General features: G+C 52.2%; 3 protein-coding genes across 6 annotated transcripts; 1 reads left to right on the top strand and 2 right to left on the bottom strand.

The window, feature by feature from the left end:
• Positions 1-7,865: 7,865 nt before the first annotated feature.
• On the top strand, positions 7,866-19,132 carry MFSD12 (major facilitator superfamily domain containing 12). Its single transcript, XM_066343607.1, has 10 exons — positions 7,866-8,316; positions 13,057-13,267; positions 15,540-15,678; positions 15,797-15,979; positions 16,263-16,355; positions 16,451-16,543; positions 17,023-17,193; positions 17,280-17,374; positions 18,497-18,627; positions 18,728-19,132. Coding segments are annotated over exons 1-10 (1,416 nt in total). The 5' UTR covers positions 7,866-8,018; the 3' UTR covers positions 18,730-19,132.
• Positions 19,133-19,277: 145 nt separating this feature from the next.
• Positions 19,278-22,835, bottom strand: TEKTIP1 (tektin bundle interacting protein 1). The gene is made up of 4 exons (XM_066343612.1): positions 22,220-22,835; positions 19,793-20,031; positions 19,575-19,700; positions 19,278-19,480 (listed from the first exon to the last, which is right to left on the bottom strand). The coding sequence occupies exons 1-4, from the start codon at positions 22,300-22,302 to the stop codon at positions 19,314-19,316; spliced, it is 615 nt and encodes a 204-aa protein (XP_066199709.1). The 5' UTR covers positions 22,303-22,835; the 3' UTR covers positions 19,278-19,313.
• Positions 22,836-25,856: 3,021 nt separating this feature from the next.
• On the bottom strand, positions 25,857-52,308 carry FZR1 (fizzy and cell division cycle 20 related 1). 4 transcript variants are annotated; one of them, XM_066343583.1, is made up of 14 exons: positions 52,113-52,308; positions 35,368-35,488; positions 33,077-33,202; positions 32,900-32,963; positions 32,689-32,816; positions 31,996-32,078; positions 31,058-31,241; positions 30,285-30,350; positions 29,620-29,722; positions 29,292-29,476; positions 28,853-29,086; positions 28,352-28,456; positions 26,295-26,396; positions 25,857-26,051 (listed from the first exon to the last, which is right to left on the bottom strand). In XM_066343583.1, the coding sequence occupies exons 2-14, from the start codon at positions 35,434-35,436 to the stop codon at positions 26,010-26,012; spliced, it is 1,491 nt and encodes a 496-aa protein (XP_066199680.1). In that variant the 5' UTR covers positions 35,437-35,488; positions 52,113-52,308; the 3' UTR covers positions 25,857-26,009. The 4 variants fall into 4 exon arrangements, with proteins under 4 accessions (XP_066199680.1, XP_066199689.1, XP_066199698.1 ...); XM_066343592.1 differs by having other exon boundaries at positions 26,304-26,396; XM_066343601.1 differs by lacking the exon at positions 52,113-52,308 and having other exon boundaries at positions 35,316-35,460.
• Positions 52,309-53,412: the final 1,104 nt, after the last annotated feature.

The raw sequence follows: 53,412 nt of genomic DNA, 5'->3' as shown, positions 1-53,412 counted from the left end.
GTCTGTCTGTACTGTTCCAAGGTTTGGGCATTCATCTCTCTTTCCTGACTTCCCTCCCTCTAGGCAGAGGCTTATCTAATCTTTCTGGAAAATTGAATTTTCCCCTCTTAGTCCGGGCATATATGTCCTCCACTGGTTGCTCAACCTTCAACTGAAACCTGTCTTAGAATAAACCATTCCACCCCACCCCCATAGGACTTTTTATCAGATCCTCCCATTCTCTCTCAAAACCCTACCTTAGGTCCTCGATGGATGGGTGACCTGGGGGTAAAGTCCTGACTCCTCATCTGCCATTCAGTCACCCTTCTGGGTCTCATTTCTCTAGCCAAAGCCCTGGTCATGGGGGACTGGGAGGGTCCAGCTCTGTCCCAGTCCCTCAGACTAGGGGCTTCAAATCTTTAGGGCTCCAGCATTTCTTAGCATGAGGCCAGATCCACTGAATGAATGTGTCTATAAATAAATTAATGAATGAATGACATACCACTGGGGCACCTTCCCAGCTAGGCCCCAGGGTCAGGGGCAGATTTGTTTCTGCTTTCCCACAATCAGGACTAGGAAATAGCTGTCTCCAACAGGTTCAGACCAAGAGATGTGTTGGGGCTTCCCCTCTTGCTGATGCTGGATCTGCCCCAAGGGGCTGCCAGGATGATCCCCTGGGTTCCTGCTCCACACAGGAAGCTGATAGAAAAGTGGACATTGAGCCAGCTTTTCCCGTTCAGGTGGACTCTCCCCTACCTTTGAATAAATGACTCAAAGATGTTGGAGATCACATGTTGCACAGCCCTCTGGCAAAGGACGCCAGTCTGAGCCTTAGTTTTCTAATCTGGAAAATGGCAAGGAATGGAAATAAAAAGCTTAGGCTAGTATTTTTATTTTATTTTATTTTATTTTATTTTAGCGATTGAGACAGAGACGCATAGGGACAAACAGACAGGAAGGGAGAGAGATGAGGAGCATCAATTCTTTGTTGTGGCTCCTTAGTTGTTCATTGATTGCTTTTTCATATGTGCCTTGACCACGGGGCCCCTTCTCAAGCCAGCAACCTTGGCCTCAAGCCAGCAACCTTGGGCTTCAAGCCAGCAACATCAGGGTGTTTTTGTTTTTTTTAACTTTATTTATTCATTTTAGAGAGGAGAGAGAGAGAGAGAGAGAGAAGGGAGGAGCAGAAAGCATCAACTCCCATATGTGCTTTGACCAAGCCCAGGGTTTTGAACCTGGGTCCTCTGCAGCCCAGGCCAATACTCTATCTACTGTGCCACTGTCTAGGCTAGCATATATTTTTTTAAATTTTATTTATTTATTTATTTGTGGCAGAGACAGAGTCAGAGAGAGGAACAGGTAGGGACAGACAGGAAGGGAGAGAGATGAGAAACATCAATTCTTCATTGCGGCTCCTTAGTTATTCATTGATTGATTTCTCATATGTGCCTTGACCGGGGGGGGGGGGGGCTACAGCAGACTGAGTGACTCCTTGTTCAAGCCAGCAAACTTGGGCTCAAGCTGGTGAGCCTTGCTCAAACCAGATGATCCTGCACTCAAGCTGGCGACCTCAGGGTCTTGAATCTGGGTCTTCCACATCCCAGTCTGACACTCTATCCACTGCGCCACTGCCTAGGCTAGTATATTTAAAGGTCGCCTTTCATTTCTACACTTGATCTTAGCCAAAATGCAGAGAAGTGATGCCTTTCATTTAGCGTGGCGAAATCTAAAGGGAGTTTGACTTGTAGGAAGGAAAGAATTGAGGTTCTTATCTCTCCTTATCCCTTTATCTCCTCCAAAGTGGTTTATCATTATCTCCCCTCTTCTTTTGCTAGGTTCTCTCTCTTGAGCCTGCCTGACCCCACCCATACCCGTTTCTCAGGCTTCTTTTCTTTCTTTTTAAAAACTTATTTATTGGCCCAGGCTGGTAGGCTCGGAGGTAGAGCATCAGCCTGGCATATGGATGTCCCGGGTTCGATTCCTGGTCAGAGCACACAGGAGAAGTGAGCATTTGCTTCTCCACCCCTCTTTCTCTTTCTCTTTCTCTTCCTGCAGCCATGGCTCGGTTGTTTCGAGCACATATGCCTGGGTGCTGAGGATGGCTCAGAGAAACCTCCACCTCAGGCACTAAAAATAGCTTGGTTGCAGCATGACCTCAGATAGGCAGAGCATTGTTCCCAGACGGGGCTTGCCAGGTGGATTCTGGTCGGGGCGCATGCGGGAGTCTGTCTCTTTATCTCCCCTCCTCTCACTTGGAAAAGAAAAAGAAAAAAAAATTATTGATTGATTTTAGAGAAAGAGGAAGGGAGAGAGAGAGAGAGAAAAACATTGATCTATTTCTATATGTGCGCTGACCTGGGATTGGGGATCAAACTTTTGCATATCAGGAGGACACTCGAACCAACTCAGCTATCTGGCTGGGGCCAGACTTCTTTCCATAAAAGAGTGTGTGTTTTAGTGGATGGTCTATGTCAGTGTGGCAGCTGGGCTGGACACCATTAGGGCTGCCAGAGCCTCAGGTTTATAAGTGGGTTCCTGTCTATTTACCAATTTCTGTCTAAATTTCTAATTCTTTGCCTGTGTGATCACCATTCACTTATTTGACAATATTTTTTATTTTAAATTTAATTAAATGTATTGGGTAACACTGGTTAATAACTGTTGGTCAAATGAGTTTGTAAATATGATATATGTGTTTGCTCGCTTGTGGTTTGTGTTGGGTATGGGGGACGGACTGTGGGCAGGCAGGGTCATTGTAGCCTAGGGTTTAGTTTTAAAACTGGGCTTTTCCCACACTCTTGACTGATTGTATGATCTGGGTGGTGCACTCTCATGAGGAATCCAATTATGCCTCGGATAAGTGGCTTTGTATCAGAGACTTCCTTGTTTGTATATTGGATTAGGGGTTTTTGGTTTTCTACACTATAAAGTGGGACAGACCAGGAGCTGGGACACACAGTTCCTGCTATCACAATTGCAGGGGCTTCCCTGATTCCTTGCCCTTCATGGGAAAAGCTGGTTTTCTGCTTTTCCCTTGTCTTCTTTTGTGGTTTGCCTGTCTTGGTGAGACACTAATAAATAGGAAGGCCCACCATCCTCCGACTCCACCATTTCTTTATCGTCTGCCCGAATCCAATGGGAACCTGCATGTGAATGACCACAATGGCGGTTCCTGGCCTTACAATAACATTATATAAATATTAAGTGTAAGCGGTAAAGCGTCGGCCTGGCATGCGGGGGACCCGGGTTCAATTCCCGGCCAGGGCACATAGGAGAAGCGCCCATTTGCTTCTCCACCCCCGCTCCCCCTTCCTTCCTCTCTGTCTCTCTCTTCCCCTCCCGCAGCCAAGGCTCCATTGGAGCAAAGATGGCCTGGGCGCTGGGGATGGCTCCTTGGCCTCTGCCCCAGGCGCTAGAGTGGCTCTGGTCACGACAGAGCGACGCCCCGGAGGGGCAGAGCATCGCCCCCTGGTGGGCAGAGCCTCGCCCCTGGTGGGCGTGCCAGGTGGATCACAGTCGGGCGCATGCGGGAGTCTGTCTGACTGTCTCTCCCCGTTTCCAGCTTCAGAAATATACAAAAAATATATATATATATTAAGTGTACACCTTTATAATCCGACCTCTGTGTACTCCACTGTGTGCTCACAACCTGTGTGGCCGGGCAGTATACACAGCCACCATCACAGCCACCCGGCCCATGCAGGTTCGCATTGGATTCGGACAGATGGTAATGAAACAATAAAGCCAAGAACTGGTGGGCCATTAGCTTTAATCCTAGCTTGTACCCAGCGAGCAAGTAAAAACACACACTGAGCTCCAAAACCCACTCATTCAGCGCTCACAAAGCTACTGACTTATCCAAGTTTCCTAGAATCAAAGGTTTCTAGCTCACTAGCCTTATTCACCTCTGTTCCCCTTCTCCTTCTCTCAACACAAACTCTGCACTAACAGGCTTCTCTTTCAGCACTCCACCATCTTGGCTGCCTCTCCTCTCCTCCATATGGCCTTACTGTGCTCTCCAACCTGCTCTCTGCTCTAATGCTAATCTCAGGAACCAAGAGAGCAAGCTCCCGGTCTGCCCCACTTTTTTTTTTAATTATTGTTCCTTTTTTCTTTTTTTTAATTTTTATTTTATTTATTCATTTTAGAGAGGAGAGAGAGACAGGGGGGAGGAGCTGGAAGCATCAACTCCTGTATGTGCCTTGACCAGGGAAGCCCAGGGTTTCGAACCGGTGACCTCAGCATTTCCAGGTCGAAGCTTTATCCACTGCACCACCACAGGTCAGGCCCGGTCTGCCCCACTTTATAGTGCAGAAATCAAAACCTTTAATCCAATACACAAAATAGGGAAGTCTCTAATACAAAGTCACTTATCTGAGGCATGATGGGATTGCACCACCCCACATCAAAAAGGGTGGGAAAGGCTTAGTCCTAAAACCAAGCCCTAGGCTACAAGAATCCTGCCTGCCCACAGCCTACCCCCAACACACATTAATATCACCTAGGCCAGGGGTCCCCAAACTTTTTACACAGGGGGCCAGTTCACTGTCCCTCAGACCGTTGGAGGGCCGGACTATAAAAAAAAACTATGAACAAATCCCTATGCACACTGCACATATCTTATTTTAAAATAAAAATAAAAAATAAGACGGGAACAAATACAATATTTAAAATAAAGAACAAGTAAATTTAAATCAACAAACTGACCAGTGTTTCAATGGGAACTATGAGCCTGCTTTTGGCTAATGAGATGGTCAATGTCCGGTTCCATATTTGTCACTGCCAGATGTAACAAGTGATATGACGCACTTCCGGAGCCGTGACGCGTGCATCCTGCGTCACAGGAAGTAGTACTGTACGTGAGCGACGCCCTGCTTTGCAGTGCCGCCACATACAGTACTCCAGGAGCTCCTCTCACTGACCACCAATGAAACAGGTGCCCCTTCCTGAAGTGTGGCGGGGCCGGATCAATGGCCTCAGGGGGCCGCATGCGGCCCGCGGGCCGTAGTTTGGGGACCCCTGACCTAGGCGAAGGCTTCCACATGGGTGGGAAGCGCCATCTTTAACAAAGTGAGCATAATGTATTTTATATGCCCAATACAACCCAAAGTCTGGTCTCCTTTCTTCACCATGTATTTTACCCACTTTTCCCTCTTTGTCCTCCCCCAACATCCTCCCTTCTGGCAACAACCATTCTGTTGTCTCAGATATTTCTTGAGCTCCTACTATGTGCCAGGCATTGCTGGGGACAAATGCAAGAACTAAGACTGCCCTGGTCCCAGCCTCCCTGTGGATCATAGTCCACTGGGCAGACAGTTACAGCTGGGAGGGGAAGAGAGCAGATGTCAGGGTTGTGACGCAGGCAGCCCAGGGCACTGTGGGAGCCCAGAGTAATAACTGACAGGGGACAAGAATTTTTGGCTGAGAATTTTTTTTTTAAAGAATGTATTTATTTATTTATTTTTACAGGGACAGAGAGTGAGTCAGAGAGAGGGATAGACAGGGACAGACAGACAGGAACGAAGAGAGATGAGAAGCATCAATCATTAGTTTTTCGTTGCGCGTTGCAACACCTTAGTTGTTCATTGATTGCTTTCTCATATGTGCCTTGACCGCGGGCCTTCAGCAGACCGAGTAACCCCTTGCTGGGGCCAGCGACCTTGGGTTCAAGTTGGTGGGCTTTTGCTCAAACCAGATGAGCCCGTGCTCAAGCTGGCGACCTCGGGGTCTCGAACCTGGGTCCTCTGCATCCCAGTCTGACGCTCTATCCGCTGCGCCTCCGCCTGGTCAGGCTGGCTGAGAATATTAACAGCTAACACTTCTGTCCTGGTTGGGTAGCTTAGTTGGTTAGAGCATCATTCTGATATGCAGAGGCAGATTTTACGGCGGGTGCACCAGGAATGCATCCTGGGTCCCGATTTCTGAAGGGCCCTGCAAAACCCCAACTTTACACTTTTTTTTAATGTAAGGGGCCCAATATTTTCTTCTGCACCAGGGGCCTCAACCGACCTTAATCCCATCAGAGCCCATACAAAAATCAAACAATGACTATATAAATAAGTGGAACAACAATCAATGTTTCTATCTACCCTCCTCTCTAAAGTCAATTTTAAAAAGTTTATTCGATTCCCGGCCAGGGCACACAGGAGAAGCGCCCATCTGCTTCTCCACCCCTCCCCCTCTCCTTTCTCTCTGTCTCTCTCTTCCCCTCCCGCAGCCAAGGCTCCATTGGAGCAAAGTTGCTGCATTGGAGCAAAGCCATCCCCGGTGCTGAGGATGGCTCCGTGGCCTCTGCCTCAGGGGCTAGAATGGCTCCAGGTGCAAAGGAGCAAGGCCCCAGATGGGTGGGCAGAGCATCGTCCCCGGTGGGCATACCGGGTGGATCCCAGTCAGGCGCATGCGGGAGTCGGCTTCTCTGCCTCCTACTTAAGAAAAAAAAAAAAAAAAAGTAAAAGTTTAAAAAGAGCTAACACTTTTTTTTTTTTTTTTTTTTTTTTTTACAGAGAGAGAGTCAGAGAGAGGGATAGAGAGATGAGAAGCATCAATCAGTTTTTCGTTGCACATTGCAACACCTTAGTTTTCATTGATTGCTTTCTCATACGTGCCTTGACCGCGGGCCTTCAGCAGACTGGCTCAAGCTGGTGAGCTTTTTTTTTTTTTTTTTTTTTACACTTTATTTATTGGTTTTGCAGAGAAAGGGGAGCATGGAATGGGAAGTATCAACTCATAGTTGCTTCACGTCAGCCGTTCATTGCTTGCTTGTTGTATATGCCTTGACCAGGGAAGCCCAGGGTTCCTGGGCCTGCAAACTTGGCATTCCAGGCCCAAGATTTATCCACTCCGCCACCACAGGTCAGGCTGGTGAGCTTTTTGCTCAAACCAGATGAGCCCTCGCTCAAGCTGGCGAGTTTGGGGTCTCGAACCTGGGTTTTCCGCATCCCAGTCTGATGCTCTATCCCCTGCGCCACCGCCCGGTCAGACAAGAGCTAACACTTTTAACATATATTACACCCAGTCTAGAGCTGAGGAGACTGAGGCCTGGGAAGTTAAGGGGCTTGTCCTAGCTAGGAGGAGGGCTGGTCTGGACTCCATGATTCTGGCCATGCAGTTTTAAAACCACCGCTGGAGGAGGTCTGGAGGCTCAGGCCGGGGGCGAGGAAACGTTTGTTAGAACTTGAAACCGCTTGTGCGGTGACCTAGTCTAGGAGGACAGTTGAAGGAGGGCAGGGAGAGTCTGGACCACTGGATTCCTGAGCGCTGGCACCCTCTCTGCTCTAGGCGTATTTCTGGCCTGTGAAATAGGAGAGACTTGCTCCGCCTCCTGCCCAGCTGGGATGAGAAAATCCACCTGGGGCGCTTGGCACAGTCTGCGTTCATTAAATGCCAGCTGGTGTTATTATGATGATTATCCCATTATTATCCTTAAAAACTAATTAATTAGAACTAATACTTCTTCTCCTTGTCCAATTGGGTCTCTTCCGTCTGGGACTCCACCAGACCTCGTGGAGAGCCGAGCTGGGGTTCAGACCTCGCCCTAACCCACGCCCCAACTTACCCCGTTCTCCCCAACCCACCCCGTTCTCTCCAGCCCACATTAGGCCTCATAAAGCTGTGGACTAGCTGGGGTGGTGCGGGCCTGGCAGCCGAAGTCTGGGTGGTGGCGACCCTTGCCTTACCCCCAGCTTCGGTGGTGAGGGGGGGGGTCCCACAATCTCAAGACCGTAGAGCGCTAGGACCATGCAGTTCAGTTTGCTCCTGGTGTGGAGGTCGGGCTAACCAAGAGACCACGCTCATGTCCCCGGTGATTGGCTTTCCGGCCCCGGCACACGATCTCGATTGGTGGAGAAAGCCGCTGCTCCTGAGATGCCCCGCCCCCCACGCCTTAGTCTCGGGTCCACCGGCTCGGCTGCCGCAGGCGCTTTCGGCGGGGCGGACGAGGCCGGTGCGGTCTGTGGCTGAGAGAGAGTGGTGTCCACGGCCGGGTTCACGGTCCCGTTTGTGGTGCGTTCGACGTCCCGGCCCAAGTCCGGAGTGCCACCATGGGCCCGGGACCCCCGGCGGCCGGAGCTGGGGCACCCCCGCGGCCGCTGTCGCTGGCGGCGCGGCTGAGCTACGCCGTGGGCCACTTCCTCAACGACCTGTGCGCGTCCATGTGGTTCACTTACCTGCTGCTCTACCTGCACTCGGTGCGCGCCTACAGCTCGCGCGGCGCCGGGGTGCTGCTGCTGCTTGGCCAGGTGGCCGACGGGCTCTGCACGCCCCTCGTGGGCTATGAGGCCGACCGCGCCGCCGGCCGCTGCGCCCGCTGCGGGCCTCGCAAGACCTGGCATCTAGTTGGTAAGTAGCGGCCCAGCCGCCCCTATTCATCTGCCTCGCTGTTGTGTTGAGCCTCCCCCTCTATGTCTGCCCCAGAGCCTGAGCCTACCCCCTCTGCTTAACTCCCTGCCCCCCTTCTGTCTCTCTGTCCCATGGTTTGAACCCCCCCCCTCCTGTTGTCTGTAACATGGCCTGAGTCTCCTCCGTTTGTCTTCCCCTTGTCCTGAGTCTCTCCCCTCCGTCTGCCTCATTGCTGCTGTCTGACCTGTCAAGTCCTCTTCATCTATCTGACTTGGTGTGATCCTCCAGTGTCGCTTCCCTTTGACCCCTTTGGGCTCCTTGAACCATCTTCAGGTTGGGTCTGACTGCCCAGAGCCTCCTCTGTCAATCTATCTGGTCTGGCTTGACCTTCCCATCTCTCTTTCAGGGTGACCACCAGGACAACTTGGTCTGAGAGAGGGTCAGACTGTCTAGAGCCCCCTCTGTCTGTCGTGTTTATTCCCCCAGTACTCTATCCATCCCCTCCCCCATCTCAAGCAACCTGGCCCTTGGGCATTTTGGGGTAGCCAGGGCAGCTGAGAGATGGGGCAGGTGAGACAGAAAGGTCTGAGGTCTGTGCCTGACTAATGAGGATGGGGTCTGCAGGGCAGGTAATGCAGTTGTCCTCTGGCCTGGGGCCTTTGCCCACCTAGAGGGTTATCAGGGAGGTTAGGAGACAGGTCCTGGGGGGTTGGGGCACCCTGCCTTGTGTGCACTGGTGATAAGGCCTGCATCCATGCGTCCCTTCTCTGCCCACTCTGGCCCTGGGCTTTGAGATTAGCTCTGGACACTTTTTCTGCTGTTCCTCCCCTGGCAGGAGTGCCCACCACATCCTGGCATTGGGGGGCCTGCTGGGCATTTCAGGAGGCAGGGCCAGGAATCCTGCCATTTAGAGAATTCTGGGCAGCAGCTTTCTAGAAGGAGGAGGGGGTGGCTGGTATCTTCTTGCCTTTGGGCACAATGACTAGGAAGACAGTGTTTTGCCCCAGGCCCTCATAGATGACATTTTTGCAAGGTGCAGCAGATCTCCGATTTCCCAGTGGCCCTAGGATGACTGGTATCAATATGGCCACATCCAAGGCTGGATTTCAGGTTTGTCAGGTGCTTAGTATGCTGAGATTGTTCTTGGGCCACTTTGGACTGCAGGACACTCAGACCAGTGACAGCATCATCTGAAAATAGACATTTGAGGTGTTCCACCTTCAGCTGGTGTTGGGTTTTGCTTGCAGAACTGATCCCAGAGTCTCAAAGGCAGTTTTTTTTTTTTTTAAGTTATTTGTTTATTTACTTATTTATTTTTACAGAGACAGAGAGAGAATCAGAGAGAGGGATAGACAGGGACAGACAGGAACGGAGAGATGAGAAGCATCAATCATTAGGTTTTCGTTGCGCATTGCAACACCTTAGTTGTTCATTGATTGCTCTCTCATATGTGCCTTGACCGCGAGCCTTCAGCAGACCGAGTAACTCCTTACTGGAGCCAGTGACCTTGGGTCCAAGCTGGTGAGCTTTTGCTCAAACCAGATGAGCCTGTGCTCAAGCTGGCAACCTCGGGGTCTTGAACCTTGGTCCTCGGCATCCCAGTCCAACGCTCTATCCACTGCGCCATCGCTGGTCAGGCTCAAAGGCAGTTTTTTTTAATAATAGTAGGATCAACTCATGTTGACAGGTATACAGGTATTTCCTGGGCCAGAGAGATGTGTGGAGTAGTGTGGGGGAGAAGGGCTGTTTTGGATGGCGTGGGGGGTTGTCAGGGGAAACCTTTCCAAGGAGATGGAGCCAGTGTTGGGAAGGTAGCCCTGGCAGAGGGCACTGCATGTGCAAAATCCCTGAGGTGAGACCTGTTACCAGCTCAGAGCCTCCAGGGCCTTTTGTAGTCAGAGGCCTGGGATTCGGTGAGGGTCCTTACAAAGAACTTGATTCCCCCTACAGAGGCAGGGGTTAAGTGGACTGGAGGCATTTTTTTTTTTTTAAAGACAGATGCTTCCATTTATTTATTTACTTACTTAGTTAGTTAGTTAATTATTGTGACAGGGACAGAAAGAGACAGAGAGAGGGACAGACAGACAGGAAGACAGAGAGATGAGAAGCATCAGTTCTTCATTGCAACACCTTAGTTGTTCATTGATTGCTTTCTCATATGTGCCTTGACCGGGGAGCTATAGCAGAGCCAGTGATCCCTTGCTCAAGCCAACGACCTTGGGTCCAAGCTGGTGAGCCTTGCTCAAAGCAGATGAGCCTGAGCTCAAGGCGGAGACCTCGGGGTCTCAAACCTGGGTTCTCTGCGTCCCAGTCCGACACTCTATCCACTGCGCCACCGCCTGGTCAGGATGGAGGCATTTTTGTAAATAAAAAAACTGAAGGATTTGTGTTTATGCAAAACAGACTTGGGGGCTGAGTGCTCTGACCAGACAACAGGGTCTACTCTACCTGTACCCCTTTCCCGTCTTGAGGTGGAGGACCTGTGGGGAGAGAAAGTGGAGGTGGCCCCTCGTGATAGCTGATAAGGTGGCTTGAGCAAAAGTCATTCTGGCAACAATGCCCACTTCTCTATTTGCCCCTGAGTCTGTGGGTGGTAGTGATGAACTCACTCTTTCCCTTAACAAGCCCTCAGTTCCCCCCCTCTAGCTTAGAAAGGACCATCAGAGCGAGACGACATTCTTGTGGGGTCCAGACTGGGATAGGTGCATGGACTGGGTTTCATAAGAAAGAAGCAGAGTTCTGGAGAGCAGATGCCTTTGGGTGTTTGTTTGTTTTTTAATTTTTATTTATTCATTTTAGGGGGGGGAGAGAGAGAGGGAGAAGGAGGACTAGTGATCTCAGCATTCTGGGTTGACGCTGTATCCACTGCGCCACCACAGGTCAGGCGCCTCTGGGGTTTTGAAGTATGAATAGAAGTGTGTGTGTGTGTGTGTGTGTGTGTGTGTGTGTGTGTGTGTGTGTGTGTGTTAAAAGGGCTTATGCAAAGGTGTGGAATACTTTGTCTTTGAAGCTGCTGAGGTAGGAAGTAGCTCAGAGTAGTAGGAGCTCCCACTTTCATACATTAACTCTCAATTCTCAGATCTATCTCAGGAAGCAGATATTTCCATTTTCTGCAAGAGACCCCAAGAGGCAAAAATCACATGCCCAAAGCCTCCCAGCCAGGCAACCTAGCTCCAACAATGGTTAACCGGTCTGAACAGCAACAGGGTGGAATCCAGCCAGGGCAGCACATTCTTCTGACCAGAGCCTGCAGTTGGTGCCTGACCCTGCTCAGGATGTCCCCTCCCAGTTCCAGAGAAAGAGCCAGGCTAGTTTTGGTTTCATTTCCTCATCTTAGGGCTCTGGGTGAGCCCAGGGTCTGGGGATGAGGTCACCTCCAAAGCCTGGGGGAGGAGGGAAGTCCAACTGCCAGACTCCTGGGCGTAGGGATAGGAGGAAAAGTGACTTAAATAGACCTGGTCCCTACCCCAACAAGTGGTGGTATAGGTAGGCAGGAAACAAGCAGGTAAACAAAAGAATTCTCATGTGTGCTAAGGGGTGAGAAGAAAAGCAAGCAGGGTCCAGAATAGAGTGTGTTGAGCGATGAGGGGACTGTTGGTAACAGCTGGTCAGGGAGGGCTTCTTTGAGGAAGTGGCATTTGAGTTGAGCCCTGAGGGATGAAAAGGAAAGGAGCAATCCAGACAGAGGGCACAGCATGTGCAAGGTCCTGAGGCAGGACTGTGCCTAGTGTGTTGGAGGAACAGCCAGGAGCTCTGTGTGGTTGGATCAGAAAGAGCAAGGGGGAGAGAGGGAGGAGGGTAGGATAGGAAAGGGATGGGGCAGGTTGTGCAGGACCTTGTGGGCCTCAGGGAGGACTTGGGCTTGTTCTGAGATATTGGAGTGTTTGCCAAGGAGAGGTTCCCTTATGAGCTGATGGGGACTCAAGGAGGTCATGGTCCAGCATATCCCGGCCTCCTGACTCCTGTTGGCCCCACAGGATCCTTGATAGGGACTAGGAAAAGGCTTGCTCCTGGGGCAAGACAGAAGGGGGAAGTTGTGGGTGTAAATAGTGTGTCTGTAGTGGGTAGTTTTTCAGGGGACCCCACAGTACCCTTTCAACCTGTTGTGTGACCTCAGATTCTCTGTGCTTTAGTTTCCTCACCTCTCATTAGGTGCAACCCCGGGGAGCCCTGGACTGAAAGAGAGAGAGAGAGAGAAACACATCTATTTGTTGTTCCACTTATTTATGCATTCATTGGCTGATTCTTCTATGTGCCCTGATTGGGGACCAGAACTGCAAACTTGATGTATCAGGATGACACTCCAATCACCTGAACTACCCAGCCATGGCCATGGAAGGCCCCATTCGTGCTCCCTGTTATTACCTGGCCATACATCTTGGTCCTGCCCCCTCCACCTGATATAGTGTGTGACCTCAGGCCCACTCCAGCCTGTTCTGAGCTCCATTGGACAAAAGGGGCATATAGCTTGGACTGGTGGGTAGAGGCCTGGCCTCTCTGTCCTGTTCGGCTGTTTGACTTCTAGGGGGCCCCAGATATGCTTCAGTTCTATTTGTCACAGGGGCCATAAGCCTGGGGCACCCTGGGCTGCTCATCCCACATACCTTATTGTGACTTTGGGAGGGTCGCTAGCCTTTTCTGTGTCTCTATTTTGTTTCCATCTGGTCATACCCCAGGGCGACCCGGGCCACTTTGGGAAGGCCTGGTGATGTGATCTCCCCTTGCTCTGCCCATCCACAGGCACCATCTGCGTCCTGCTTTCTTTCCCCTTCATCTTCAGTCCCTGCCTGGGCTGTGGGGCAACCACGCCTGAATGGGCCGCCCTCCTCTACTACGGGCCTTTCATTGTCATCTTCCAGTTTGGTTGGGCCGCTACGCAGATTGCCCATCTCAGCCTCATCCCCGAGCTCGTCACCAATGACCATGAGAAGGTGGAGCTCACAGCTCTCAGGTACTACGTTGGCAGGGCAGAGTGGGGAGGGCACACGCATAGCAGGCGAGGACAGGGGACCCAGGGCCACCTCTGTGTAGGTGTCTGCTTGGCTGTATGGCTCTGGGACTCTCAGTCCCAGCTTATACATCTGTAACGTAGTATATCAGTCATCTGCTGCTAGTTTGTGTAACAAATGACCATAAAGCAGCTTCAAGTAGCATGTGTTTATGTTATGGATTCTATGGGTTAGAAATCTGTCTTGGTTTAGCTAGGTTTTCTGTTTCAGTGTGTCTCGAAGCTTCAGTCAAGGTGATGGCTAGAGCTGGTCTCATCTGAGGCTTGGGGGTCCCTTTACCCTGCTCATGTAGTTGGTGGCAGAATTCATTTTCTTACAGATGTAGAGCTCCAGGTGTCTTGCTGATTCTCTGACAGTAGCAGAAGAGTCAGATCTCAGGGATGGCGTAAACCAGTGTTTTTATTTATTTTCTTTTTACGAGACAGAGAGACCACAGGATCAACTTGTAGTTGTGGCACTCTTAGTTATTCATTGATTGCTTCTCATATGTACCTTGACTAGGGGGCTCCAGCCAAGCCAGCGACCTTGGGCTTAAAACCAGTGACCATGGGGTCATATCTATGATCCCATGCTCAAACCAGATGAGCCCATACTCAAGCAAGGGACCTTAAGGTTTTGAACCTGGGTCCTCAGCGTCCCAGGTCAATGCTCTCTCTGTTGTGCCACCACCTGGTCAGGCAGGCCAGTGATCTTTATTTGCTTGTTTGCAAACTGGTGCCAGTCTGCCAGAAATTTTGTGCCAATACAGGCAAGAGTTAACCGCCCTGATGGTGGGTGTATGAAGATTATAGACCTAGTGATCTTAGTCAAATTTGTTTATGCTCAGGGTGATTTCTGCCTTAGTGGTTCCTAAAATAATTCTATTTTCACTGGTCCCCAAGTGTAAAAATGTTGAAAATCAGTAGCTTAAACCCTTTTTTCTAAGAAGCACCTAAATAGGTCAGGCCTACCCAGGATAATCTTTAATTACATCTGCAAAATACCTTCACCTGTGTCACAGAAGTTGCCTAAAGATGGGAGTGACATCCCATCATATTCACAGATCCCATCCCCAAGGGGAGGGGATTAGGTAGGGCAGGGCCAGGATGTGGAAGTCTCCAGGGCCATCTGAGAATCTTACATGCTACACATGCATACAGTTGGTGCCCAGCTTATCCAACGCTTGCTTGAGGTGTTAAGGAAGGTTATTCTGGATTTGATGATCACAAGAGCATTTACGGAGCACTTGCCATAAGCCAGGCACAGTTCTAGGCCCTTCACATAAATTATCTCCTTTAATTCTCACAACAAACCCAGGTTGTCATGTGCCCAAGGCCAGAGTGCCTATGGGACGTGTGCAGTAGGAAAAAGGTACAGGAGATGGCAGTTCCAACCATAAGGGACAGCATATGTGAGTGTGGCCAGTGTTGCCGGACCTCAAAGAGCCTGGCTTAATTAGCACCAGGTAAGTGCACGTACTCTTGCTATTAGGGTAGTGTCTTTGTTGAGGGTCCCGCCTGTCTGCAACTTAGCCTCTTTGGCTCCAGTCTGGCCTCCTCCTCTGCCTTTGAGTTCCCATTATAGCCAGGAAATGCAGCACTAATGACAGGGGTTGCTCAATGCCCGGGCCCCTGAGGGCCCCAGAAGATAAGAGACAGGCTAGGGCAAACCAAGTTCTGGTGTGTTTTCTACGTGCAAGTGCTTTAGTGCCAACCTTGTGTCATCTTCACTGTGACCTCTGGGGATAGTATTGTACTTTTAGAAAGGGAAACTGAGTCCTGGTGAGGTCCAGAGGCTGCCCCTCCCCTGCCCTTGCCAGTCCCTGGAGGGACTTTGCTCTAGGGCTGCAGGCAGGAGCCTTGGATGATTCTAGACCTTGCCTTGCTGAAGCCCAGAATCTGGGTACCAGGAATTCCAGTCTTCGCTATTGAGCATCTTGAGTTCTCAGACTTGGGTTGTAGTCCTGACTGAGCCCTGCTTTGCTGATTCTCTGTATCCCAGCCCTCGGTCATGGTGGTTGAGGGTCAGAATTGTAAATCATCAGATAACATGCAGGCTAGCGAGCTGGAGCCAGCAGGGGAACCCTGGGGCCACCCAAGGTTCGGTGGCTGAAATCTCCCTTAGGCCAGAGGTTCACCAGATGCCACATCAGCTTTGACTGTATGGCTGCCTGGGAAGGAAGTAGCCATGTGGTTTTCTGGGTTGCTGTGCTGAACCCTTGCCTGTCCACACCAGGTACGCCTTCACCGTGGTGGCCAACATCACAGTCTATGGTGCTGCCTGGCTCCTGCTCCACCTGCAGGCGTCTCCACACATGGGGTCCATCCAGGATGTCAGTGACCAGCTGGGGGTCCAAGATGTGCCAGTGTTTCGGGTGAGCTGGGGCGAGGGTGGGGGACAAGGATGCGGCTGGCAGAATGGACATTGCCCCAGGCCCTGAACTTGGAATTTGGGCTGTGATAGCCACTACTGACCCCTCTCCTGCTGGCCAGAACCTCTCCCTGTTGGTGGTGGGCATTGGAGCCGTCTTCTCATTGCTGTTCCACCTGGGCACCAAGGAGGAATGCCAACAGCTAGTGGAGGAGCCAGATGAACACAGCCCCTTGTTGGCTCCCACCACAGCCCGCCCCTTGCTGCTCTGGAAACACTGGCTCTGGCAGCCAGCCTTTTACCAGGTACGTCTTGAGGGCAGAGAGGGCCGGAGTTGATGTCTCCCACCTGGCCTTTACTATGTGGAATTACAGGCAGGGATAGCCAATAAAGCAAACTGCAGATTTTCTATTCCACAGGCAGGGCAGACATTGCTATTCAATTATTGTTCTCTTTTCCACCTGGCCAGCTATGGTCACTGATAGTGGGTCAGGTGACAGCTGCAACTAGGCTCCTAGTGTCCGCTACTGGTGGGAGTGGAGACGGGCCCTGTCTGACCCCTGAACCAGTCCCTCTGTCTGCCCATAGGTGGGCTTGCTGTACATGAGCACAAGGCTCATTGTGAACCTGTCCCAGACATACATTGCCATGTACCTCACCTACTCCCTCAACCTGCCTAAGGTGAGCTGGGTAGGGTGGCCCAGGGATGTGGGGTGGGATCTGAGCCCAAGGAGCCCCACCTGACTGACACACCTTTGCCCACTCTGCCCCAACAGAAGTTCATCGCCACCATCCCATTGGTGATGTATCTCAGCGGTTTCTTCTCCTCCTTCCTCATGAACCCAGTCAACAAATGGATCGGGAGGAATGTGAGTGTGTGGGTCAGTGAGGAACAGTGGGGGAATATCACAGATAAGGATTCTTGGAACTCAGATGCACAGAACCCAGGTGATTCCAAATCTTGGCCTCTACACCTTGTAGATGCCCTGTGTCTTGGACCCATGTTCTAGAATCCTGGCTTCTGAGGGTCTTGTGGCTGCAGAGCTCTATAATTTTCTGTGATAAGCAGTTTACTAGTCAGGGTGGCTCTTGAGTACTTAGAATGTGGCAGGCATGACTGAAGACCTGAATGTTTCATTTTATTTAATTGGTTTGCATTTAAGATGTAAGTAGCCATCTGTCTCTAGAATGTCAGTTCTCTGGTAACATCAGAGCTGGGGGACTCTTTAGGGATGGGCCAACTTGACCCCTTACTCTCTGGGATTTGGGGCAGTGGATTGAAGACCAAAGAAGTCTTCAGGCTAGGAGCTGCACAGTGAGACGGGCCTGCTTCTGGTCTCTTCTGCAGATGACTTACTTTGCGGGTCTCCTGGTGATCCTGGCCTTTGCGGCCTGGGTGGCACTGGCAGATGGGTTGGGTGTGACTGTGTATGCAGCAGCTGTGATGCTGGGCATTGGCTGTGCCACCATCCTTGTCACCTCACTGGCTATGACAGCTGATCTCATTGGCCCCCACACGGTAGGGCTGGTGGGCAAGGCTGGGTGGGGGTTGGGGACCAGGGCCCAGGCCATAGGTGCTGACCTTCCTGCCTGTGTCCCCCCCAGCACAGCGGAGCCTTCGTGTACGGTGCCATGAGCTTTTCAGATAAGGTGGCCAATGGGCTGGCAGTCATGTTCATCCAGAGCCTGCACCCCTGTTCGTGAGTGTGACTCATTTATTAACTTATTTAACAAAAGTGTCCTGAGTGTGTGCTAGGCACTGCTGTAGCTCTAAGGATTTGGTGTGGACAAGAGATCCCACCCTGGTGGAGTTCACAGGCCTGGGACACCTGGTTCTTTCTGACCTCAGGCACTTCGTTTTTTCATTTAACAAACCCCAAGTCTATTGTGTGCCAATTCTGAGGACACATCAAATAGGTGTATTGGGGGAATGTAAGTGGACAGTGCTACAGGGTAGCTAGAATCTGTGTCACTCAGAACGTGGGGTTTCAGATCTGTGATTTTGGATCACTGAGTTTTTGCTTTATCTGGGAACTAGAACCAGCCTGGTCCTCTGTCATCAACGAGCTGGGGGTAATACCAGCCACATTAATCATAGGAATAAATGTGTGATCCAGACCAGTGACCAAAGGTATGAGACACCACATATGGAGGCCTGACTAGTACAGGAGGTCAGGGAGGACTTCTTTGAGGAGGTGACATCAGTCTTGAGATCTGGTGGATATCAAGGAGTACTAGAAAATGGAAATAGCCAGTGAAAAGGCCCTGGGGTAGGATCAGGCTTGATGTGTTGGAAGGCAGGATGGAAGCCCATGTGACTGCAGCAGAGTGAGTGAAGAGGAGTGAAGGTGGGGAGAGGTTGGGAGCAAGTTAAGCAGGGCCTTGTGGAGGACTTGGGCTTCTACCCCAAGGGAGTTGGGAGCAGTGGAGGGCTCTGGGCAGAGGGGGGGGGGCTGTCACAGGTGTTCATAGGCACCCACTTGTGGCCGCCTTCAGGAGAACAGTCTGTGGAAGGTGAGGGCTGGAGCCTGGGACCAGGGTGAAAGCATCTATCTACACTGGTCCAGGTGGGTAATGATGGGCTGGACCATTGGAGGTAGAGGAGGGAGCAGTGGCCAGATTCCCTGAGGAGCCCCATCTGACTTTGAAGGCAGAGCTGGCAGTATTAGCTAAAGTGCTAGATATGGGAGGAAAAAAGGGGGTCAAGGGTGACCCCAGGTTCTGGCCTGAGTGCTTGGAAAGATGAGGCTGCCAAGGTCCAGGCTGAGGCTGAAAGGTCCCCACAACTGTCCACTCACCTGCTTTGTCCTCCCCTACCCCAGCTCGGAGCTCTGCTGCAGGGCCTGTGTGGGCTTCTACCACTGGGTGATGGTGGCTGTGACAGGTGGCGTAGGCGTGGCTGCCACACTTTCTCTGTGCAGTCTCCTTATCTGGCCCATCCGCCTGCGGAGCTGTAAGTCGTAGACACCCCCCTCTATTCTCAACCTGGCCATGGGTGAGAGGTCTGGGGCAGGCCCTACGCTTACTAACCCTACCCTATTCCTCTCTTGCAGGAGCTCCTGGAGCCCAACCCTGACATTCTCCATGGCCTCCCTTCCTATGCAAATGAGCCATAACTGCACATTCCATGCCCTGCAACTTCGGTCCCCAACCCTTGCCTTCCTTGCCTGGCTGCAGGGATGGTGGGTGAGGACAGGATGGGTTGAACACCAGTGGCTCATCTCTGCTGGGGCGAGACACTTCACTAGGCCCTCTGGTATCCAGGGGCCCATGGGTGTGGGGTTGTCCAAGCCTAACTATAACGGATGGCTTGGGGTGTCCTCTATGTTGCATGGGGTCAGGATGTGATGGTTCTGGGGCCCAAGGCTGCCCTGAGCTCAGCCTCAGCTCCACCTCACCCCTGGCCCAGCTGGGGTCTCTATGGCACTGCTGCCTGATTAAAGCACCACTCGCGGTGAGGACTGGCCTCAGCTGTCTGCCTGAACCTGGGATGGGAAGGGCAGCGGGGCTCTTGCCCTGGACCTCTGGTTGCTGGGGGCTTGACTAACTCCCTTTACCTGACCAACCAGTTCCCTGGTCCCCAGATGTGGACAGACACCAGAGCAGAGGTGCAGTGTCCCCACAAAGAGACGGTCTTTATCAGAGAGTGGGTGGGGGCTGCCGGCCAGTGGATGGGCAGTAGGGTTCCAGGTCCCACTGCCGGTAGTTCTGGGCTGTATAGCGTGGACGCTGCAGTGCCGACAGGTAGGGCACGTAGTCTGACACACACCTCAGGGGCTCTACCACATATTGGTGCCTGTTGACCACTGTGGAGTAAGACCCAGGTCAACTTCTGGCTCCAGCTTCCTGGACCCAAGCAGTTTCAACTCCACCCTTTGGCCCCTGTGATGCCAGCCTCACCATATTCCTTGCCCCAGATGGGTCTGTCTTGCCACAACATGGTCCCCCACCTCGTGCTGGAGGTCCTGTACTGGGAAGGCACGATGGAGTCGTACCAGGCAGTCTCCTGGAGGTGCTGGGTGTGGGCTGCAGGTAGAGTCAGGGAGGTCATCGACATCTCTGGCCCTTATCCTCCCCTCAGGGCTGGTCTTGGTCAAAGCAGGTGGCCAGGCACTCACCCAAGGGCATGCTGTGCTTCTGGTGGCTGTAGCATCCATGCCAGCGGGTGTAAGCCTCTCGGTAGGGGCTGTCCAGAGCCCTTGGGAACGTGTACCAGGCTTCGCGGGAGTCCGAATTGGTTAGGCCTGTGTACCACAGCTGGCCAGCTGAGTCACACCCCATGGGTGTGTATTCCCAGCGCACTGCCTGCTTGATGGCTGGTGTCCAGCGGGGCCCCTCCAGGGACAGGTAGTCATCACTAAGGGTTGGGAGAGGGGATAGAGGCTAAGCCTGTGACCATCCCCTGCCCCTTCCTGAGCCACAGCTTGCTCATCTCTAGAATGGGCCTTTTACCTTCATTGCCACGTTGTGACATGGAGGGTGCAAAAAGACCTGCCGACACGGCAAAGGACCTTCCTCCATCTCCAAGTTGGCAGAGTTCTCACTCCAGTAGCCTCAAAACTAGAAACACGTTTCATAAAAGGTGGGGTGAGCCTGATCAGTTCTGAACATCAGTCTCAGGACCTGACGCGGACTGATTTGCCATCCAAAAGGACATTTTTAAGATCACTTGCGGTGCCCCACCCTTTTGAAACAAATTTTTCTGAACTACAAAATGAACATGGTTTGTAAAATGCAATTAAAAATGCTCTAAAGTAATACACCACGAACAAGTACTCCCTTACTCAGCTGCCAGCCTGGACCTAGGCTGCCATTCTAATTTCTGCCTTTCAGAAGTAGGCAGTGCGTGCATGTGTCCCTACTAGTACAGAAATATGGGAACTTGCTACAGTTTCACATCTTTTAAGTATTCTTGGAAATGGGGCCCTGGCCGGTTGGCTCAGTAGCAGAGCATCGTCCTGGCGTGCAGAAGTCCCAGGTTTGATTCCCGGCTAGGGCACACAGGAGAAGCGCCCATCTGCTTCTCCACCCCTCCCTCTCTCCTTCCTCTCTGTCTCTTTCTCCTCTCACAGCCAAGGCTCCATTGGAGCAAAGATGGCCCAGGCGCTGGGGATGGCTCCATGGCCTCTGCCTTGGGCGCTAGAGTGGCTCTGGTCGCAACAGAGCAACGCCCCCTGGTGGGCGTGCCGGGTGGATCCCGGTCGGGCACATGCTGGAGTCTGTCTGACTGCTTCCGTTTCCAGCTTCAGAAAAATACAAAATAAATAAATATTCTTGGAAATGGAGTAGCACAAAGGGCACTTACTCATTTTTGTTTTTATAGCTGCAGAATATCCTGACTGAAACAGTTAACTAATGGATACTGTACCTAGGTTGTGTCCTCCAGGATTCACGTCCAACTGGAACCTCAGAATGTGACCTTATTTGGAAAGTGGGTCTTAGCAGATAAATTAAGATGTCACAGTGGGGGTAGGGTAGGCCCTGCTTTTTTAAAAATTATTTTTATTTATTCATTTTAGAGGAGAGAGAGAGAAGAGGGGGGAGGAGCAGGAAGCATCAACTCCCATATATGCCTTGACCAAGCAAGCCCAACGTTTTTTGTTTTTTCTTTTATTCTTCCACCTCCTAAGCCCAGGATTTTGAACCAGCAACCTCAGCATTCCAGATTGATGTTTAATCCACTGTGCCACCACAGATCAGGCCTTTTTTTTTTTTAATGAGGTAAGATGAGACAGACTTCTGCCTTCGCCCCCACTGGGATCCATCTGGCAACACCCGTCTGGGGCTGATGCTCAAATCAACTGAGCTATCCTCAGTGCCTGGGGTGATGCTCGAACCAGTTGAGCCACTGGCTGTGAGAGAATGGGGAGAGGAGAAGAGATGCAGATGGTTGCTTCTCATAGATGCCCCCTGACTAGGGATTGAACCTGGGACGTCCACATGCCAGGCCAGTGCTCTATCCACTGAGCAAACTGGCCAGGGCCTGATGTCTTTGTAAGGAGGGAACTCTGTGGACACAGACACATAGACGGAGGGATAGATGGGAGTGCTGTGTCTACAAGCCAAAGAACACCAAGACTTGCCAGTAAATCACCAGGAGCTAGAACGTGGAACAGATTCTCCCTCAGTCTCAAAGGGAACTAGCCCTGCTGATCCCTTGATCTTGGGACTTACGGCTTCTAGAACTGGGAGAGAATTTCTGGTGTTTAAGCTGCCCAGTGTGTGGTGTTATGTTATAGCAGTCCCAGGAAACTCCTAGATACCTAGTTTCTCAGTTTGTTGTGTGTGCGCATAGTTGTGTTTACAGTGAGTGATCATGTGTGACCTGTGCACACCCCTGCCAATCTCCAAGCCTGCCTTGCTCTGACCACTTGTAGGGAGGAGAGGACCCAGTTGCAGGTGGGTGGGAGATGTAGGGAGCAGACAAGTGAGGATGTAGCACCAACATACCTTTTATGAAGAATTAGTGAGACATGGAAGAAGCCACACCAAATCCCATCATGTGACCCAAAGAGGCTTTGTCTGGGGACAGGGCAAGTACTCACCTGTAGAGAGGTGCTGGGAAGTCCATTTCAAGGGTCCCCTGGGGGACACAGGGCTTGGTAGCTTCCTGCTTCAGGGTCTGCATGTCTGCCTCTGGGTTCCTGAGTGCTCTTGCCTAGAAGGCCTGTGAGGTCATTGTTGACAGCAACAAAGACCATCCTCTGTATCCTGGCAATGCTGCTGGTGGTCTTGGCACCCCTGTAGACCGCACCCTCCCTCCCTCCTACCCCAGCTGAGGGGCTGAAGGAGATGGGGCTACTTAGGTGGCTTGGGGCTCAGTGCTCCCCTGACCCCCTCCCCACATGGGGGTCTCTAAGCCAAATGGAGCTTCTGAATTTTGCTCCTGCATCCTTAGTTTCACCTTTCCAGACATGGGTTAGGACTTGTCTCTCCAACCCCTCCCTTATTCTCCACCCCCATCCAGTCCTTGATCTGTTCTAAAATACATCAGAACAAAACCTGCAAAGTTCGACCTGTGGTGGCACAGTGGATAAAGCGCCAACCTGGAAATGCTGAGGTCACCGGTTCAAAACCCTGGGCTTGCCTGGTCAAGGCACATATGGGAGTTGATGCTTCCAGCTCCTCCTCCCTGTCTCTCTCTCTCTCCTCTCTCTCTCTCTTCCTCTTTCTCCTCTCTAAAATGAATAAATAAAATTTTTTTTTAAAAAAAGTAAAACCAAAACCTGCAAAGTTCATAGCAGCATGATTCACAATAACCAGAAAGTGGAAACAACCCAAATGCCCACAGACCAAATAAATATAACGTGGTTTATCCACACACTGGATATCAGCCATGAAAGGGGGTGGAGCACTGACACTTGCTACAATGCAGATGAACCTTGAACACATGATGCTCAGTGAGAGAGCCAGACACAAAAAGGCCGCACGGTATATGATTACATTTATGTGAAATGTCCGGAACAGGCACATCCAGAGACAGAAAGTGGGTTTATGTTTGCCAAGGGCTGGGTGGTGACTGCTAATGGACATGGGTTTTCTTTTTGGAGTGATGGAAATGTTCTGGAATTAGAGGTGCTGTTTACACATTGTGAATGCACCAAACGCCACCAAACTGTTCAGTTTAAGATGGTAAACTATAAATTAAGCATACTTTACCACAATTAAGAAACAAAACGAAGTCCAGTTTCTGCCCTCCTATTACCATCTCCACTCGGTCCTGGCCAATCATATCACTGACCTGGCAGAGCCTCCTCTGTGGCCTCTCTGGGTCACTGCACCAGTGGTTAGGCCTCCACACAGTGATCTTCTCAACTCAGTACCATCCCCCTCCCTCATGGTAGAGACCCAGGATGACCCGCCCAGACCTTTCTCTGCCCTCGCTTCCTCTCTCCCTCTCCTCGCTCATTCTGCACCAGCCACACGGGCCTCCTCACTGTTCTTAACACACCAGGAACTCTCCTCCCCAGAACATTTGCACAGGCAGTGCCCATTACCAGGAAAGACTGCCCAGGTGTCTCCTGCTCCTTAAATTCTTGCTCAAATATTAGGTTTGTAGCAAGCCCTGGATTCAAAGCTGTCCTTTCTCAAAACCTCCTACCTCTGTCACATAGCACACACACCCCTCTCTCACCCAAGAACAGATCTTGGGATCTGGTCTGTTTTGTTGTTCCCAGCACCTAGCACGGGGATCTTCACCTGCAGGGAAGGGCCTGGAATGCTCCACCAGTCATGGGCAGGTGCAAGGTCTGCTCACCTCTGCCTTGGGCTCTCAGGGCCTCACTCTTAACTCTTACTCCTATATCAAAAAAGGCTACATTTAAGGATCAAAGGACACCTGACATACCTTGCTTATACCACCCAACCCTTCAACCTTGCTCAAATACAGACACTGGGTAGGAGATGCTTTGGTCATGTCAGGTGGAGGTGGCAGCAGTGCCTGCTCTGCCCCCACCTCACTGCCTGTGGAAACTACCCTCTCCCCCAGCCCTGTGGGCACCTCTTCCCCAGCTGGACTGCAAGGACCAGCATGAAAGGACATCATCCTCACCTCCACTAGACCACAAGGTCAGGGACACTGGCATCCCTCAAAGACAGCTCACAGGGTAGGCTGCTCACCACCTGGTCTGGGCCCCCCAGTGTGTGCAGACTGGAGCTGTCAGCCACCTCAGCTAGGGACCAGAAAGATGAACAGCCAGCCCTAGCCATGCACAAGCCCATGCCTGGTTTAATGACAATGATACTGCATCTCTGCATCAGATGAAAAACAAGGCTTGCTGGGCAGCCCACCAGTCTCGCAGGCAGAGGACATACATTTCACACTGTTCGTCTCAACTCCCAGGTACAAGTCCTACTCATAGAGCCAGCTCCTGGGCAGCTTCACATGGTGATGGTGTGACAGAGAAAGATCATTTTCTTATTAAAAAAAAAAAGTAAACAAAAATAAGATGCTGATCAACCAAAATACATCTATATACAGTGTCCTGGCTTGAGGCTGCAGCATGCAGATGCTCAGACGGGGCAGGGGAGGCAGGGTTCCACCCTTCCCCAAGTCCACAGAGATTTAACTAATCGCTCCTCCTAAATGAAGGCTTTAAAAGCTGTGACCCTGTATCACCCCCAGGCATAATGGGTGGGCTGTGCCCCTCCACAACTAGCTTTAAACATTTCTGGGACCCATCTACAAAACACAGAGAAAATTGCAAATACATATATACACATGCACACACGTGGCCAACTGCAAGGGGAACTAGAGTGGGGCCTCGAAGCAGAGCCAGAGCGATCCCCACTCTGCCCCAGGACTGCCTCCCATTCTGAGGATGGATGGGGCTGCTCAGGACCCTGGCCACACCTGGATCCTCCTCTCTCCCTGATTTCTCCAGATCTGGAAATGAGATGGTGCACAGGTACTGGGCAGAGGATGACAAGGTGGGGGTAGGGTTAACCTGGGAAGCTTCTGGGAGGACCAGTGGGTACCCGCCCTCTCCCTGGCTTCCACAGGGCCACGGGCACAGATGGACAGGACACAATGGCACAGCCTAATGGGGATGAAGCTGGAGAGGGTGAGGCACCACCCTTAGGTCACCTGGATCTGCATACCCAGCAAGCCACAGGAACCATAGTCCCACTGGTGATAGAGCTCAGCTGTGACCCCATTAGTGACAAGAACAGGGCAGGGTCAGGGCAAGCACTTCATGGTGAGTAGATTCAGCTTCAGTTTTCCTTGAACAAGTCCATCTCAAGATGACCTCCTCTGGTGCAAAGCCTGCCTGGGGCCTGCTTCTGATACCCGGCCCCTAGTAAAGTCTCCAGGATGGCTGCCAGCACACGCAGAGGCGGCCACAAAGAGACCTATTAGGAGTGTCCTGTTGATCCATGGGCTGACCTGAGCCGTCCTACTGCTGGGCCCTTCCTAGCTGACCAGCTTGGCATCCAGCTGTCTGTCCTGTTGGAGGCGTGGGTGGTGGCAGTAGTGGTGAACCCATGCTTCCGGAAAGAGCATGCAGCCCAACAAGGTGGTGATGGACACAAAGGGAAGATGACAGGGGTCCAGGGAGGCGTCCATCCCCATCTGAGTGCAGGTCAGAGCTGGAGCCATGGGCTTCCCGGTGTGGAGGGACCTGGAAGCCCTGTGCCTGCTGGTGCCCAACAATATCCCCGCCCCAAACACCGCTGACAGGGTTCACAATCAGGCTTTAATGAGAATCTTCAGGGTCTCTCTGGGCCTGGCTCCCCGCCCCCCTGGCTGCTTCCTCTGGGGACATGTGCAGGAAGGGAGGGTCATGCACATGATGACAGGTGGTGCTCCTCTGCCCTGATGGCTTGGCCTGTGGTTTACCGGATCCTGGTGAAGAGGTTGAGGACGGACACAGATTCCTGCAGAGCACACAGGAGGGAAAGCTGAGCCCACAGCTGGAGGGGAACAGATGCTATGGGCCGGAGAAACATGAGTAGTCACTATTGTTTCCTGGCACCGAGAGCACCTGGCTGGGGGTGCAGAGCCATACAGGAACACAGAGAGGGGCGCAGGGGCCCCAGGGGGAAGTTATAGCAGTTTGGTGAATAGGGCTGACAGGCTAAGGGGACACACATGGGGGAACACCTGCAGCTGATACCGACCCACTTTACCTTTGTTGAACGGGTTTTGCTAAAGACATTCCAGAACCTCAGGGTTTCGTCTCCAGCACCAGTGACAATGGCCTCTCCATCAGGGGACATAGCCTACAGGAAGAGAGACCTTCATTGTCCCTGTGCTCTGCAGCTGGCCCCATGGATGGAGCCCATTTTGGGGAGGGGGCAGGAGGAGCCAAACCCTCATGAAAGCCCAAAACAGGATGCCCCTGCCCCCCACCCAGGAGGGTAGGTCTATTCTTTGCACTAAGGCAAAGGACATGACGGTTTAAGCAAAGAACATTTCTTCTGGAAAGAAAGAAAACAGTTGAGGAAGGACTGTGTTTGGGGAGGGTCTCCTGTCCCCAGGCACATGCAAATAGGTGAACCATTCTCAGACATTAAAAAAAATTTTTTTTTTCCTAGCGTGCGGGGGACCCGGGTTCGATTCCCGGCCAGGGCACACAGGAGAAGTGCCCATTTGCTTCTCCACCCCTCCGCCGCGCTTTCCTCTCTGTCTCTCCCTTCCCCTCCCGCAGCCAAGGCTCCATTGGAGCAAAGATGGCCCGGGCGTTGGGGATGGCTCTGTGGCCTCTGCCTCAGGCGCTAGAGTGGCTCTGGTCGCAACATGGCGACGCCCAGGATGGGCAGAGCATCGCCCCCTGGTGGGCAGAGCGTCGCCCCCTGGTGGGCGTGCCGGGTGGATCCCAGTCGGGCGCATGCGGGAGTCTGTCTGACTGTCTCTCCCTGTTTCCAGCTTCAGAAAAATGGGGGGAAAAAAATTTATTAATTTGAGAGAGCAAGCGAGGGAAAGAGAGGGAGAGAGGGAGAGAGGGAGGGAGAGAGAGGGAGGGAGGGAGGGAGAGAGAGAGAGAGACAGACAGACATTGATTTGTTGTTCCACTTATTTTTGTATTCATTGGTTGATCTTGTATGTGCCCTGATTGGGGATCAAACCTGAAACCTTGGCGGATCAAGGACGATGCTGTAACCAACTAAGCTATCAGGCCAGAGACTCAGAGATTTTCTGAATAGTTGGGTGGGGTTTAATTGTGCTTCTTCATATATATATTTTGTTAAAGATAAACTAATGGGGCCTGACCAGGCAGTGGCGCAGTGGATAGAGCACTGGACTGGAATCCAGAGAACCCAGGTTCGAAACCCTGAGGTCGCCGGCTTGAGCGCGGGCTCATCTGGTTTGAGCACAGCTCACCAGTATGGACCCAAGGTCGCTGGCTTGAGTAAGGAGTCACTTAGTCTGCTGTAGGCCCCTGGTCAAGCACATATGAGAAAGCAATCAATGAACAACTAAGGTGCCACAACGAAGAATTGATGCTTCTCATCTCTCTCCCTTCCTGTCTGTCTATCCCTATCCGTCCCTCTCTCTGTCACACACATACAAAAATAAATAATAAATAAATTTGTTTCTTAAAAAAAAAAAAAAAAGAGATAAACTAATGGGGTCTTGGCCAGTTGGCTCAGTGGATAAAGTGTAGGCCCAGCATGTGGATGTCCCAGTTTAATCCCTGGTCAGGACACACATGAGAAATGACCACCTGCTTCTCTTCCCATCCCTCTTCCCTTTCTCTCTTTCCCTCTTGTAGCCAGTAGGTCGACTGGTCCGAGCAGAGGCCCCAGGCAGAGGATAGCTCAGTTGGTCTGAGCATTCGCCTGAGGCACTGAGGATAGCTCAGCTGATTCAAGCATCGGCCCCAGATGGGGGTTGCTGGGTGGATCTGGTTGGGGTGCATGTAGGAGTCTATCTCCCCTCCTCTCACTTAAAAGAAAAAGAAAAAAAAGAAAAAACTAATGTGTAGAGATTCTCAGGGCAGAGCTGCCCTTCCTCACAGACCTGAGGAGTTCAGAAACATAGATTTAAAGTGATAACACAACCAACATTGAAAGCAGAACAAAGTGGCCCTGCTTTTGGGTCCAGACATGGGAACTGGTCTGGATTATCCCACCCCCACTCCAAAGACCCAGGTTGGGGAAACTTCCAGCTGAATCTGTACCCAGCCTTCCTAGGGGCCCAGTGCTGGGTCTGAGACCCACCAGTGTAGACTCACCAAATATAGAACCCGGTAGGAGTGCCCGGTCAACTTGGCCACCTGGGTCAGGGACGGGTACTTCCAGACCAGGATCTGGTTCTGTGAGTAGCCATGTGTACTCACCTGGGGGGTAGAGAGAGGGCTATCAGAACCTGGGGCTCTCCTCCCACAAACCCACAGCTCAGACACAAGCTGTCCACTCCCCCTGATGCACTCAATGAAGAGCAAGGACACCTGGACTGACTTGGCTCCTTAATATCCAATTCTGGTTGATGACTGGAGGGTGACAGGAAGCTACTGCACCCAGAGCTCAGCCTCTCCTGATGGTCAGTAGGCATGGGCGCCCAGATTGGGGCGGGCACCTCCAGACTGAGATCTGGTTCTATGACCTGAGTGGCAGGGCCTGGTTTCACCCCAGAATCTAAGGGGAGGCCATGCTGTGGCCCAGGGTTCCTGCTCCCATACCTTCTTGTGCATGCCACAAGGTACACCCCAGCTGGATCTGCACCCTGTACTTACCAGCTCGTTGGCGTGCTTAGACCAGGCCAGGTTGCACACCTGGGAGCCTGTGTCTATGCACTGCAGCGGCTGCCCTGTGAGTGTGTTCCAGAAGCGGATGCAGCGGTCAGCTGTGCCACCGCCGGATGCCAGCAGCCCGTGCTGGTGTGGGGACCAGGCTATGGCCTTCACAGCCGCCAGGTGCTCCGTGTACTGCTGCACAGGACTCAGGCTTGAGTGGTTCCAGACCAGCAGCTGGGGGTGGGGGTGGGGGTGGGGGCAGCAGCTGTGAGACCCCCAAGTGGCTGTGGCCCCAGGGGAGAAGATGAATGGCCTCACCCCAATTCATCATGGTCCTCCCTCAGGGTATATCCTTATCACCCCTGCTCTATGGATGGGGGCTGGCCTGCTGGGTGGAACAACCCAGAGGCTGGGACAGTGAAGGGCCCAGGGCATCTACCTTGTTGTCATTGCCTCCTGAGGCGAGAAGCTGGTGGTCGGTGGACCACTTCAGCCCACACACCTCCTGCCGGTGGCCTTGCAGCCTCCGCTCAGACTGAAGAGGTGGGGTGCGGATGTCCCTTTGCAGGATCATGCGATCCCGGCTCCCAGATGAGAGCTGGTCGGCATTCCAGGCCAGCGCCCCTGGAACCCAGGCAGAAGGTGGGGTAAGGCCAATGCCTGGCCTCTCAGGAGCAGGGTGCTCTGGGAATCATCACTCCTTCATGCCTAGGATCACTCCCGCCCACTGGGATCACACCCAGCCACCAGGACCATGGGCTCCTCACCAACACGTGCTGTGTGGCCTTCCAGCATGGAGAGTTTCTTCCCTGCGGCTGCATCCCAGATCTGTACAAAGCCCTTGTGCGTGCCTACGGCTACTAGGTTCCCCTAGGACCAAGGATGCAGTCGAATGGACATCAGGCCCAGGTGTGGGGACCCAGCATCCCTGGGCTCTCCCTCCCTCCTCTTGGGCTTCAGGGCCTTGTGGCCATTTCTTTGCAAGATCTTTAATACATGTCCTTTCTGATCATGGTGATTGTTCCCACCCCCGGGACTTCTTGGGAAAATGGTCACACAGCACATGGATTTGTCAAAATCCAGCCAACACACACTTAAGACCCATGCACTTCAATGTGTAGACTTGACAGCCTGAGCCTGGGCTGCCTGCTGGCTGGGGCAGGGGGTGGGCCTCTACGGAGGCTTTGGCAAACCCTGTGTCTCTGTGGAGGAGTTCTGCCAGCAATCCTGTCACTGTAACAATCTCTACCAGATTGCAGACAGACAGGTTACAGACATCACCCTGGCGCTTGGACAAGACCTCCAGGATGGGCTCTGGCTACCCTGGGTCTCCCAAGTCCCCAAACACTGAGGAGGGCCCTAGCCAGCAAGGCCCAGTTAGACGATCCCTGCCCAGCCCTGCTCAGCCAGGGAACAAGTCCAGTGTACTGACCCTCTCAGACCAGCCCACGGAGGTCACTGAGTCTCCTTCGACAGAGAGGTCACACAGCCGGGTCACCTGGGAGAAGGAGGGAGCAGTCGGTATGAGATGACGTGCCGCCTGCTGATCCTTCAAGGTCCCAACTGTTCACTTGTCTATTCATCCATCTGTTCATTCATTCAGTCAGTCACCTCGGGCCTATGGGCACTGGTGTCAGTACTGGGACCTGCAATAATAATGCCGGGGTGCCCAAGAGGCTGCAGGCTGCAAGGGGACACATGCCAGTAAAGGAATGAGTAATTGGAAAGTCTGAAGAAGGATGCTCAGGTGATGAGGGCATCACACAGATTAATCTCTGAAAACTACCTACCCTGGAGGGCAGTGCCTGACTCCATGGCAGGCCTGGCAACAGCTCAGAGTTAGTGCTGGGGTGGGGTGGAGCAGCCCCTAGGCCTAGCCAGGCCTGAACATCTACCTCCTCTCCTCCGCAGACCCCGGCAGAAGCTGAACTCAGACAGAAAGCAAGGGCTTCCCATCATCACAGGAGATAGGCCACAGCAGGAGGGGCACAGGGGCCTCCGCTCACCCCTGATGACTATTCCTGAGTTCCAGTCTGCCCTTGGAAGGTAGGCCTCAGGGGTGAGAGGGTGGCTGGGTGCTGCCATAGGCTCTGGAGCATCCAACCACACTCATTCTTCACACGGGCCAGTCAGCTACTATACCTCTGAGGCACAAACATAAACGCGAGTACTTGCACACACACTTGTAGACACTAGGGCACTCACCTGGCTGGTGCAGGCGCTCCAAAGGTACACACAGGTGCCCAGCCCCACACTGAGCACGTTGAGAGATGACCAGTCCACCAGGTTCAGGTAGAAGTCATCTTGCAGCTCGGGTGCATCCAGAACCTTGAAGGGGATCTTGGAGATCTTGCGCGTGGGTTTCCGTGGTGACCGCAGTAACTTCTGACTGTAAGGAGAGCCCAAGATGGTGATTTTCTGTCAATCAGCCACGTGGTTATCGCTACTCATTGGCTAATGTTACTACCCCTAGTGCACAATAGTCCTTGATGTATCTCCTCCTGCTAATCCTGCTCCTCTGCCCATGTGACCCCATAACTGTGGGTGACCCCATGAACACAAGGCTTTTCTTTTCTTTTTTTTACAGAGACAGAGAGATTCAGAGAGAGGGATAGATAGGGACAGACAGACAGGAATGGAGAGAGATGAGAAGCATCAATCATTAGTTTTTCGTTGTGACACCTTAGTTGTTCACTGATTGCTTTCTCATATGTGCCTTGACCGTGGGCCTTCAGCAGACCAAGTAACCCCTTGCTCGAGCCAGCGACCTTGGGTCCAAGCTGGTGAGCTTTTGCTCAAACCAGATGAGCCCATGCTCAAGCTGGCGACCTCAGGGTCTCGAACCTGGGTCCTCCGCATCCCAGTCTGATGCTCTATCCACTGCACCACCGCCTGGTCAGGCGAACACAAGGCTTTTTGCGTTCAGGTGTTTGGCCACTCCAGGCCTTGACAGTCACATCATCCCCTTTGTTTGGCTCTTCCTCCAGAGAGCCCTTCCTGACTCCCCCTTACCCAGTCCGAACCCAAAGTGTTTGGGCTGACAGTATACCCCAGTGAGGAGTCCTAAGACTAAACTGTAGCTTTCATGTACTATCCTGCTGCCCACTCCCACCCTGTCCCAGTCCTTGAAGACCCAGACTCACCTTTTGTTGCTGACGGGAGACAAGGAGTAGGGAGACACATCATTGCCATCATCAGGGCTCGAGCGCTTGGTACTGAGGGAATACTGAAAAGGGACACACACACACCTACTGAGTGGACACTTTGGGCCCTGAACTCAGAAACCTCAGACCCAAAGCCTGAGTGCCCTGTGCTCCTGGTGTTGGGTGGAAGAGTGGCGGTACTGCTTGCTCTAACCAGGAGGACCTCTAACTGGGGCATCTTGGGTTCCAGAAACCTGGAGAAGCAAACCAGGCCTCTCTTGGCAGTGACTGTCAGCATGCTCCTGCCCCTTTGTACCACCAGCCCCTGAGCCACCTTGAGGGACTGAAGCCAGAATCTTTCCAGCACTCCTAGGGGCCTCCATGATCCAGCATGGTATGGACATGTTCTGTGGGGTGGCTCTGCTGAGGCCACTGCTCCTGCACTCTGCACCTAAGCAACTGCCCCAGGGTCACCACTCTTTCAGCATGTGCCTAAGAGGGCCACAGGGCAAGCCTCGGGGTCTGGCTCTGCCTTCCCCTGCACTCTCTGGGGTTCAACACAGCTGGTGCATAGAGGACGAGGAACTGACAGGAGACTGGGGACAAGGGCCAAGCCTGATCAGTCATGGAGGAGAGGGATCTCTATCCCCAGCGAGAAGCAGTGGTCAGTGCGAACATGGCTGGCAGGCTCACCGTGAAGAGGCCTTTCTTCTCAGGTGTGGAGGGCTGTAGCCTGCGGTCCTCCGTCTGTGGGTCCTGCACCTTCTCGATGCCAGCTCCTAGCAGCTCATTCTTCAGCAGGGCTGAGTAGGCCAGGCCATCTGCGAGCACCAAACATGTTGAGAGGCTAGGATGGGACCAGGTGAGCGGGTGAAAGAGGTTGTCTGGAGCCCTGATTCCTGACCTTTGCCATTGTCCGAGGTGGCATCCTTGGCTTTCCGGTTCTGGCTGGGAGACTTCTCATTTTCCTGTGGGAGAGGGAGGGAGAGGAAGGAATGGTGAGCTGGAATGTCCTGGCCTTGCCCCAGGCTTTGGGGTCAGTGGTGCTTCTCCCCTGCCCCTCCTTGCCCTCTGCCCTCACATTGATCCTGTGGAAATTGACACTCCAGTTGGCACCGGCTCTCGAGGGGATGAAGCGGTCCCCGTGCTTGCTGGGGGAGGACACAGGGGAGTTGGCAGGTGTCAGGGTCCGCCGCATTTCCGAAACCTGAAAGGATGGCAGGGTGGGGCTGTGTGCTTCAGAGCCCCCAGCCTGACCCACACTGCCTGCTATATTTGGCATCTGGTCACTGAATGAGGGGGTCAATCTTGGAAATCCAAGGGGCAGAGGTAAAACATTTAAGTAAATAATTCATATGCTGGACCCTCTTGGCAGCTTCATGAGGCAGGAAGAGGCCAGGGAGCAACAAAGCCCAAGACATTAGCACACTATAAGGTGGCTTTATTTCTAAGTGATCGTAAGGAACAGAAAGTTGAATATTTATTCCTTGAGCACCGAGAACTTGTCTCATCACTCTCATATCCCACACATGGGGATCTTCTCCAACAGAACAATAACCCAACCACCAGAACTAAGATGTGAAGGCAGGTGCATCACTTCCAGCCAACCCTCTGACCCCATGTGACTGTCTGACAAATGTCCTTAATCTATAAGTGATCTGCTATGGGTTGAACTTTGTCTCCACAAAAGCATACGTTGATGTCCTAACCCATGGCACTTGGGATGCTACCTTATTTGGAAATAGTGTCTGCAGATTGAGTCAAGTTAAGACAAGGTCACACTGGTGGGCCTGGTGTCCTTAGGAGAGTCAGAGACACTGACACAGAAAAGATGATGTGAAAACGAAGTAGAGACCTAAATGATGGGTCTGAAAGCTAAGGATTGCCAGCAGCACCAGAAGCTGGAAGAGACAGAAAGGATCCTTCCCAGACCCCTTAGCTCTGTCAACCCCAACCCATAGGCTGTGTCCCAGCACCCTGACCCCTTCCCATGTAGACTGGCTGTTCCAAGGCCAACTCCCCTGCCTGGGTTGTGGGGCTGGGCCCTACACTACTCCATCTGGAAAATGTGAAGGTAGGTCCTGGCAGGGTATCTCAGTTGGTTAGAGCATAATCCCAAAATACCAAGGCTGCAAGTTCAATCCCTGGTCAGGGCACATATAAGAATCAACCAATGAATGCATAAATAAGTGGAACAACAAATCAATATTTTTCTCTCTCCCTTCCTCTCTCAATTAATAAATACTATTTTATGTTTCCAGTGATTTGAGAAAGAGAGGGAGAGGAAGGGAGAAAGAGGGAGGGGGAGAGAGGGGAGGGGGAGAGAGAAGAAAGGAGAGAGGGGCAAGGGGAAAAGGGGAAGGGGAGAAGGGGAGAGGGGGTGGGAGGGAAAGGAGAGAGGGAAGTGAAGGGAAGGGAGAGAGGGGTGGGAAGGGAAGGGAGAGAGGGAAGGGAGGGAGAGAGAAGCATCAACTTGTTCTATTTAGCTGTTCCATTTAGTTGTGTACATTGGTTGCTTCTCATATGTGTCTTGACCAAATAATGAACCTGTGGGATGATCAGCATGCTGGGACGATGCTCTATCTACTGTACCACCTGGGCAGGGCCTAAGTAAATAAAATAAAAAAGAAAAGGGGTGTGTGTGAGGAGGGTGGCTCACATTCCCTCATCCCCCTGGTCCTGACTACAGCCTACGGGAAGGGCTGGCACCCCCTGCAGACCAAGAGGCACAGGTCTTATAAAGAATAAGGGGTCTCGCCCTGGCCAGTTGGGTCAGTGGTAGAGAGTTGGGCCAGTGTGTGGATACCTTGGGTTTGATTCCTGGTCAGGGCATCCATCTGCTTCTCCACCCTTCCCCTCTCCTTTCTCTCTGTCTCTCTCTTCCCCTCCCATAGCCAAGGCTCCATTGGAGCCAAGATGGCCCAGGCGCTGAGGATGGCTCCATGGCCTCCGCCTCATGGAGGTGCTAGAATGACTCCAGTTGCAAAGAATGGGCAGAGTATTGCCCCCTAGTGGGCATACAGGTGGATCCTGGTGGGGTGCATGTGGGAGTCTGTTTCTCTGCCTACCTGCTTCTCACTTCAGAAAAATACTAAATAAATAAATAAATAAGTAAATAATGGGGGGGGGGAGAATAAGAGGTCTCCAGCAGAAGGAGAGGTGCACTGAACCTCTGGTGGAACTTCACACTGAGGTATGACCGTAGTGCCACCATGGGGGAGTTCTGGGGAAGGATGTGTTTTTCACCTGCATGGCACCTCCCTCTGTTTGCTGAGGGCTGAAACCTACTGGCCAACCACAGCCTCATCCTGTCTTCTCACCAGCTCCACCGGGCCAGGCCAGCACTAGCAGGGGTGACCGCCAGGTACTCACACACGGCATCGTATTCTCATTCTGGATGATGATCTGCCGAAGGAGGCGCCGCTCATAGTCCTGGTCCATGGCAAGGCAGGGCAGGTACAGCTGCCAGCTAAGTCAGCCAGCCAAAGTTAGCCTGGGGCAGGAAGGGCAGGACAGCTCAGCATCAATGGGCAGCAGCTCCTACCATCACCTGGTGACCACACAGCACTCCTCAGGAATGTCCAAGTCCCCCTACCACATCCTCCCTCCCAGGATCCCAGAGGTCAGGCTTGGCCATACCCCAGAAGCCCTGGAAGTCAGAGTGAGATGGAAACGGGACAAACAGGACTCCTCTCTGCTTCCTCTGTGGGGACTTTCTGACAGGACCTTTCACTTTTGTTCTGGTTAGGGCAAGGCTCCCTCTATCCCTACCCTCAAGGGCTAGTCCTAGGTCCCCCTGCTCCTCCAGCCCGAGCCCCACATCTCATTGCCTTTCTGCTTCAGACCCTCTGAGCCATGAGACATCCGGGAGACCATGTCCCTCATCTTTGGCCTTGAGAGGAAGGCATGAGACTGGGCAAGGGTTCCTCCTCCAGAGAGGTCTGTGTATCCTAATGTAGAAAACAGGTATGGGACAATAATGCCTCACAGGAGTCTGCCAGAGCTGACTTGGCACAGGCTCTATGCAGGAACTTGGGATCCGGGGCCAGGCAGACCAGGTCGTGGCACAGGAAAATTGGCCTCCAGCTCCCACTCAGCTCCATCCAATCTGGGAGGCCTCTCTGAGAAAGAGGAGCAAGAGCTCACCAGCAAAATGAGGCCGGGAAAAAAAAATTCTAGAGAGGGCAGAGCAGATCTGAGAAGAAAAGGGCTGCATGTATTCCAGAATGTGGCAGAGTTGAGAGACCTCAGAGAGAAGGGGTGTTCTTTACAGTGGGCATGGCAAATCAGACCCACGGCCACACCTCTGGCTGCTTTCAGAAGAAAATGTTTGCCAGTCCTGCTTCCCCTCAAGGTACTGCAGAGCATGGAGGGTGAAACAGGTTTCCAGGACAGAGCCTGGCACAAAAGGGGCTTGGCAACTGCAGCTCCTTGCTGTGGGCCTGCTCTGTACCCTGGCACTCCCTCAGAGTCACTGCCCCCCTGCCCCTTTGCCTGGAGCCCAAAGGCCTACACTGTGAGATATTTAAAACAGGTCTGCCTAAGTTCTATTTTCACATCCCTAAATGAACTTTCTGATGAATTCCTGGGCTCATCATGGAGATCATGCATACTGTGTGGCTCTTGCCCAGTTCTAGCCTGCCAGGTCCTTGTCCCTCATCTGTCATTACTGGACATGTAGGGTTGCCTTCATATGGCCCAATCCCAAAGCCAGATCTTTGGTCAAAATTCAGGATGCAGCCACTGGCCACCACAGCATGTTCCCATCACATCGCACATTAGTGGGTTTGAACGTTTTATCTCATGCTCCCCCTGTATGGGGCCCACAGCCTTGTGCAGATGAGGACATGAAAGCTGAGCAAGGGGCAGCAACAGTGTGCCCATGGCCCTCCCTCCATAGCCTGGGGCTCCTCTGAGTCTGCGCTAGTCCAGGGCCCTGAGCCCCATTATCCTCTATCTACCTCAGCAGACAGCAGGCCTCCTTATGCTTTGGTGAGAAAAGTGGGACTGTAGCACCTCAGCGCCCCTCCACTTTGGGTAAACTTCCAGGAGCAGACACCCCCTTCTTGGCTACATTCTTCCTGCCCCCTCCTCCTACCCTGGCCCAGCAGAGGTCCCCAGATATGTTTTGGTTCATTGTGGCCACAGGACAGTCTCCTGAAGGGGCTGATGGCTGTCTCCCTCCGTCAGGTCTTCCTCACCTCTCCGGGGGCTAGGGCCAATCCCCAACCTCCTCTTCCTCCTCCTGCCCTGCCAGCCCAGCCCAGCACTGCCTAGCTCAAAGTCTACCCACTGGCTTAACCCAGGATATACCTGCTTCCTTCCTCATCCCCTTCCAGGTTCCCCCAAAAGCCTAAGCCTTGCCTAGCAACCACTCCTCCACGTATGCCCTCATACCTGACCATCCCTGTGGCAGCACAGCCATACAGGGGACACAGAATCCTGTGTCTGTCTGAGCGTCTGTCCCAGGTAAATACTTGTTCAAAGAATAGTTTCACAAAGGCAGGCCCAAATCATCTTGATGACTAACACACTGGCCTGCATGCAAACCAGAATAAGACTCAGGTCCACCTTGACCGAGCGTCCTGTGAGTGGGGTTCATGGGGACTGGACACAAAAAGGAGCAGCCACAGCTCTATTCTAGTTAGATCCAACTATCAGCGGGTGTGTTCCCAGAGGTGGGTCAGTTGCCTCTTTCCCAACCCCCTCCCCAATTTGCAGACAAAACACAAAAAACAACAAAAATAACAAGGCTCAGAGGCTGGCTAACTTTTCCCACCAGCCTGCCTGGGGCCTCAAGGGCCATCCACCAGTGAGTCCACAGGAGACAAAGTAGAAGGCATGCCTTGGTCCCTGTGCTCAGCAGCTGCCCATCTCCATGGCTTCCAAAAGTGCTGCAAGCCACCCAGTTATTGCTGCTGAAAGCTAACTTTTCCAGACCAAGTCAGCAGCTCACTCTCCCCAGACAGGGAGGCTCAGGGTCGAGGGGTCTGGGGGAAATAAGGACTCCTCAAGAAAGGACCCTAGGGGCCTCATTGCAGATGACAGCTATTTAAGCCTGTTAGCTCAGATGAGCTCATTTCCCATGGAGACCACCTCCATTCACAGACCAATGGCACCACACTGAGCCAGTGAGCTGGTCTGTGCCAGGACAGCAGGCCTTAGACAACAGCTTGGATGCACTCTGCATATCAGAAATTAAACAGAGCCCAACACGCTGCAGTCATCTCTGAGACACGGAGTGGGAGACCAGTTGCCCAGGGCAAGTTAAGAATGTAAGTGCCATACAGTGGCTGTGTGCTGAATTTGCTTATCCAGAAAAACATGTCCAGCGTGGTACACCCTCCTATCATCAGTAGATCAGCAGCCCCTCCGTCTGCCCACTACATTCCAATGTGGTCACTTACAGAATTTTGTGCGGTGGGCGGCATCTCACCATTTAGACATGGCTGCTGAGGGCCAGAGAGGTTCCAGACTGCCTACATGTGTAGGGTCCTAGTCCCTGGGACCTGTGGACACGTCACCCCATGAGGCAAAAGGGAATTTGCAGATGTAAGTTTGGGGGATGATCCTGGATTTCTTGGAGGGCCCAGTGTTATCATAGGGTCCTTATAAGAGAGACAGGAGGATGAGAGTGATGATGGGAAAGGCTGTGAAGATGGAGGAAGGGGCCAAGAGCCCAGGACATGGCACCTCTAGAAGCTGGAAACTATCTCCTTCTGGAGCTTCAAGAGGGACTAGCCCATCCACACCTGAGTTTTAGCCCTGTGAGACCCATGTTGGACTCCCGACCTCCAGAACTGTGAGAAACTTTATTGTTTTAAGCCACCAAGTTGTAGTGATTTGTTATAGCAGCTGCAGGACACACACTAAGGCAGGGCAGAGGAAGGCGGCGACCATGCTGCAGCCTTTCTTCATGGGTCTTTCTGGGAGGTGGCTGCCAAGAGGTTTCCTGGCATGTTTGTGCTCAACACAGACCCTTACAGGCATTCTCTCTATCCAGCCTGTGTGGCTCACTGTGGATGGCTGACCAATCTTTCTGTCTCACTTTTCTCTGCATAACCCCCACTCCCCACCACCCTGACTTCTGAGATCTCTGTGTCTGTTAAAGAGGCAGTGGGTCTTCATTCTGCCAACACACATATTTGCTGAGTCCCTGCCCAGAGGCCTGGGGCAGGTGCCAGGGTTGAGCAGGCAAGGAGATGGATATGGTCCCACTCTTCTGAGCTCCTTTTGTATCGGGGCAGCAGGCCAAAAACAAGGAACTAGGTAAAAAAATTATTTCAGGTGGTGGCACCTGCTACCAGGAAGCACATTTTAAGTGGCTTCATGCCCTGGCCAGACAGCTCGGTTGGTTGACCTACTATTCAAACGTTGCTGGTATGATCCCGTCATGGCACATATAGAACAGATTGATGTTTCTGTTTCTTTCTGTCCTTTCCTCACTTTAAAATCAACTAAAGCCCTGGCCAGTTGGCTCAGCGGTAGAGCGTCGGCCTGGCGTGCAGGAGTCTCGGGTTCGATTCCCGGCCAGGGCACACAAGAGAAGCACCCATCTGCTTCTCCACCCCTCCCCCTCTCCTTCCTCTCTGTCTCTCTCTTTCCCTCCCGCAGCCAAGGCTCCATTGGAGCAAAGATGGCCCAGGCGCGGGGGATGGCTCCTTGGCCTCTGCCTCAGGCGCTAGAATGGCTCTGGATGCAACAGAGCGACGCCCCAGAGGGGCAGAACATCGCCCCCTGGTGGGCATGCTGGGTGGATCCCGGTCGGGCGCATGCGGGAGTCCGTCTGACTGCCTCCCCGTTTCCAGCTTCGGAAAAATGAAAAAAAAAATCAACTAAAAAAAACAAAACAAAAAAACTCTGCTCCAACATCAAGCTACGTAAGGGCAAGTTGGAGGAGATGGAGTGGGTGTACTAGATCCTACCACCCAGCATAGGATGGACTTTCCAAGACCAGGCACCCACAGAAGGACCCAGAGGGGAACAGGCACGGTAGAGGGACTCCAGAACTAACTCTTCCCAGGTTCTGACCTGGTAAATGCAGATAATGTCCCCAGTGAGGTAAGTCTTCCCGCTAGCCAGTGGGGATGCTGCTCATTTCTGAAGTGAGCTGCCACCCTTGGGGGCACCCTACCCCCTCACCAGGTTTTCTTGAGGAGAAAATAGAGGTAGACAGACAGGAGGGGCAAGACCAAGATCTTAGGAGAATGATAACTAGCAGGTTCAATCAGCCACAAACTCATACTCAAACGGCATGATTCTGGGGAACAGAAACATACAACCAGGCCTGCCCAGCAGCCCAAAGACCCTGCTCCAGCCTGAACTCAGAACCAAGGCCTAGAGCTCAGCCAGTATACAGACTGGCTAATTGCAGAGAGCTGAAGGCCTCCTAGGTCCAAGGACTGGGACCTCAGGGGAGGCCCCCCACCACCTCTTCTAAGATTGCCGCTTGCTGTACCAAAGACAAGATCCCAAAGCCATAAGAGAAAAGGCAGTCAATTCATCGCCGGAGAAATGAAAAGTACCTGCAAGGCAAACACACCCCAAAATGGCAAGAGAAGACGAATAACCATTCCTGGAAAAAGTACTCACCCTCAGTCACAGTTGGAGAAGGTGGTTTCCACCTCCCAGCCCTGTATGATTCTGAGATTAGGTGACACGCCCTTGCCACAGAGGCATGGGGACTGATTGCTCGCCTGCACTGCTGGCAGGAGCTGAAACTAATATGACTTCTAAGAAAGGCAGTTTGGCAACTGCTTGCAAAATCTAAAAATGCACATCCTTTTCAATGCTATTTCTACTTCTAAGAATTTGCCCTTAGCAACTCCAGGCGTGTGTGCAAAACCTTTTGTACAGAGCTGTTCTGTGCAGACAGCTTATGAGAGCAGACCATGAGAAATGACTCACGTGGCTACCTTAAGGGCAGGCTGCTTCCCTACCAGGAGACATTTCTTTTTTTTTTTTTTTTGGAGACATTTCAGTAAAAAGGGCAGACTGATGGTCTTGGGCACTGTGGGGATGAGCGATTTCTGGAAGGCTGGAGAACAAACTTGTAGTAGTTTGCTCTGGCATGAGAAACTAAAGGACAGCGGTTAGGAGAGGGAGGAAGCTTTGCTTCCCTGGGGTCATAATTTGGTACTTTTTTTTGTTTGTGTTAAATGAGAGGAGGGGAGGCCCTGGCCAGATGGCTCAGTGTGATAGAGCGCCGGCCTGGTGTGCAGGAGTCCTGGGTTCGATTCCCGGCCAGGGCACACAGGAGAAGCGCCCATCTGCTTCTCCACCCCTCCCCCTCTCCTTCCTCTCTGTCTCTCTTCCCCTCCCGCAGCCAAGGCTCCATTAGAGCAAAGTTGGCCTGGGTGCTAAGGATGGCTCTATGGCCTTTGCCTCAGGCGCTAGAATGCCTCTGGTTGCAACAGAGCATCGCCCCCTGGTGGATCCTGGTCAGGTGCATGCGGGAGTCTGTCTGACTGCCTCCCCGCTTCCAACTTCAGAAAAATACAAAAAAAAAAAAAAAAATGAGAGGAGGGGAAACAGTGAGACAGACTCCCGCATGTGCCCTGACCAGGATCCACCCCGCAACCTGTCTGGGGCCGATGCTCAAATCAACTGAGCTATTTTTGGCACCTAAGGCTGAAGTTTGAACCAACTGAGCCACTGGCTGTGGTAGAGAGAGAGGAAGAGGAAGAGAGGGAGGGGGAGAGAAGCAGATGGTCGCCTCTCCTATGTGCTCTGAAAAGGAATTGAACATGGACGTCCATATGCCAGCTGATGCTCTATCCAAAAAACTTTTATTTATTGATTGATTTTAGAGAGAGAAGAACAGAGAAAGAGGATGTTATTCCACTTATTATGCATTCAATGGTTGATTTTCTTATGTGCCTGACGGGGATCGAACCCACAACATTAGCATATCAGAAGGACTCTTGAACCAACTAAGCCACCCAGCCAGAACACTAATTTGGTACTTTTTGTATTCTGTAGCATGGGAACCTGTTAGCTATTCAAAGAAATAAACCTGCTGGGGAGAGATGGGACCACATAAGCCCAGGATGTGACTGGAAGAGTCTCACTGGTGGGAGAATGGTTGGCTGTGCTATATAAATTTTAGAGAGAGAAAGTAATGATTTCTGTTAGTGAATAGTTACTGAGCAAGGACTTGTGACTGGGAAAGTGGGGGTAGGGGCAAGGCTGGTGGCAGCACAAGAACTCTGGCCCTAGAGAGGTACCTGCCCTACTGATCTGGGAGGCTCTGTCCTGAAGGGTGCCACTTGCAGGTTAGTGTCCCTGGTCTGATGAGGTGGCCAAATCCCTGGCTTCCTGGCTTCCCAATTCCACTGTTCCCTCTGCAGGATGTTGCCATTAGAGGTCTGACTCACCTACCTAGCCAGCCCTAAAGAGGAGCACCTCCTCTTGCCGCTGGGTCCCCCAGAATGAAGAGCCAGGAGGCCTACTTCTGCCACTGCCTCAGACAAGCCTCAACCTGCTTCTCGGGGAAAGGTGCACAACTCGTTACCTCAAGTGACAATGATGCGGTCCCAATGTGGCTAGGGCTACATGTCAGGGATTGCTCAACAACCTGAAGGCTGCCCTCCTGTGAGATGTGCATAGGCATCCTGGCCAGGCTACTTAGGCAACAGTGGAGCAGGGCCCTTGCTTTCAACCTAGCTGCCCAGTGGCCTGCTGCACCCTCTTGAGGGGCTGTTTCTGCCATTCCTGGCTACCCTAACCTCACTGGTCCTGTTGGATTCACATGGTTCCCACCCACCCGATACTTACGAAGATGGGTTGCTCTGAGAATAAACCTGTTCTCACTGGAGTGACTGCTCCCAGGGGACGCTGGGCAATGCTGGGGAGATCTGTGGTCTCATGAGGATTACTCCTGGCATTGAGTGAGTGGGAGCCAGGGAAGCTATTCAACTCTCTCAAAGTGCCCAGATGGCCACCACAAAGAATGATCCGGCCTCAGCATCATAAGTGCCAAGACAACTGGTCGAGGGCCAGGCCACAGAGGCTACCTGCTGAGTGAAACAATGTTGCATGTGTAGGTTGACCCTGGAGATAGCAGGGCCAAAGGGGCCTGAAGACAATCCTGTGCCAATGCTTGCAAGTCCTTTTCCCAGCTGAAGCCAGTAGTATGCTAGGGTCCCATGTGTGAATTATAAGGCAAACGAGCTTTAACCCCACCAAGTCACCCACTGCCTTCCCCCACCTCAGAAATTAGAAAATGAGGTGGAGGGGCCTGTTGGGGCACAACAGATGTCACAGCATGCAGCACATCATGATTATCTTCGGGGCTTCCTTAAGAGGGGCCATGGCCATGGAGGAAAGGTACACAGGACCTCCTGTCTGGTCTGGGTACAGCATGGGCACACCTCCTATGAATTCACAGGATAAGAGCACTTTGCTTCCTGAAGCCAAGTTTCAAGGCCTACAAAGTCTTGCTTATCTTGAAAAACTGGTCCCCACTGTTTTTATATTTTATAAGGCTCTTCAAGGAGCCAAAGGAAATGAGACATTCTCATGACACATCTTCCATGACTCAGTGCTTTGAGGCTGACTATAGTCTGGATGTGTTACCTACAAAATGGGTTATATCACAGTCTCTCACTTAGTACTACTGACCCTGGGGTCTAGTCACTCTCTGTGGGGGGTCATCCTGGGCAGTTTGTTGGGTTGAATAGCATCCCCGGCCCCACCCCTCAATGTCAGAGCACCCGACAACTACAAATGCCCCAGATATCACCAGTGTCCCCTGGAGGCAGAACCACCCCAGGTGAGGGTGGAGCAACTTTCCTTCTTGGGGGACCAGACAACAGTGAGTGCAGTCAGGTGGCACCTGCTACTTATGAGGGACATGGAGATGGTGAGGGAGGAAAGCTTGCCAACAGAACCCTGTTATCACCCACGCGGCCACATCCTGTGCAGGCACCAGGATCCAGGGTGTACAGGACACTGCTCCTGGCACTATGGGAGACCATCAGAACACATATGACAATGACAGTGGCAAACCCCACCTGCACCCCTTATAAGCCAGCACAGTTCAAAGCACTTGACATGCTTTATTTTTGTCCCCAGACATGACCCTACTCTATTTCATAAACTGAGAAAAACAGGGCACTGGCAGCTGGTGGGTGGTAGCCCACTCAGGTCACCATGCTCCCAAGAGTGAGGGTCCCCAGACTCAGCATGGAGCAAGCCAGCAGTCCAAAGCTCAAAAGACTGTCCTGGATGGTTCATTACATCACATGTGAATCTCTCCCAGGCACTTCCTGCAGGAATCATCCAGTTAGGGGTCATGATGACAAATGGGGGCTCCCTGGGAACTGTCATCTTGGGGCACAGATTTTCACAGGGCTCTGAAACCTCTGGAGAAAAGTGTTCCTGTCTGACAGGCAAACAGGAGGTCAGGAGGTGGTACCCCAAGACTACCTGTGGGGCCTTGAACTAGCCCCTTCCTCTTAGGAAAGGTGGGGGATCATGCCAGGGGCCCAAGGGTCATCATCTTATTCCCAGCCATTCTTTAAGGGGTTGGTGAAGTACCACGATAAAGAGCCAATCAGAAACAGGAGTTTCCCAATTTTCGGCTCACACTGGATCTGGGAGGAAGAAGAAGCTCTTCCATTGTTCTTTTGCCTTGACTCGGACAAGCCTGTGTCCAGACCTTGAGGATGCCTCCCTTCCACTACAGCAAATCAAAATTGTGTACTGTCAGTCAGCCAGTTATGCAGTGTGTAATGGAGAAAGGAGAGGCAGACCTGGATTTAAGTCCTGGCTCCAAGCCTTACTGGCTGCATAGTTTCAGACAAGCAATTTGTTTCTGAACCTCTGTCTCTTCATCTAGAAAGTGGGGATAAGGCCTGACCTGTGGTGGCGCAGTGGATAAAGCCTCGACCTGGAATGCTGAGGTCGCCGGTTCAAAACCCTCGGCTTGCCTGGTCAAGGCACATATGGGAGTTGATGCTTCCTGCTCCTCCCTCCTCCCCCTTCTCTCTCTCTCTCTCACTCGCTCTCCTCTCTAAAAATTAATAAAAAAGTAAAAAAAAAAAAAAGAAAGTGGGGATAAGGGGATAACACCATGTTGTGAAACTGGGCGCAATTTCTTTGAAACAGCTAGCTGAGTGCCTGACACAAAAGAGATACTAGGAAGTGGTAGCTGTTCCCATGGGCCCAGTGACAGGTGCACTATAGGTTCCAGATGAACATGCTTCCTGCTCCTCCATCACGCAAGTGCCTGGGCTATGCGGCAGGGGAGGTGCCCTGGTGGCCAAGCTGCTGTCCCAATGACCTCTTGGCCATAGCTGCAGGCTAGGTGGCCAGGTGGGGCCTCATCTTTTTCCACACTATCGTCAAAGGTGAAAATGACAGCCGTTCCTAAGAGTATGTCCTCAGTTAAGGAAATAGGAAGAACAGGGCAGCCTGGCAGGAGGGCTACCTGTAGTCTTACAGATGTGGACTCTGGACTGGAACCCAGCACCTGGCCTTATGACAAAAGCAGCACAAAATGGGACCTTTGAGGAGAGTAGTCTGACCCCACAGAGGGAACACAAGCTAATAGCCCCTTACCACTAACAAAAACAAAACACGCAGTGGGAAGACAGCACACCTTTCCTAGGTGGCTGATGTGAAATCACCACAAGGCAAGTTATTTTGGGGACCTGTGCTGGGGACCCCTGAGGAGCATATTTCAGCATGCACCTATGTACATACATATGTATATATGTATGCATTCATTCAGCTGATGGGTACTCCCACCTACCATGTGCAACTGGTCCTAGGAATTAAGGGGCCAGAAAGTACAGACCTGAAATAACTGTCCCCACAAGGCACACAGACCAGAGACTAAGAATTCCATTAACACTTCCTCTCTGGACCCACGGTCATACTGCTGGCAGCAGGGGCTGCACCAACTGCTGCTCTAAGCCCCAGAAATGATGCCCAAAGGGAAGTAAGCCCGTGTTTGTCCCCACCTCTTGCTCAGCAGAACTCCTGTCTACCTTCATGAAATATTCAGACCTAAGGCTGTTTGGTCTACTAAAGCCCAAAGGACACAAACCTCATGCCAAAGGAGAACATCAACTGGGGCACCACACCCAAATGATTTCTGATAATTTATGTGATCCTAACGGTGATTGATGTTAGAGGGCCAACTCTCAAGGCTGAATGGAGCCTCAAAGGTTCCCAGAGTCCTCTCATAACTCTGTATCTGCTTGCATAACTGCAGGGACTAGGAACTCACCCCCTAACAAGCAGCCTGAATATCAGGAAATGCTTCTTCAGTCTGTCTCACTGACGTTCCCAACCATGGGTCCAAGGTGGGGGTGGCAGAAGGAAAAACCTAGTATGTTAAGGGTAAGGTATCTCCCCTCTGCAGCACTGCTGACATTGGGGATGGATCATTCTCTGTGGAGCCATCCTGGGCACTGTGGGGAATTGAGCAGCATCTCTGGCCCCCACCTACTCAATGACAGAAGCACCCCCTGTTGTGATAACCATAGAGGTCTCTAGACATTGACCCTAGTGAAGACGCCCTGGTTTATGGGAATTCTTAGGGAAATAGTTGCTTTCATAGACCAGAGTTAACCTCTCCCAGCTGCTCAGCTTTTTTTTAAACAGAGACAGAGAGAGGGATAGACAGGGACAGACAGGAACAGAGAGATGAGAAGCATCAATCATTAGTTTTTCGTTGCATGTTGCAACACCTTAGCTGCTCATTGATTGCTTTCTCATATATGCCTTAACTGCGGGCCTTCAGCAGACTGAGTAACCCCTTGCTTGAGCCAGAGACCTTGGGCTCAAGCCAGTGAGCTTTTGCTCCAACCAGATGAGCCTGTGCTCAAGTTGGAGACCTTGGGGTCTCGAACCTGGGTCCTCTGCATCCCAGTCAGACGCTCTATCCACTGCGCCACTGCCTGGTCAGGCTGCTCAGCCCTTCTAAAAGTGCAAATACCTTCCATCCGGCTATCTACCTCTTCCTGTGCTACTACCATCCTCCTACCCGCCACCTAGCTGGCCTTTCCTTATTGTGGGAGACAGTGCACAAATGTAGTCTGGTCCTTTCTGCAGCAGCTGTCATGACCATAGGGATGAGACCTCCCTAAGAGTCACAAAGCAGGTTCCTGGATCTAATCTGATCTAGGAAGAACATGCCACAAAAAAGCATGTGGGCCTGCCTGACCAGCCGGTGGCGCAGTGGATAGAGCGTCAGACTGGGATGCGGAGGACCCAGGTTCGAGACCCCAAGGTCGCCGGCTTGAGCACGGGCTCATCTGGCTTGAGCAAAAAGCTCACCAGCTTGAGCCCAAGGTCGCTCAAGCAAGGGGTTGCTCGGTCTGCTGAAGGCCCGAAAGCAATCAATGAGCAACTGAGGTGTCACAACGAAAAACTGATAATTGATGCTTCTCATTTCTCTCCGTCCCTGTCTGTCTGTCCCTGGGATGACTGGAAACATGGAACACACTGGGAGCAGGAAGAGAGAAAGGTGGCAAGGCCAAAAAGGTAGTCTCCTGGGATTGGTGGCAGGGAAGTGGCAAAGGGACCAGAAATGGCATGATCAGATATAAGTTTACAGGCTGGCAGCGGTGTGGTGTGAAGGCCAGGGAAAGCAGCAGTGAGCAGGGGGACCAGGGAGCAGGTGTCTGCCAATCAGTGAGAAAGTAGGCAATCCTGAGTCCTGAGATGTGGGGGTATGGAAAGGAGGGGTCCAGAGCAAAGAGTGACTTCTTCCGGATACACTCAGCCTGAGGTACAAAGGAGATGGACAGAGACACTCAGGAGAGATGATAACTGGCCGCTGGTTACATGGGCCTGGAATTCAGGAGTCAGCTTTGAGCACCAGCAGCAAACAAGGACAGGAAGCTAAGTAAGAATGAGGGGTAGGCCACCAAGAAGCATGTACACAGGAGCAAAGAGGCATCTGAGTACAGATCAGTAAGGGCCACCACACAGGAACCTGTTCCTGACTGTTCACAGCAATTCCATTCACAACAGGCAAAAGGTGGAAACAGCTCAGATGTCCACCACCTGGGATGGACAAACAAATGTGCCACATACATACACAGGAATATTACTCAGCCACAAAAAGGGACAAAGCACTAACATGTTACAACCCTGAAAACATGATGCTCAGTAAGAAGACAGACACAACACGCCACAGTATATGATTGCATCTATATGAAATGTTCACAAAAGGCAAATCCACAGACAGGAAGTGAATTTGTGGGTGTCAGAGGCTGGGTGAAAAGGGATAGGGAGTGTCTGCTGATGGGGAAGGGATTTCCTTATGGGGTAATGAGAATATTCTGGAACTAGATAGTGGTGACTGATGCACAAGCTTCTGAATATACTGAAAACCACAAACTGTAACTTTAAATAAGTGGATTGTGTGGCATGAAAATTATATATGAATAAAAATTATATATGAATAAAGCTGTTACTAACAAAAATTGGTAAGATAATAAAAAGGAGGACCAGTGAGGGAGACAGATAGAATACACAGGAAGCCATGAGAGTGGATTCTACATTCTACTTTATTTGGGGAGATGCACCATTTATTATGTATAATGGTCAAACGGTTAAATGAGCAATGTAGTGTGTTCCGTCATTCCATTCACATGTGAGGAAACTGAGGCAGGAGAAAGTAGTCACTCACCAAAGAAAAAATGGACATATGGCAGTCAGGAGCATGAATGTCCTGGCAAGAGTGTCACATAGGGGGAGCTTTGGTTATATGTTCAGCCTCAGTGCTTAACAGATGTCTGTGTACTGGGAGGAGCTGCGGGACTTGCCTGGCTCCTGTCTGCATGCACCCACAGGCCTCGCAGTGGCCAAACCCTCAGGGATGTTGAATAAGTGGGCAGGGTAGTGACTGGTAGAATTGATGAGGAGATCACTAGGGCCTATGATGGGATAGAAACCAGACCACAAGGAGCTCTCGGGGCAGAAAAGGGGCCATTAAACATTCCTTTCCCAGTTTTGCAGGCTCCTTGTACCAACCCTCAGAATGGGCCTGGCCATCAGCACCCAAGCCAGCGTGCTCTAGCTTCAGCCTTGCTAGGGCACTATGCAGACTCCAGAGACGAAGTCCCCACCCTCCCAAGGCTCACAGTCTGGACTCTAGTCCAGGGTCTGCACCCTCAGCACTGCTGACATTGAAGCCAGGTCATTTACTGTGAAGGTCTGTCCTGGGCACTCTGAGGTATTGAACAGCATCCCCGGCCTCCACCCACTCAATGCCAGGAGCATCCTATGTGTGACAACCACAGGTGTCCTCAGTTGAGAACCTCTGCTCTCAAAGAGAAAAACTACAGGGAAACTGCAATTTGGCTAGTTCTTAAAAGACCACCAACCAGGAGTTCCTGAGTAGGCCCTACAGATAGAACAACTTTATTTATTCATTTATTTTGATAGAGACAGACAGACAGATAGGAAAAGAGAGAGATGAGAAGCTTCAACTCGTAGCTGTGGCACTTTAGTTGTTCATTGATTGCTTCTCGTATGTGCCTTGACGGGCAGTGGAGGGGCCCCTCCAGCTGAGTCAGTGACCCCTTGCTCAAGCCAGTGACTTTTGGGCTCAAGCCAGCAACCTTGTGCTCAAGCTGGTGAGTCTGCTCAAGCCGGATGAGCTCCCACTGAAGCCAATGAGTTTCAAACCTGAGACCTCAGCACCCCAGGTCAAAACTATCCACTCTGTCACTACCAATCAGGCCAGACAGAATGACTTTAGATCCCCTCCCTCTCAGTAACATTGAGCAAAAAGTTCCCACAACCAATCCCACTCTGGACCTCCCCAAACTCAGGAGACCCAAGTATACAAAACCCACCTGGCCAGAGGTCCTACTAAATAGCAATGGTGGATTTCTGCTGAAATAGAGGAGTTGGTGTAAAATCAATGTAAACCCACTTTTTGTGTGTGTGTGTGACAAAGACAGAGAGAGAGAGAGAGAGAGAGAGAGAGCGCTATGGATGTGAGAGAGATGAGAAGCATCAATTCTCCATTGTGGCAATTTAGCTGTTCACTGATTGCATTCTCATGTTCCTTAATGGGGAAGAGGGGTGTGCTACAGCAGAGCAAGTGACCCCTTGCTCAAGCTAGCAACCTTGGGCTTCAAGTCAGCGACCTTTGGGCTCAAGCCAGCAACCATGGGGTCATGCCCATGATCCCACACTCAAGCTGGCAAACCCGTGCTCAAGCTGGCGACCTCAGGGTTTCAAACCTGGGTCCTCTGTGTCCCAGTCTGACGCTCTATCCACTGCGCCACCACCTGGTCAAGCCAGACCCTTTTTTTTATTATTATTATTTTTTTGTGTGTGTGAGAGGACGGGAGGCAGAGAGAGACAGACTCCTGCATGCACCCCGACCAAGATCCACCCGGCGAGCCCACTAGGGGCCGATGCTCTGCTCACTGGGGCCCTTGATCCATTGCAACCAGTTACTTCTTAGCACCTGAGGCTGGAGGCCATGGAGCCATTCTCAGCGCCCTGAGGCCATGGCTGTAGGAGGGGAGGAGGGGAGAAGGAGAGAAAGAGAGAGGGAGAGGGAGAGGTGTGGAGAAGCAGATAGGTGCTTCTCCTGTGTGCCCTGACTGGGAATGACCCAGGACATCTATATGCCAGGCCAACGCTCTATTACTGAGCCAACTGTCCAGGGCAGGATAGACTCACCAAAGATTCATTAGGTTTTCTTATTTGCTTCCAGGTACTTCCCCCCGCCCCCCGCCCCAAACAGCCACCAACACCAGCCAGGGCACCTCTTCTGAGATTTTTGTGGGAGCGAGGGGAGCTGGCCAGCACAGACACCACCACAGCAAACCAACTGTCCTTTTTGATCCACGAGCTATCCAAAGGTGAGGGCCTAGAGTCTTGGCTTTTGGAGGGGGGAGGGCCCGACTTCTTAACAAACGTCTCCCAGAAAAATCTAAGCGCCACTTGTAAACACAAAGAAGACAGTGGCCAGCATACCTGCTTTCACTCTCAGTTCAAAGGAAATGCCAGCACATTATCACCAAAACAGAAAGGGCTTTTGACATCAAAGGCCATGATGGCCTATGAACAACTCTGCCCAAAAGCAGGCTAGGATGTGTTTTAGGGAACAATGTCCCACTCTGGGGACTGTCCCCAGAGGATCATATCAGCTTCCAGGATGCAGATTCTTCCCACCTCCAGGAAAGACCACCCAACCTACTTCTTTTCAAAGTCCCTTCCACCTGTCTCCACTTCAGGGGGTTTGGCTATATATACTGTGGGTAGATGGTTTTTCTTTAGGTGAATAATCCTCACTTAAAGTGTGGTAAGACAGATCAGTCCTGGATCTCAGAGCAGTTGGGCACAGACAGGCCACTTCAGATTTTGGTAGGGTCAGCGCCAAAATGGGAGAGCTTGATTGATTCTGGGTGGCTAGAATGGGTCAAGCTGAGCGAGTGAAGGATTAGGAAGCAGAGGGGCTGGGAGTGAGGGGGGCATTTATGCATTCAAACCGCGTTGCCTACGTGCTTCTGTGTGTCAGGAGCTGAGAGGGTGCAGTGAATACAATGGGCCAGCCAGACAGGATCTCCACACCTCAGCCTATTTAATTCAGAGTCCATAAAGCTCAGACTGAATGTTACTGGGGTAGGGGCTGGTTCAAGCCTAAGTGAGTTGCAACAGCTATGGAAGGCTGTTTAAATTTGGGTAGGGCCTGAACTGGAATGGTCCGAATTTGGAAGACCTGGGTTTGTAGTATAGATTAAGGCACAGGCTCTCTGTTCTGGGGATGGAACAGAGCCCGGCCGCATCTTTATAAAAAGGTTGTGAACAATGACTGCGGGGGAAGGTCGAGGGCTACAGGTAGCCCGGGTTGGGAAGGTAACTCAGGGCCGGAATTGGGGGTGAAACCTGGATTTACGAGTTAACACGATAGTGGGATGCTGAGGTCACCCCGGGCCTAGCCTAGCTCGGGGGACGGTGTTAGGGGGGTCCTGCCAGCTCCTGAAAAGCCCTAGCTTGGGGGTCGCAGCACAGACTGTCGGCTCGGTTCCAGCGGAATCTGGGTTGGTCCGCGCCGCTGCCAGGCCGGGCTCTGGGGTCGCGGCTCGGGCCTGGAGGAGGGCGGGGGGCGGGTCCCCAGATTCCGGTCACCTCACCTGGCTCGCCCCCGTCACCCGCAGGCTCCGTCGGCCCCGCCTCTTCCGGCGCCACGCCGCGCCGCCTCTGCTGTCCGCAGCCCGCCGGGTCCGGCTGCGGCCGCCGCTGACGGGATTCCCGGCTCCGCGCTCCCTAATATGGCGGCGATCAGGACTCCGCGGCCTCCCGCGCCTTCCTCAGCCGCGCGCGCTCCCGCGGCCGGCCACGCCCCCGCGCCGGCGCGCTGCGTTCCACCCCAGGGCCTGTCACGCCCCCAGCGCCCGAGCCACGCCCACCTTACAGGGCTGCGCCTGCGCGCGTTGGGCATCTCGGGAGGACGTAACGTAGCCCGCCATTCAAATCAATACAGGAACCGCGGCGCTACGAGTTGCCAGGGGCAACATTGGAGTGCCGAAGTACCTGCAGCCAGCGGAGGTGGCTCCCTAGAATACAGGGGAAAGGGTGTGGTTCTTAGTAATATATGGTCGCAGGAATGTATAGTGTGGACGGAAACCCAACCCCCACAAAGAGGCAGTCACAGCAGGGGATGGGACCCAAGGATAGGTTGTAAGGCTGGTGGCCATGGTCGTGCAAGTTCGCTTTGGGCAGACGGTAAAGGAACTGTGGAGCCAGAGGATGTTGGGCCATTCCATTTATTAGTCTCCCAAGGGTGGAAGAGCAAGCAGGCAGGGAAAACCGCTTTTCTCTCTCAGCACTGATGTCCAAAAACATGGTGGGTGGCGGGGGAAGGAGGAGGATAGAAACTCCTTCTCTGGCAAACAATAGCAAAAATGGCCCCTCCCAATGGCGCAGGCAATCGATATCTACAATGTGTTGCCCTGAGGTCAAGCACCTGCAGCCTTACATAGGCTATACACACGTGGCGCTGCCCCGTGCCTATGCACCAATCAAGCAAAGTACAAGCGAGCAAGTCTAACACACTTGTTTGCCCAACACAGGTGCATGTGCAGGACGTGCAAACCCCACTGCCTGCGAACATTGATTTATTCATTCAACGCCTGTTGCTCCTACTGAGTGCTCCTCCAGTCCCGCCAAGGAGGGAATAGAACAGATAAAAATCTCTACTTTAAATATGAGCAAAGGATCCCAACAGACAACTCTTCAAAGAAAATAAGCACATAAAAAGATGCTCACTGCTTGTGACCAGGCGGTGGTGCAGTGGATAGAGCAGTGGTTCTCAAAGTGTGCACCAGGGCGCACTGGTGCGCCCAAAGATTTCCAGGTGCACTCTATGGTATTCCAGAGAAATATGTGCCTATTGGGGGAGTTTACATTTTGGGGGGACAGAGGTGTGGGGAA

This window comes from Saccopteryx leptura, chromosome 1 (genome assembly GCF_036850995.1).
Source record: "Saccopteryx leptura isolate mSacLep1 chromosome 1, mSacLep1_pri_phased_curated, whole genome shotgun sequence".
Taxonomy (NCBI): domain Eukaryota; kingdom Metazoa; phylum Chordata; class Mammalia; order Chiroptera; family Emballonuridae; genus Saccopteryx; species Saccopteryx leptura.
The sequence above is the reverse complement of the archived record's forward strand: the minus strand, read 5'-3'. Positions and strand labels throughout refer to the sequence as shown.

Excerpts from the sequence above, each read along its gene's own strand:
- TEKTIP1 (XM_066343612.1), bottom strand. The coding sequence starts at position 22,302 with ATGCAGACCCTGAAGCAGGAAGCTACCAAGCCCTGTGTCCCCCAGGGG. Across the intron at positions 20,032-22,219 it reads TTCCCAGCACCTCTCTACAG|TGATGACTACCTGTCCCTGG; the intron begins GTGAGTACTTGC and ends CCCAACCCTTAG. Across the intron at positions 19,481-19,574 it reads CATCTGGGGCAAGGAATATG|TGGTCAACAGGCACCAATAT; the intron begins GTGAGGCTGGCA and ends CTTACTCCACAG.
- FZR1 (XM_066343583.1), bottom strand. The coding sequence starts at position 35,436 with ATGGACCAGGACTATGAGCGGCGCCTCCTTCGGCAGATCATCATCCAG. Across the intron at positions 29,723-30,284 it reads CCGTGGGCTGGTCTGAGAGG|GGGAACCTAGTAGCCGTAGG; the intron begins GTCAGTACACTG and ends CCTTGGTCCTAG. Across the intron at positions 29,477-29,619 it reads AGGCCACACAGCACGTGTTG|GGGCGCTGGCCTGGAATGCC; the intron begins GTGAGGAGCCCA and ends CCTGGGTTCCAG.
- MFSD12 (XM_066343607.1), top strand. The coding sequence starts at position 8,019 with ATGGGCCCGGGACCCCCGGCGGCCGGAGCTGGGGCACCCCCGCGGCCG. Across the intron at positions 16,356-16,450 it reads ACTCCCTCAACCTGCCTAAG|AAGTTCATCGCCACCATCCC; the intron begins GTGAGCTGGGTA and ends CTGCCCCAACAG. Across the intron at positions 16,544-17,022 it reads ACAAATGGATCGGGAGGAAT|ATGACTTACTTTGCGGGTCT; the intron begins GTGAGTGTGTGG and ends TCTCTTCTGCAG.